This window comes from Brachyistius frenatus, unplaced genomic scaffold (assembly GCF_029030835.1).
Source record: "Brachyistius frenatus isolate BFR_SWC_R1_liver_20210118 unplaced genomic scaffold, ASM2903083v1 Contig_44, whole genome shotgun sequence".
Classification (NCBI taxonomy): domain Eukaryota; kingdom Metazoa; phylum Chordata; class Actinopteri; family Embiotocidae; genus Brachyistius; species Brachyistius frenatus.
This window is the reverse complement of record NW_027210643.1, coordinates 1311304-1383392: the sequence shown is the minus strand read 5'-3', so window position 1 is coordinate 1383392 and position 72089 is coordinate 1311304. Positions and strand designations below refer to the sequence as shown.

The 72089-nt window shown below is 41.5% G+C and overlaps 3 protein-coding genes across 4 annotated transcripts in view; 2 read left to right on the top strand and 1 right to left on the bottom strand.

Annotated features, from left to right (window-relative positions):
- Positions 1 to 15198: 15198 nt before the first annotated feature.
- On the top strand, positions 15199 to 49983 carry fam49a (family with sequence similarity 49 member A). Of its 2 annotated transcripts, none has more exons than XM_069703150.1 (12): positions 15199 to 15328; positions 34902 to 34957; positions 40702 to 40781; positions 42565 to 42686; positions 43397 to 43502; positions 43777 to 43913; positions 44357 to 44434; positions 44650 to 44766; positions 45763 to 45842; positions 46347 to 46473; positions 46650 to 46720; positions 47293 to 49983. In XM_069703150.1, the coding sequence occupies exons 3-12, from the start codon at positions 40709 to 40711 to the stop codon at positions 47354 to 47356; spliced, it is 975 nt and encodes a 324-aa protein (XP_069559251.1). In that variant the 5' UTR covers positions 15199 to 15328; positions 34902 to 34957; positions 40702 to 40708; the 3' UTR covers positions 47357 to 49983. The 2 variants fall into 2 exon arrangements, with proteins under 2 accessions (XP_069559251.1, XP_069559252.1); XM_069703151.1 differs by lacking the exon at positions 40702 to 40781 and adding an exon at positions 40308 to 40387.
- A 19-nt stretch (positions 49984 to 50002) lies between these two features.
- On the bottom strand, positions 50003 to 57636 carry fbxo16 (F-box protein 16). The gene is made up of 9 exons (XM_069703142.1): positions 57583 to 57636; positions 57017 to 57112; positions 56166 to 56201; positions 54967 to 55173; positions 54690 to 54854; positions 54270 to 54529; positions 53399 to 53510; positions 52688 to 52958; positions 50003 to 50910 (listed from the first exon to the last, which is right to left on the bottom strand). Exons 1-9 carry the CDS (start codon positions 57583 to 57585, stop codon positions 50846 to 50848), a joined length of 1215 nt encoding a protein of 404 aa, XP_069559243.1. The 5' UTR covers positions 57586 to 57636; the 3' UTR covers positions 50003 to 50845.
- Positions 57637 to 61159: 3523 nt separating this feature from the next.
- The window catches only part of fzd3a (frizzled class receptor 3a), a 21766-nt gene continuing 10836 nt past the window's right edge, over positions 61160 to 72089 (top strand). Inside the window, exon 1 of the mRNA XM_069703132.1 lies at positions 61160 to 61772. Within this exon, the coding sequence (XP_069559233.1) occupies positions 61572 to 61772 (201 nt within the window). The 5' untranslated portion in view covers positions 61160 to 61571. The remainder of the gene's footprint in view (positions 61773 to 72089) is intronic.

Genomic DNA, 72089 nt, shown 5'->3' with positions numbered 1-72089 from the left:
TGTAGTTTTAAGACATATCTAAGGTTTGGTAATGTTAGCTAAAATTAGCCACCACAAAGTGCTCGTCACATCAGACCAAGTAAATAACCCGAAAACAAATGGCAGATCAACATCAGCGCCTGAGTAATTCATCAGCAGAGAGCACACGTCAATTTTTTTTTTGTTAAACTCAGGAAATTGGCAATGAAGGTTGTTCAAATGTTTCAGAAAGCCTGCAGCAATGACCGCCGAAAATGTGCGGCCGAAATGACACCTTGTACCGACAGTGATGAAGTTTTGGAACTTGCAGGAGGCAACAGTGAACATAAACTTCTTTTAAAGCTGCATTTTCATTGCATTGAGGGACTAAATGCATCTGACATTAAACTATAGTGAACCTGCTCATAAATGTCAGGGCTGATTGGTCGCTTGTGTTTTTCCATTAAATATTCCTGAAGCCAGTGGGATTTATTGCAAGCAAAAACAACACCTGGGAGGTTAAAAGCCTCAGTCGTCGACTCCTAACATATCGATTGCACTGCACACCTGCTGCTTACCAGGACCGTCGCTCTGTACTAATGAATGTAAACATGATGGCACATAGACGTAGATTAAGTTACCGATACAACTGCAGTGCTGTCAATCACCATCACTCTCTTTGACAAAGCAAAGAATGTAAAAAGTTACTGTAGGAAAATATAAAGTACAACACACCCTGATCACAAACATCCAGTGTTGCAGAGCTGATATGAAATCTGACTCTCAACTAGGAAGAACAAATTTAAAACTATGTTAGGTATGTACCCGCCAACTATAAATCCTGCTTAAACCAGAAAATGTTTGCTAAATCATTAGTCACATTTACTATAATGAATGTGAGTGTGGTGAAAGAAGAACTGATGCTAGTTTAAACACAAAATAATGACCTTTTCCAGACTAAGCTGTGTTATCGCATAACCCTGAGATATTTCAGCCTTAGCCTGAGAACTTGTGGTCATTTCACAAAATGTTATTTTAGATAACATTTTTAAGTGTTACATTTCAGTACCGCTGTTGGAGAGAAGTCGAAAGAGCTAAGCTTTCAAGGTTTTTCTTCTTTTGTACATTTTGAGCCTCTCAGCAGCTTCTCTCCATCCCCCTCCATCTGCCTCCCTGTTTCAGTTTCTGCCTTCATTTTCCTAAATTTGTCTCTTTCTTTCCCTTCCGGTCGCTCCTCTCTCTTCTTCCTCTCATCTGTCTGTCTCTTCATCCTCCTCTATACTGTCAAAGCACACATAGGAGGCTATATATAGATCCACTGCATCATTACCAGTATCTGTGGCTGGTAAATCGAGCAACTGCTGCAGCGCTGAGATGATAAAACGGGAGGAGAGGAGGGACGTACAGCAGCACACTGTGGAGCTGATGGCTGGCATGGCTGTTAGTCTTTATATGGAAACTGTGTGTCAGCCATGATAGTTTGGATCTGCAGCATTGAAAAAGAGCATCTGTGACTGCTGATAAAGTCATGAAAACCACCCTGAATAACCAAACTAAGGTCAAGTCCTATAATGTAAATATTTGTTCAAATGTGCTCTATATCCTCTTTACAGGTGTTTTATTTTTTGAAGGTTAGTCATTTGTAAGGCCGGCTAAAATTAGCATTAAACTCCCATCAGTATGAAAGAGGCTTCTATAATCTGACAGTTTCATTGTAATCCTCAGGTGGGGGCAGCAATCGAGGCCAAGTAAGGAGGCTGCCATGGTTCAGTATCCAGTGACGACGGAGAGCCTCGAGGCAGGGCGCCAAATTCATTATTAATGACACATATAAAGGCCTGACTGGATATTTTATTGGACTGATGAATCTTTTTTGAACCACTCACGTCGCCCGAGGGAAAGAACAAGCGCTGGCTTTGTGGTGATCGTTCACCGCTGGCTTCACTAACGTTCAATACTGAGGTTCCTGAAGGTGGCAAAACTAAACTGGAAAAACAGTTTCTGAATCAAATCTGTATGTGTTTGCTGCTGAAAGTTTTGAAATATGGGAAGACGTTGAAGGGAAACTACTGAAAGAAGTAAAATGGCACTTAAAATAAAAGTGCTAAGAGAAGTTTAATTTAAAGTCCTTCTCCAATTTACATCTTCATTTATTCTGGATTTTTTTTTTTTTTTTTGATAGGGGAGTCCTAATGTCACTTTAAAATTTCCAACCAGGTAGACACAAGTGGAATCACTGAATGTCTTTATGTCACTTTAAGTGTAAGTGCTGAGTAAAGAAATGTCAGTTTGTATATGTGATGAATTGAGCCCTGAGTGAAACTAATGCCAGTTCAAGAGTCTAGACTGAAGGACGATGTCAGCTGAAGCATGAGCACACAAAGATGTTGTGGGAGTCAGATCTTTATTCTTTTCAAAAGTAAAGACTTGTGACATAAAAGAGTTTAAAGTGTCAGTTGCAGTGTGATTACTGAAATGAATTGAGGTTACAGTTGTGTCGTTGAGAAAGCAATGGAAGTTTTAGTTGAATTAACACTAGAAGCATTCAAACTGTCACTAGAAGAATTAAACATGTTAGAAGATAAGAACGAGGTTTGCATGTAAGGTGAAGAATATGAGATGAAAACAAGTAAAGTTCAAAAAAGAGATACGTTGGTGTTGCATTATGGGAAACCAACCCACTCCCCTCCCAGAGTGTCACATACTGCCTTTTTGACAAAGTCTGCTGGCGTCTCAGAGATACTCACAAGGTACCTTCAGTTAAAGTACATGAAAACCATGTGGTCACATTAGGTTTAGGAAAACATCTGGGTTTGGGTTAAATATAACACGGTCGCAATTTGATAAGGTTTAGGCACCAAAACTACTTGGTCAAGGTTATGAAAAGGTCATGGTTTGGGTTCAAATAAGCAATTTTAGTAAAAGTAACATTACATACTGTATGTTATGTAAGTGGTTTTACGTACATCACATAAATTGAATACATTATTTAAAAAAAAAAAAAAAACGTTGACTCTGACAATCTCAAATACCGGTCTCCTCGGTCAAAACACTGTGTTTGTTTCATCCATCCACACCAACCGGGACGTCACCCATCAGTTTGTAAACGGCTGTTATGAAGCCTCGAGTTTGGATTTTGGCCGTCGCCATCTTGCTAGTTTGGAGCCAGAAGTGACCACATTTGGACGAGAGCTGGTGGGAGCAAGCAGGGGATCTGACTTGATCTGATTGGAAACCTGACAATTCTACGTCCCGCCCACCGAAAGCCGTAACCTGACTGCACTACAGGCCTGTCAATCAAACAGACATGCCCCCAAAAACGCAGCTTTTTCAAGGAGCAACTTTAGCCAACAACACCGAGATAACTCGTAGATAAATTTTATTGACTTAGAATTTTATGAGACTAGTTGAATGGGAGTCTGCGGAGCCGGAGGCTTTTTGGAGCCAACCTCTAGTGGCAGTCGGTGGTATTGCAGTTTAAGGCACTTCCGCATCTGCCTCAATTTTCAGACCCAGAAGCTACGTCCACTTTTATATACAGTCTATGGTTCCATCCAAGCGACACCCGGCCGTGACGTCACCCATCAGTTTGTGAACGGCCGTTTAGAAGCCTTGAGTTCAGCATTTCGGCCGTTGCCATCTTCTTCTTATAGAGTCTGAAGTGACCATATTAGGGCAAGCTTAACAACTTAATAACTGTGTCATTTGGAATGAACCAATGTTATTCAGTTCATACTGTTCATGCTTTAATCTGAGGAGACACACCAGAAGCTGATGTTGCTTTCAGCTTCAAATCTCTGTATCAAACAGGCAGCGACTGCAGGACTTTTAATAGTGCTAATTGGCAGAACCAATTCACTAAGGGGACACATGATAGTAGCAGTGGGAGCATTTTGTGCATGCAGAATCAGAACCCGAGGACTGGAAAAGTGAAGATGTCATGTAATTTGAGAGTCCACGTGCTAGAGATCTGTCTATTATTGTAACTACAGTTTCTTCCTGCCCTCTCATTTTTAACTTGAGGCCATCTTGGCAAGTGGATAAAACAGATTCAGACAGGCATCTGTAATTTCTTGGGATCAATCAAAAGAACAAAGAAAGTACAAAATGAGAGCCGCAACGCTTTAATGACATTTCACTTCGAGCAGAGACCAAAAAAATGACTTGAATGTTTTGTTTGTTGCCTGTCAACAGAGATTGTGGGTCTATTGTACCATATGTGTGGTAAGAAGACAAATTCCCCATTCAGACAGTTGAGGGCCTGGGATTTCACCAACATTACAGCCTTTTAATTAAGACGTAAATCAAAATGTTGGACAGAGAAAGACAGATGGAGGCAGGGGTGAGTGCTGCAGTGTGCTCGTCCTCACTCTCTGAGACGCTCTGAGACTCTCTGGTCCCGCCAGACTTCTGCACTTATCTGAAGAGACAGCAGCATCTCTCTTCGAGTCTGTCCTTCTCACCCTCTTTTCAAACCGCAATTATAATACATATTGGAGGGGGGGGGGTGTTATGCAACAACAGGCAGATATCTACGCACTGCTAGCCAAAATAATAAATGGCAAATGTAACAACAATCATAACAAAACTTAACCTTTAAAAAAAACTATTATTGCTACCAGTACAGTGTCCTGCACATATACATGTGGTTCGTCCGAGTGGTGTTGCTGTAACCCAGCAGAAGCCATTTCTTGAAGCTGTGAGTCGATACAAACAATGTATAACACTTCACTGTCTATTTCATTACTTTCAATTGTATTAACAAGTAGAAAACTAAAACATAATATAAATGTTAAGCAGGCTGGAATTGCTATTATTATAATAGTTTTAGTAGTCTCATAATAATGAATATTTTATGACGAGTTATGGTATCGCAATATTATGCTAAATTCCTGTCAGATCATTAGCTTAGCCTAACGTTCCTTCATTTTGCACTATGACTGTAATTATGGAAATTGAAAAAAAAAATGATGGGTGGAATATAGGACCAGAGGAGAAAATCTTCATACAGCAATGCATAGATATCCGTTTATATAATGATGGTTACTTTATTAATCCCCAAATTCTGACAGAGCAATATGATACAATACACTATTAGACATTATTGTAAAACATAAATAAGATAATGCCATGTTTTATTGAATTTTTAATTACTTTTTTGAACGACATGAAATGAGTTTTTAAATGAAGTATCTTTTTCCAGAGAGGGACCCTCCAGATGCCACGTCAGGCTTGGTCCCCGATGTTGATGGATACAGCCTCTTTTCATTCAATCCATCTGTTTCTGATGTCCTGTTTCCAAATATTTTCTTTGATTCTTACGTGTTATCTCTTTCTCAGCTCCTCTCTCCTTCACTTCCGTATCACTCCTTCCCAGCCTCTCCTCTAACATGACAGGTGTCTCTCTGAGTTGTTTACAATATCCCTCCCTAAACCGTATCTCTCTCCCCCCTTCTCCACCCTCCACACCCCCCTCCTCCCACCACCACCACCACCACCATATAGGCAGCGCTCAGTCGGTTGCTCTTGCTGGTGCCTAGTAGTCCCTCACGCCTCCTTGATAGTTGCGCTCTGCTGCCTCGGCTGATTGCATAAGAACATGGTGTCACACGGCCGCTCAGTTAGCGCCAGCAGAGAGTTGCAGGGAAACACTGACACCACTGCTCACAACAGAACCCGGATTCTGGTTTGATGCACTGAAAATTTTCATTGTGGAAAACAGTACATTACTTTCTGATTATTTTACATGTAAACATAATATAAGATAACATCTCTAATTTCATTGTTAATCCAATATTTTGAAAGCTGCAATTTTACTTAATTTTCTAGTTCATTATATATTATTTATTTATAAATTGGCCACCAGCAACTATAGCTACAACATAGTGGAGCCTTTAGCAGCTAAGGAGACAGACGGTGGAGACCAAAAGAAGAAGGAGCTTTGAACTCCAGGTGGATGACAGGACTAAACATGAATGATTATAGTGTTGTGTGTCTGCTGGATGTGTAAATAAGCCACAAGTTTATCAGTTATTCATATCAACTTAAAGGTGACCATATGTCGGCATTGTGTCTCTCGCTTCTGCTTGCGTCAACTGGCAATACAAATCTGTTATTATAGGTTTATATATGTTCAAAATCTAAAAAACTGAAAAACATAAGTTCATACTGTTCGTGCTTTAACACAAATTTATTCAGTAACAGCTGCATAATGAACGAGCTTAAGCTCCACGTAGAGGAATTTGGAAACACAATAAGTCTCCGAATCATGAGTGAGATTTGAAAAACTTCAGCAAAAAATGAACTTTTTTACTTCCTCCTAATCAAAACTGTTAATTAAAGTCAATACTGTTCCGGCCTGATAACAGTGAGTGATGGTATTGAACCTACTTTAAAATATCTCAATGGCAACATTGCCAAATCTGATGAGAGAAAGGACACATAACAAATGCAGGATCTACTTCAGTCACGGTAGGACTTGACAGCCTCTTCATTAAAAGGCAACCTCAGAAAAATGATGGCAGATGCATTTTTATCACAGATACTGCCTGGTCTCGAAACCTCGAGGGTTGAAGACGTTAACGTGTGTGTACTGTACTTTGTTAGCATTTTAGTCACTAAAAGTAGTGATGAAAAAACTCTTTGATGTTGAGATCAGGGCTCCATCAGAGACACACCATCTACTGCAGGACTCCCTGTTCTTCTGAAGCTTGTTCTTTATGACTGCCTGTATGTTTCCACTCGTTGTCATATCGACAATAAATTTGGGACCATTCAGATTCCTACTGATGATGATAGATCATAATTTAAATATCTAAAGTAACTAAAACTTTTGCACTGTACTGTGCTGATATGTGTACAAGAGTGTAAGCTTGTACATGTCTGAGCTGTTATTTGTGTTTTCTCTACTATTTGTTAGTATATTTTTCCAAAGTGCACTAATGCTGACTTGATGCACCCACTCCAATGAGAGAAATGGAAAGTGATGGTAAAGAAAAAAAAACAGCCAGACTGCGCCTCTAGTAAAAACAAACCATCAGCATTTTAGAATTTGCGTTTCTACCCCAGCCTGGTGAGATCTGACCATCCTGCAGGATTCAGTTAGACTCCAGCTGATTGATTGTTGTAACTTAAGATCGAAACCATGATGAAGTGTATTATTTTTTAAAAAAAATAGTTTAAATGTTTGAATCAGAACTAATGCTGAGCTTCAATGCAGGTACTCAGTCAAAGAGAACAAACTCAGGCAAGACTTGAATGTTCAAGTGGTGAACACACTCGTTTTCAATTTCAAACACAAACACTTGTCTACCTACACGGCCTGAGTCCTCACTGCCCACTTTAATGTCTGACACTAATCTGATGACAGAGTGCCCACTAGCTTGATAATTCTGTGAGTTTATGTGTTTACTCGGCCGTTCTACTGTTAATGATTCTTTAATTATTTTTTCTCTCTCATCAATGCACCCACACTATTATCAGTGTAAACACTGAAGGCTGCTGCTATTCTGTTTTCTGACATTTGTCTGTGCGCCATTAATTCTTCCGTGGACCACCGGTCATCAATCGGAGCACAAAGGGACACATTGCTGACATCGATTACAAAGGAATCTTTTTCAAAGAGCTGCCCAGTTCTATTTACAGGCCTCTTCTTTGGCAGATTAAAGGTGGGGAAGAGAGGAAAGAAAAGATGCAAATAAACCGTTAATATTAAGCACAAGTGCAACGAAGCGCAGGTAAGCAGCAGCTTTGATGATGATTCAGTGAGATGCAAAGAAAAAGTGGCAGAAAGAAGGAGACAGAGTCAGAGAAGAGTGGAGGGGGAGTTATGACCAAGTTAATTAGATCAAAATACCCAGAAAGATCCAACAAGTGCTCCGAAGTCTGAAGAGCCTGGCAGATCTGAAAAAGGCTGTTTACTGTTTACTGTCAGGCTGTGTGTGTGTGTGTGTGTGTGTGTGTGTGTGTGTGTGTGTGTGTGTGTGTGTGTGTGTGTGTGTGTGTGTGTGTGTGTGTGTGTGTGTGTGTGTGTGTGTGTGTGTGTGTGTGTGTGTGTTCGCGTTCGCGTGTGTGTGTGTGTGTGTGTGTGACAGCTACAGCACACTCAGGGAACAGAAGCCAATTAGCGTGACAACCCTGTGAGGCTCCGAACAGCGGAGCACTTAAGATACTACCTGCTTTCAGGACAGGTGGGATTCAAACAGCATTTCATTTCTAATAGCTGGTGAAACCTTGGTGTGGTGTTTTTCCCAAACATTGAAGCCAGGCAGCCTGCAGACGAGGTCAGACTGTACGAAGCAAACATTCCTCCAGGACTAAGCAGGGCCAGGAGCTTCCCCAGGGCTGCAGGTCAGTGATGTGTCACCTGTTGTTTAAGGTGATGCTTCCCTTTTTTCTTTTTACAAGGAGGACAGACTTAATTCACTTTGTCTCCTGTGCTCAACTTGCAGCCCACTACGCAGACTCTGCCGTTTCCACAAGTGGGGCAAATGGAGGGCTGACATTTGGACGCTCTGCAGTGCGGCGAGGTTGTGAGGAAGTAGCAGTGACACTTCAATGCACCTGGTCCACAGGGCAACGAAAAGCCTTTTCGTCAAACAGCACCGCTGACATTTCAAATCCATGCATATACTGTACCTACTTCCCATCTGTTCTGGAGCATTTTCATTCTGACCCACAAAAATGGAAACGTTGACATATCACTTAACATTTTGCAAATTTCTGTTTTAACCCAAAGCTTTTAAAAGGATCAGAAAAAACAGGCCAAAAAAAAGGGGGGAGATGACTGGGAACCAAACCAATTAACCGGGCTGAGAATATGGAAAATGTTAGCACACCAAATACATTTTCATGTCCTCTTTATATAATTAGTGTTATTAGGTTAGGTTAGGTTAGGTTAGGTTAGGTTAGGTTAGGTTAGGTAGTTACTTTATTAATCCCCGAGGGGACATTTTTTTCGCTACAGCAGCATACAGAAGCAATAATAATAATAGAACAATAGAAAAGCAATAAAATAGCAGTAAAATAGCAGTAAAAATATAAAATATAAATATAAAATATAAAATGCACAGTATATACAGTGTATACAGTACAGTATATATCTATATATATTATATACAAACAACCAAGAAACACAGTCAGCAGTCTTATTTTGCCAGAGGTGAGTTATTGTACAATTGTATTGTTACATAGCCGGAAATAATCCAAACAAGTCCATGCAGCCGTTAGCAACAGTGCCCCAGTATGGACACGGGGAGATGAAAGAGGGTTGTTCTGCCCTGCGAATTGCTCGCAGGCTGAAACAGAGAGGGGAACTCTAATAAAGCATTTGTTTTTGTATTTGTTTCCACCTCCAGGGTCTGAATGTTAATATTAGTGTGTGGGTTGTTTTAACGCTCTCAATAAGTCACCTCTTGGAAACAATGTATTATGTCACCGTATGAAGCTCATTTTCAAATCCCCGTCCTGGGAAGTAGATTAGTGCAGACAACAAACGAGGTTTGGGTGTCCTTGCTCAGGGCCGCCGCTGCCGGCTCCAACTTCTGACTCTCTCTCTCATCTACCAACCAATATGCTGTTCATTTAGAATTCATCATGTCTCAAACAACACAAAAAACATCTGTGTAACCCACATTAGTGGTAGCCATAACACTTTAATATCGCTGATATTATGATTTGAGCATGATGTCAGGGCGATATCATGCACAGCATCGTTCTCAGAGGATTATGGGATTGCAAGTCATTCTTGGTTTTGCCACCATTAAAAACAGGTCATGAAGTACTGCAAAACACTTACCATACATTTGCAGCATTAGACTTGAGTGGGGTTAAGGATCATTCACTCTTTTTACAGAAAGATTTGGACTTTTATACTGTATGAACCTACAGCTGATCTAACAGGCATAAAGCACTTGCAGACTGCAAGCAAACTAACTCCGCCCACAGTTGCTGCTCTCTGTTCATACATCATCAAGTGTCATTTTAGTGCAGGTTGGTGCTTTCAAGTGATGCCCCTCAGAATATTTAGAGGTAAAAATACCATTGAAAGATCAGGAATGCAATAGATTAATTAGTTCCCATACACCATCAACAAACCTAAAGATTGTCAACATTATATTCAGCTCAGATGGGAAACAGTACAGATCTAGCAGGATCAAACTGAGCAGTGTAGTGAGCTACTGCCACCAAGAGGTGAAGCTCTTTCCTCATATTGATTGAGCAGTAATGTTTCCTGAGTTAAAATTTTGAAGCCAACGTCATCACTGCAACATTTGTGTTTATATTTGACCTCAAACTTGATTTTGTTTTGTGCTTTTGTCACTTAGTGAAGAAAAGTAACAGACTGGTTTCGGGCCCCACAATCTTAGACTGACATACTTTACTCAGTGAAGCACAGATTGGAGAAAACGGACTCTGATTGTATTCTATGTGATGTTGCCGAATGCTTTACCCAACTGAATTTCATGTAGAAAATGATGATAAAAAGCAGATTTTAACCATTTTAGTTTCATTTTCTTACTTCTCTACAATTTACTCCACAACTCTTGTAGCCAAATTTTATCTTTGTATAAGCAACAAAAAGTGAGCAATGATTTAATGGTGAGTTGTGGAGTCACGGGCAACGCACACTAGAAAAACAAAATGCATTTTATTTAGAAATGTTCATCTTTTCCAAGTGACCGAATTTAATCTAAATGGTGACATAAAACTGTGTTTAAGACGATTATGTTTTCATTGTGTTGTATAAGTGTTCTGTCAGATTCCAATCTTACCTTTTTTGCTTTGAATGTGAATCATGTAAATACAGCGAGGATAATTTGTTGTTGTGTTGTGTTGTGTTGTATTTGATCTGATATTCCTCAGTGTAAACTGGATTTCCTCTTAATTTAGCCACAGGGACATTTCAGCTCAGCTGTTTTCATAATATTTTATAAATCCTGTAGAGCAAAAGGCCCATTGAGTGCAGTCTTTGTGCAGACTGTGACTTTCAAACTGTGGCAGTGATCTGCTCTCATTGCTGCAACAGTAATAACTGCATTACAAGCAATCACCACCAGGTGTCACTTTTGGACATCTTTACACAATTGAACAATCTGGATGGCTATAAATACATATTATTAGACAAAATAATTGTACCACAGGAAGGTCAGGTGTCGGCCAGTCAGCAGCAAGGTATTAAATGTGTTGCTCAAAGACACTTCAGCTTGTATGTGGCTTTTATTCAAATCTGCTTCTGCAGCCTCTGATTTCCAAAGCAATGACAGTGTCAAATATTATAATGGCTGGGCTAAACTAGCATGTTAAGTTAAGGACAGACATTAAGGCTTCTTATGAGTTTAAGCCTTAAATTTAAGCTAGTTGATTTGCTCAATAGACAGTGAGCATGTGTGTGGAATCATGTAAGCTCCTATTATTGAACTTTTTAGTCACAGCAAAGATTCAATTCAATTCAATTAAACTTGATTTATATAGTGCCAAATCACAACATAGGTTATTTCATGGCACTTAACACATTAAAGTCCTTACAGCAAGACTTTACAATTTGGACATCCTAACAACAAGGAATTACAATAATCTAGCCTAGAAGTAACAAATGCATGAATGAGATTTTCTGCATCACGCTGAGGAAGGATTTTCCTGATTGTATTAATATTACGTAGATGAAAGAAAGCAGTTCTGGAGATTTGCTTTATATGGTGGCTAAAGGACAAATCCTCATCAAAGATGACTCCAAGGTTCCTCGCAGTTTTGCTGGAGGCCAAGACAACGTCATCTAGAGTAACTAAGTGATTAGAGAAAGAGTTTCTGAGGTGTTTAGGACCAAGTACAATAACTTCCGTTTTGTCTGAATTTAGAAGCAGGAAGGTTTTTGGTCATCCAGGCCTTTATGTCTTTTAGACAGGCTTCAAGTTTTACTAACTGATTAGTTTCATCTGGTTGTATAGAAAGATGTAGCTGAGTGTCATTTGCATAACAATGGAAGTTTATGCAATGCTTCCTGATGGCATCTCCTAATGGAAGCATGTACAAAGTAAAACGTATTGGGCCTAACACTGAGCCTTGTGGAACTCCATAACTAACTCTTGTTTGTCTGGAAGACTCATTGTTGACATGGACAAACTTGTATCTATCTGATAAGTAGGATTTGAACCAGTCTAATGCAGTTCCTTTAATCCTCATAACATCTTCTAATCTCTGTAATAAGATTGTATGATCAATCGTATCAAAAGCAGCGCTGAGGTCCAGAAGAACAAGTACAGAGATGAGTCCATTATCTGAGGCTAATAAAAGGTCGTTAGTAACTTTCACCAGAGCTGTTTCTGTGCTATGATGAACTCTAAAGCCTGACTGAAAATCTTCAAACAGATCATTCCTTTGTAAATGATCAAAAAGTTGATTTGCAACAACTTTTTCAAGGATTTTAGAAATAAACGTCAGGTTGGAAATTGGTCTGTAGTTTCCTAAAACAGCTGGATCAAGAGTCGGCTTTTTCAGTAAAGGTTTAATTACAGCCACTTTAAAAGCCTGCGGTACATAGCCGGTTACAATAGATAGGTTGATCTGATCTAATATGGAAGTATTAATTAAAGGGAAGACTTCCTTAAAAAGTTTAGTTGGGATGGGATCTAACAGACAGCTAGTGGATCCAGATGAAGAAATAATTCTAGTTAACTCAGAGAGCTCAACAGGAGAGAAATGTTCCAAGTATACATCTGGTCCTACAGTTGCTTCCAGGGCTGCTGTGCTTAACATCACATCAGTGACGGTGGCAGGAAGGGTCTGCCCGATTCTCTCCCTAATAGTAAGAATTTTATTAGTAAAGAAGTTAATGAAGTCATTACTGCTGAGAGCTGAAGGAATAGAGGGCTCAACAGAGCTGTGACTCTTTGTCAGCCTGCTACAGTGCTGAAAAGAAACCTGGGGTTGTTTTTGTTGTCCTCTATTAATGATGAATAATATAAAGTCCTGGCCTTACGAAGAGCTTTCTTACATAATATTAGCCTATCCTTCCAGGCAGGTGAAATTCTTTTAAATTAGTGGAACTCCATTTCCTTTCCAGCTTTCTAGTCCCCTGCCTAGCAGAGCGTAGTTCTGAGTTGTACCACGGAGACAACTTCCTCTGGTTCATGACTCTCTTCTTCAGAGGGGCGACATCATCTAGAGTTGTAGCAGAGATACTGCAGTGTTTTCTACCAGATGATCCACTTGTGTGGAAGATTAACGTAGATGCCTTCCACTGCTTTAACACACGGCATCGAAGAGGATAGCATGTAACTACTTCCTTAAATTTGGCCACGGCATTATCTGTCAGACATCTACTGTAGTGGGATTTATTCCCACATGCTGTGTAGTCCATTATTGTAACTTCAAATGTTAATAAGAAGTGGTCCGACAAAACAGGGTTTTGAGGAAATACAATTACATTTTCAGTTTCCATGCCATACGACAGAACCAGATCAAAGAGGTTTCCTTTCATGTGAACTTCAGGTAGTAAACTGTTAGTTTCAGTTTTCACTTTCACTCATGTTCCAGCACCGTCTCGTGTCTCATAATTGCACAACTCACGATATAATTCATCAGTAGCTATAGTCAGAGGTAGACAGAATAACAATGCTGACTGTCTCTTGATTTGTGTTACTCTAAAGGACATGTAACTCCATGACAACAGGCAGCTGTGGTGGAGGAGGACGTGGGTGTATTCTGACCCCTCCTTTATCAAACCTAACTGTCCCTGTTAGGCCTGTGGAGGTTTACCCTGCACATACCTTCAACCACAGTGCTGACAACAATGAGCTTTCTCAAGACTCAAAGCTCTAGTGTGCGTCGTGGCAACCTGGTAGCAACACACACAAGAAGAGCATCAGTGAGCCCTGCACCGAAAAGACTGTTTTCATTGTAGAGGCTTGACGTTTTTAAAGGCTCTGTGTGTGTGTCAGGGGCGAGTATGGAAGCCCCTATTCTAAAAACCCACCAATGTTCAAACATGCCTTTGACTTCATCCATTAATCTTAATGCAGGCTAAGACTAGCCGCTACACGCAGCTAGTTTACTATAATTGGAGCTCCAATTTGCTAACAGAATCTGGCACGTGGTTGGATTACATTAACAGTAGAGCCTGAGATACCTGAGTTTTGGTACCAATGCTTTTGATAATAGGGAGTACAAAAATTACAATAATGAAATCTATCCCTGATATGTAGTTATCAAACACTTTGTGACAAAGATATACAATGGCGGCAGGATAGTTTACAGTTAATTATTCACAATGAAATCAGTGCTCTGAAACGGTGAAGTTCACTGAGAATGCATTCATTACAAATAATGATTATAGAAAAAAACTGATAGAACGTTTTCTAATCCCCCCCAAGCATCTTTTTCTGCATTATGTCCTGTAAAAAAAGTTTTCATATTGGCACATATCAGACAAATCATACGCCGATATATATCTGTTATTGGCCAATAGCATCGTCTTGCAGATATATAATCAGGCCCTAATTAACAACTCAAGAGAACAAGTGATGAAAGGTCCTGCAAATTCAAAATGGCTCAGACATCTCTGATTTAGAGAACTGATGATTCATTTCATTGTCTGTTTCAGTGTGCTGTTTTTTGTCCGATAACTGATGAATGAGTTTTCTGTCTAATTTACCATATAGCTTACATGACAAAAACAGTAATTAATCAATTATTAAAATACCTGATTAATAATCTGTTGATCCACAATGGTAGAGACTTATTTCCACTCTACACCAGTTCTCTAGATTTAAATGAAGTTGTGCTTTAAAAATTAGATACCTACTAGGGAAAGATGAAGGTCATATGGGGATGTAACTACTCAGAATTTAATTAGGTAAATACATTTTCATATCCTGATTAGCACGAAAATGTTGTCCAAATATAGTTATTATATTGCCCTGTGGCGTGTTTTACTCTGTAGAGAGAAAAAATAACCTCTCACATTAAAACACTGTAATGATACAACAGATAAAGCTGCGTTTACTTTTTAAATTCTCTTCATAAACTTAATTTTCAGTTTAATCTGAGACAGAAAAACTTTGCCAGGCGCTGCGGAGAAGAAATAATTTGCCGCGTTGCTATTGGACGAAGAGGAAGAAAGCGCGATTTTAATTGGCTCATTTCCCATGGTCCCTGATATCGACCAATTAAAATACAGGTAGGCGGGATTAGAGACTTGGGTTGTTTTTTTTTCCACGGGTTTTCTAGTGGTGGAGAGGGACGGGTACGCGCTCACTGTTGTTGTCTGTTGCTGCCGGGGACAGACGGAGCTGCCAAGGTCGGTGAAAGTACTGCTCGGACCAAGACGTCGGTGCTCACCACCCACAAAATACTACACCGAGAGACATACCGGGTGAGTTTCCGGGCTTGACCAACTTTTCTTCGCGTTTCGTGGGCTTTACGTTGCGTTATCGTCACCTGGTTGTCGACCCGCATATCGTGAATCTCCGTCAGATCGGTGACTGTCAAAACGGGTTCACATGGACCGAGGTGCCGGGGAGGAAGCGCTAACTCTCCGGCTAACATTAGCTGCGTTTGAGTGCCGAAATGAGTTACGTGGTATTGTTGTGTTGTTGTGAAAGTTTGGTGGGACTTTTATTCATCACCGCTCGTGCTGTATTTAGCTTCCCAGACTCTTCTTGACCTTTCCTGGTGTTTGTTCAGCAGCGTTGCGGTCTGGCTAACTTAGCTTGTGACTAGTAGCCAAATCCAGCCACCAGTTCACGTCGGTTTTCTCGCTGTCAGCTCACCGAGCAACGTCGTCATTGCTTTATTTTTTTTTTTGGTTGACTGAATGAGTGAAGCGTTGCAGAAAGTTGGAACAAATCTTTACATCCGCAATCACTGCGTTTTCACAAACCGCTCGTTCAGTCCACAGACAGTCAACAACTCACGGTTCACTCTTCGGCAGGTGGTTGGAGTAAAATATCTCCTTTCTCGTGCTGTAATTTGTGAATTTCTCAGCCCCGTTGCCGGTAGAAAAGCCCTGTGATCATAGTCAAATGTTCCTCAGACTGTAAGTGCCAGATAACAGCAGCTGTTCCTCTCTCCTCCCTCCTCATGAGCTGCCAATGAGTAGCTCTGTTTTGGCCTATGTGATGTTAATGAAGCGTGCTCTTTATTACTACATCCAACACCAGCAGCGGATCATAGCTCCTGACTCATTTACTTCAATACTTTGAGTCACAGCCGTGTTCAGATGTTGGTAGTAGTACTTCATTTTGCTTTGTGCTTTTTTTTTTTTTTCTTTCTTTTTTTTTTTTAATCAACCAATCAGGACTACAGATTGTAAAAGAACTGGGAACAACTTGGTTTGCAGTCTGAAACACAGCAACACTGAGCTGGGCAGCACACCAGACAGTGTGAAAGCTCTGTAAAATAAAGTGTCAGGACTCAAAGTTACTTATGTATTTGTTGCTGTCTTCAAATTTGAAACCAGCATGGGATGCCAACTCTTGCAGGTTGTAAGAGGAACATGCTATTTCAGGGGCCTCAATGCACTGAAATGGCGCTCTTTTGTTTGAGAGGACATACAGCAACAGCTGCGCTTCCCTGTGTGTGTGTGTGTGTGTGTGTGTGTGTGTGTGTGTGTGTGTGTGTGTGTGTGTGTGTGTGTGTGTGTGTGTGTGTGTGTGTCCCCGTCCCCTGCCTCAGTCAGTATGCCAGGCAGTAACTGCAGCATTTGTGGAATGCCGGTTGAATTCCTGAACATGCTGCACAATGGCTGTTGTGAATCAACCTGATCTCCTCTCAGAGGAAATTGAAACGCTTTCCACGTTCTTTGCTCGAGCTCTTCCAGCCGTGTGCCTCAGTGTTCACTTTTAAAGGTGGGGACGAGTTATGACATGCAGGGCTTTGTGTAGCCCCAAAAGGAAGCTGGCAGGTCATTGCAACAAGCAGCAGTGGAAAAATGATAACGGGTGTTGCATTTGGTTTGTTGTGTTTGCCTTTATAAAGGCATCTTGACTTTAGTCTGACGAGGATGAAATGCACTGAACTGTTTGCAAAGTTGTAGTAGAAAGACTGTTGTTTTGCTGAAACATCCCTGAGTATTTATATTAAGCTTTGTAGCGTCCCAGTGACGGACCCTGCTGTATGTCCTTGCAGACTGGGCTTGACAACCGTGACAAAATCCACCTCTTAGAATTCGTTTCAAGTGTGCGGCTAATGTAAACTGATGAATCGGTCTGTATTGGATTTTTTTTTGTGGCTCTTGTGAAGCATGTAAGTGGTTCAGATGTTGTGCTTGTGTTGCTGCTGATGGGACAACACTAAAAAGAGCAAACAACATGTCACACTTTACAAATGTGACTTGGCAGAATCTCTCTGTGTGTGTGTGTGTGTGTGTGTGTGTGTGTGTGTGTGTGTGTGTGTGTGTGTGTGTGTGTGTGTGTGTGTGTGTGTGTGTGTGTGTGTGTGTGTGTGTGTGTGTGTGTGTGTGTGTGTGTGTGTCTCGCTGAACTGACAAGAAGCGAGTGTTGGAGAGCCGTTTTAAAGTTTCTGTAGTTTTGTTTTCTCACCGCTCAAGGTTTTTGTCTGTAACAGAAAAACAGGATATGGTATCTCACACCCTGTTGCACACTGGCACGTTTTCTCATTGTGGTTTTTAACCTGCTGTTGTGTTACAGGTTGCCCGAGGCAAGCACGCGGGAAAGCCTTTGTGTTGCTCTGTGGTGTTTCTTTTGGACTTCTTTAGTGCTGCTCGGGTCCTACAACAAGGTGTAAAGTTTTATCTTTGCAACCTCGTAAATAATTAAAACGGGACAAAGTCTGTATCCTTGTTCAACCACAGTTACTTGACTACTTGAGTCATACGTCATCTTTAGCTCTTCTTGATGCTACCTTCCCACGTGGGAAATCTGGTGACTACAGCCGTTGCAGTCATATTACAACGAGGCTCCAGCTACTGAAATGTGCTGCTTTAAACTGTCACCGTTAAACTGTTGAAGTTAAGGTGATATTTGCAGTTGAGCTTTTCTCAAACTGCTTGCAGCAGCAGGTTTTGCCTGCTTGAGTCCAGCGATGAATCACAAGTAGCTTTGTGACCGTACACAAGGAATCCCAAAGGATTTCCTTCTAGATCTGCACGGGTGCCAAGTCTGATATCTTCAGGTTTAAGCTGAACCAGCACTACAACGCTTCCTCGTATCGTTACTCCACGGCTGATGCCAACTGAGGTTAGCCTGCAGCGGTGTACGACCGTCTTCAGCACATTGGATGACATGTTTGCTTATGCATGTCAAATTTTGGCCTAAATTGTAGTTCCTCTGCCTGTGTACATTCAGCGGTGTGGAGGTGATTAGATTAGATAAGCACTAATTGTTTGTCATAGCAGCACACAAGATCTCCATACACACACACACACACACAATATATATATTCACACTGAACACATTGAAATAATATGATTCGATTTTGTATATTTGTTAGTTCATTGCAGTTACAAATATTTTACTCGTGTGCATCCTGTCAAGGGAAGCAGAGGACTCTTAGAGTGGCTGTTGAAGTCCTGACTTTCCTCAGACAGGACAAACGTGCTAGAAGTACATCTCCTGGCCCCTCCATGTTATCAGCAACTTATTCAACCAGTTTACTGTGGACCATCAGACATTGCTGACTCAGCCAATGCGGCCATCTGGGCTGGAACAGAAAACACAGCAGACTTCTCACTGGCTCCAGAGCATCAGATGCTCAGCTAACAGATTTTGTGTGTGTGTGTGTGTGTGTGTGTGTGTGTGTGTGTGTGTGTGTGTGTGTGTGTGTGTGTGTGTGTGTGTGTGTGTGTGTGTGTGTGAGAGAGAGAGAGAGAGAGAGAGAGAGAGAGAGAGAGAGAGAGAGACCTTATGTCACCATCAATATCTAGCATTTTTTATGGAAGTCAGTTTTTCATTTCAAAAAGGAAAAGCACTAAATTCAGGGTCTCTGTCACACCGTCATGACTTGTGGGACACTTAAATTGAACAGAACTATCCTCAATGTTTTTCATAACAACGATGCTTTCCCTGCAATGTCGAGTCTGCTGTGAGAAAGGCCGATAATTCAAAGTTGTCATTTTAGCTGCGCCCACTGATACGAGGAGCCTTTTCACTTTCATAGTTCTGCAAAGCAGGATTAATAAACCTCAGCTGTTAGAACAGCTTATTCTCTTAAAAGCTTACAGTGTTAAGCCATCAGTGTTCAACATTCACCGGGAATCATGTTTCCGGCCTCTTGTTTTTTTTTTATTTTAATTTTTTTTATTACTTTACGAAATTCAGTTATTTGAGTCGCAGAAGCACACCAGCTCCAAGTTCCTGTTTTACCCCAAACTGCCCGTCTGCCTGTGTCTTTATGCGTCTGTCTGGCAGAATATGCGTGTGCACAACCGTGTTGCCTCATGACCCTGCACACTTCCCACTCACGTTTCACTTTTTAAGCTCACATCCTGTCAGCGGGACAGCGGCTCTGTGTCAATACACTCTCACTGGCCGTTATTGTGTCGAGGCCGAGCTCGTCATGGTCCGTGTTGCGATGTTCGTTGCCTCTCGGCCGCTGCTATATTACTTTTACTGTGTTTTCTTTGGTTTGTTTATCTTGTTGTATACTTGGGGAAACTGACTTTTGGTGAGCTAAGTGGTTTCAAATGCTCCAACTTTTCAGACCACAAGGTTCACATCTCCTAACGCGCGGCAATGTTAAAAAAAAAAAAAAAAAAATTCAGGATTTATTTACTTATTTTGACAGTTTTGAGGTGTTTGGCTCCCTGCTGTTTTATTAAACCTTTATTTTGACCTCATTTAACCTTGTACGGTCCGCTTCATGCTGCATCATGTTAGATAAGTAACCTGTTGTCTCTGAAACCTGAGTCGTGGTATGAGGGGTCATTTAAAATGCCCACCATATGTCCTATCAATTTTGTTCAAACTATGTTCAACAATGAGCTTCTTTGCTTTGGCAGTTTATTTATGCACAAATGCCCAAAGCATCATACTTTCTGGGCCACTGGAAAATTGGAAAGCCTTGGAAAATGTGTTACAGTAGAAAGCTGGGTTGAAAGTTATAAAACTAAAAGATAAAAAAAACAGTCAGACTGGATTATCTTCATCTTTTTTCTGCCCTATTTTTGTCAGGCCACAGATTTATTTTGCACTAGAGGCTGTGATCATGTCTTTCTGTTCAGCTTCACGGAAGTGATTGCCATTTAACAAACAGCAATACTGTCTCACTTCCCCTATGAACACTGGTTTATGTTGTGAAATTACCTGAAACAACATGTCTGCGTGATACAGGCAGATCTGTGAGGTTGAAATCTTGTACATGCTAAAAAAAAAAAAAAAATTTAAAAGCAAGCAAGATTTATGGTGCAACTATGCAACATGGAGACGAATGTATAAAACAAACATTATGATATCTAACTTTGACAGAGATGATTTTTGCCACCCAGCGTGTTTTAGTTTTCCTGCTTTTCCACAGCTGTCAGAAAGATCCTGGCTGCTGCCTGACTGGTGTTTTTCAGTCCAGCAGCGCTGTCACTGATCTCAGCAGGTGCAGGAATCCAGAGAAATACAGTTGTTTATTGTTAATGACAAGCAAACAGTCGGTGAGAGCAGAACTATTAAGAGGCTGAAGAGGACAACCGTCACGCTTTAGAGAGAATGGTATTGTTTCAAAACAACAGCAGTCTAGGGAGGGCAAGGCAGTGTGTGTGTGTGTGTGTGTGTGTGTGTGTGTGTGCGTGTGTGCACGTGCTACAGAGTAATGGCTTAACGTCTGATCCTTATTACTGCATGGGGTATTTGGGACAATTCATGCTGCTTATTAGTCTTAATAATTTGGTTATATAATTAATTGGAGGTTCAAAGGGTGTTGCAAGAAAAAACCTGGCCAGCTATGGGACCAACATTTAGCTCCAATGAAAGCTCTATTTGTTGAAATGGAGTGATTTTTAATGTGACTGGGCTGAGCGCTCCAAGTGCAGCTTCTGTAGCGGAAACGGTGTGACTCTCTGAAGCTGATGAGATTTACTCCTGCCTCAACGCAGGGGGAAAAAAAACACGTATGCGTTTTAAAACAAAAAGGTGTTTGTGTGGATGTGGACTAGAAATCTGAATTTGGCACCGAATGACGAGACAAATTCTGCCGGTACCATTTAAAAATTCAAAGTTCAGTACCGTGCTCTAACCTTCACGACTACAATGTATACAATGTACAGGTATTCATGGTTAATTCAGTCTATAGTGAAATTAATTTCACAGAGAGTGTAAGAGTGTAAATGGTGAGCAGTTCCTGAAACCTTGGCAAACCCGGACATGCTACAAAGCAGCGTTATCACTCGCAGTAGTCACAGTTCCTTTCCTCGGACACCCTGTTCTGCCGTCACCTTCTGCAAGCTCAGCTGTTTGTAACCGAGTGTTTGTAACTTGACGGGTCGGGATACAAGATTTACAGCATTCATACGCAGAGCACAAGTGATGGAGGGAAACTTAGTGTGAGGAGGAAGAAAGGAAAAACAAACCAGCAGCCAATCTGATGGTGAAGAGCTGAAAGTCTCATGTGTAGAGATCAGGTATCATCTCCCAACGTGACATGATGACTCTGATCCTTCGCAGCGGAGCCGGTGTTTATGGAAAGCCAGAAATAGGTTTGTTTTCATGAGGAACACCCCTGTGCCGCACAATCTGTTTTTGTAGAAATTGCTCAGAGGGCATTTTTCTAAGCTGTGAACAATAATGTCAACACTTTGTATCCTGTACAGATAACATGAGCACAGTCTGATAGCACAGTATTTGTAGAAGATTTTGGAGGAACTATAAAATACCTAAGAGTGTGAATGCAGATACCGACTTACAAGTTGAAAAATATCTGATAATGTATATTGATCAGTATCAGTTTTTCAGCATATTTTGATATTTTTAATAATACCCCCTCCCCCCCAGGTTGTACCGGTGGTATTGTTCGGGATCATTTCTAGATCTGGCACAGTAACGTTTTAGTAGTCCAGCTGTCAAACATCTTTTTGTTTTACACTTTTGATGAAACGAACAAGATATCATGTGTTAATCAAAGAGCTTTACAGGCGCTTGTTCAGTGGATTTTGCCTTCATGTGAAGCCAAACTAATTGGACGAATTCTTGATTTTTATCTTTTATCTTTCACTCGACAACTTCTTTTTATTTTACTCTTTATTTTCTTCTAGAAATAAATCCACCTAAAGTGTTTAAAAAAAAAAAAAAAAAAGTTTTGGGTGAATCCATTCATCACAGGAGTCTTCAACCTTTTTTCCTCAGAGCTTCCAGGTGATCTGCTGCTTGGAGACTTCTAAATTTATCATTACATATCATTTGGATAATCTTGCAGGTTCCCGCTGCTTCACTTTGCACAAATTTGGCTGCTCATACCTCCCAGAGGAAGATGTCTTGATGCGTTCACATACACTTTTGCTAACACTGGTTTCACACAAGAGTCGAGTCACACACACAGACATGGTTCCCTTTGTATCTGCGTTGCTGTTGACATGCACGGCAGAACAGAAGTGGCATTGAGCGGAGACTTAGGAGGAATTTCTACGCCTGGAGTCCCACTCTGCTCAGCCAGAGCTGGTAGTAGCCAGACAGCCACTCTGCCTCCTCCTCCTCCTCCTCTCCAAATACCAAGCGCCCTCCTCTACTTTCCTACTCTTCCTCCCTCTATTGTTCTCTTCATGCACTCTTGCATGCCTTGGCAGTCTCTCTCTCTCTCTCTCTCTCTCTCTCTCTCGTTATCACACTTTCCCCTTCTCAGCATTTGACAGAAGCTTCTCTGAGTTGTTTACTATGTCCACAGACACCCCCCCCCCTCTCCTCTGCTCTCCAAACAGAAAAAAATGGCCAATGTGAGTTGCCATTATCAGTGTCCCTCTCTCTCTCTCTGCACCAGAGGCCAGATGTGGAGGAGGGATAGTGGTGAGTTTGTACTGAAGCAAGTGTAAAATTAGGCAGTGGGCCCAGCAGGCCGAACCAGAGGCCAAGCAGAGCCAGCAGCTGGACGGAGCTGAGTGCTGCCGCGCTGAGGAGACTCAGCTCTGTGCTGCTGTGTCACAGACTCCAGTGAGTGAGAGTGGATTTACGGTTTCTGAGCCTTTCAGAGAGCAACACCAGCAATTCTAAATGAACTGCGCTTGCTGCAGGACTCCTGACTGCTGAAACTCCAGAGTTCTCCAGAGCGTTCAGACCAGAGGTATGTGAAGCTGAGTGGAAGAGGGAAGATAAAGAGCTTGGATGATACCGGGAAAGGCTGCCATTGTGGTGGCGCTGGGCAGGTTTCCCCTTCTCCACCCAGCCCACCCTCTCCCCTGCCTTCCAGCAGCAACCCCCCCACCCCCCAGCCTGTGTCCATATTAGGGCAAAACTCAGCCAACCTCCCCTGGAGCTGAGCTCAACCCCCCAACACGCCCTGCTGTCACATTTGCTCCAGCAAAGGCAGCCTGAGGGAGACGCGACTCCACTAACCTAATTTGAAGGCCTGTTTTCCCAGCCAGTCAAAACAGTAGAGGGATTTTAAAAATGGATGCAGAAAGCCAAGGCCAGCGTGTTTTTTTTAAATTTTTTTTTGAAGGAGCAGGCTGGTGTGTTTAAATGTTTTTTTAAGTATTTGGAGGGTTTACAGTCAATGGGCTTAACTTCAGCCGAGCTTGACCATATGCCACATGGTGACCACTTTTGACCAAAGTGCCTGTAGTCTTGTGTGTGCATACGATACAGCCTCGGTTTTAGTGGTTATCAAGACAATGGCTGTGCCTCTAATTATTCTGCTATTATTAGTATTTCACATGTTTATGACAATCAGGACCAACTGATGTAGTTAGTACTTCATAGTTTACAGTACTTTCTGAAGCAGAAGAGTTCTACTACTGTTGCAGTGTGACGGCCCAGATTATGTTCCTTCTCTAGTTGTCAGCACTTACATCAAGTCCAGGAACATGTTTGCAGACATTGAGTACAGACTTTATTATAGGATTTATTTTTATTTTTATTTTTTTTTGGGTGTGAATGCTCCCCATAAAACAAAGGAAAAACAGAAGCAGCCCAGACAGAAAGTATGCTGTTTCTGCACTGTAAGCCACTTTGGATAACACAGGTAGTGAGACACTAGTTAAACAATTGGTTTGTGCTTGCCAGTCGTTTTCCTAGAGATTCCCAAACAGAAGTTATTTTTGGGTCATTGGTGTTGATTTTGGTTTCCTTTGGTTTATACAAAGTCCCTTTTGAGAGGAAGTGGTTTGGCTTAACAAACATAAGAACCACTGGGTGAGCACACAGGTGTTCTCAACATGGACTAGTTTGACTTATTTCATGTGCTCATCACACATGAACACACACAAAGACATATTGGCGTATCAAAACTGTACAATTTCTCTCCATTTACTAAAAACAACAAGTTCAGGAGACATTATTCTTCATGCAAACGTTGCAAAAGTCTGCTATCAGTACATCAGTGGACCACAGTGAATTAAACACTTGTGAGACGGTTCATTGTTGCACTTGAATGTGGCGCAGCACTGGGACGTGCAGTTATTAGTTGGTTATTAGTATTTAAGTTATGTCACTTTATCAAAAGCAGCGCTTGATTTATGCACCTTTTTGTGATCACTGGTCGAGATGTCTGTGATTTCACCATGGACATAAGAACTGAGTGCCTGTCAAATTTGGGAAATTGGCAACGGAGACCCTTGAAATCCTTCAGAAAACTACGGCAATGAAGCGAGAGACTTTAAGTGGCGTTTGTATTTCAAGAGGTTCAGAGCGTCACTGTCCAGCACCGAAGAAGGCGTGTCGGGGACGGAGACAAACCTGGTGGGTTTCTACGACATTTGTGGAGTTGTGCACCGTGAATTCGTCCCACAGGGTCAGACGGTCAACATCCAGTTCTACTGTGACGTTCTGAGTCATCTGACAGATGATTGCTGCTTTTGATAAAGCGATATGACTTGGAATACTTTATCGGCTTTGCTTCCCCCGCTTCACTGCATTACTCTGCTGCACTTCATTCGTTCACAACAGGAACTGTCTCTGAATTTTTTGATCCACCCTCATAAGCACATTGTGCTCTTTAATTAGATTCTGTAAGACTATTAATCTGTAATCCTTTGCATACCAGTATACAAACCAGTATGAATGCAGAGAGCTTTTTTCATTTTTATCTGTAGCTCCTCTTTGGCAGAAGTTTCCCAAAACTTTGATTATGTTGCTCCAAGTGGCCTCATACAGTCCACTCAAATGAAGGCTTCGATGTCATCTTTAAAAGTAGCTTTTATTTGTGCACTGGGCTCCATATCTGCCTCATTCTATAATTACTGTAATGTTTCACCATAAACTGAGCATTGTCATGGCAAGATCTCCGTATCTGATAACTTGCCAAAGTGGCTGTTGGATAAACTCTCAAATGTATCCAAAATGTGCAAACATCTGGCTGCCGGTCATTTTTTTCTTCCTCTTGGATTTACTGTGTTTGAACACCACCACCACCAGCTTTTTAAAAAAAATAGTTTTTTTTATTGACCGTTTCTTGTTCCTCAATGTGAAGAACACAGCCGGCTTTGACCCAGTCTTGAAATATGCTCCAGGTCAGAGCTCTTTCTGTTTCATCATGTTCCAGGTTCAATATTTTATCAGCTTGACTGTTTGAAAAGTGTACAGCAAGACACAGAAGGGGAAATTGTTTTTCCGTGTTATAAATTACAGTTTTGTAGAGAGAGTTTTTCTAAAATAATCAGCCGATTTGTGAAAAAGCAAACGGGAACCATATTCCACAAACGGCCCGTCAGGTTCAGCCGATTTTCAGTTTCCTGTGTTGCTCCGAAACGTGATGGCATTCCCCATCGCACCTAAACTTATTATTTTTTTTCTTTCAATATCAAAACTATATAACAACAGTTATATGTTTCTTACCTAATGATACGGTTGCATTGTACCTCAATATTGGTGATTATGCTATTTGACATTGTGGCTGAAATTTTTAAGTAATATTTAAATTGACAAACTATTTTAACTTTTACTCCTTGACTGTCTTGACTACAGAAGCCAGAAACAGTTATTTTTATATATATATATATATATATATATATATATATATATATACACATAATATACACAATGTGTTGTTATGAGCATCAGTGTTAGAGCAGTTAAAGGCTACAGAGAGCTGTGATTTCTACGACAACAGAAGATTGTTATAAAGTGACTGTAGGTTGTTGCTATCTGTTGTCACATGAATAATAGTTAGCGATGTCCCCGTTTCCCCTTCATATCACTTAAAAATCCACAAAGATCACTGGTGTGTTATTAATCCATCGTCCCTTCATCAGCTGTTACCATGCAGAGAGGAAGAAAGATGCTCCAGACAAACCCACATAGTCATTGACTCGTGGGAGGGGTGCAGTCTTCCAGCCCGTTGAACCTCCATGTGGGGTTAACCCTGCCGGCAGAAGGCAGATCTTCCTCAGCCAGATGTGTCTCTGCTCTCGCAACTCGCTCTTCCAATCAAAGATACTCTTATTCACATACAACGCGTGTGATTTATCTCCTAGCTGGAAAATGTGAGCCAGAGATGGCCTCACCTGGGACTTGCGCTTACGCTTTACTCGCTCGCAAATTTGCACAACTCTTGTTGCGTGACTTGGCGCCATGTTGGAAATATGCATTTTCCAGCGGTGGACATGATGCTCATCCATGTAAATAATTGATTTACAGGTTCAATCTTGTGAACATCAACAGCTGTCACGCTATCCGAGGCTTGTGCCGCAGCTGCCTGTTGCCAGTTTTGTGGAGCAGCAACCGCTGACTGGACTTTGAACGGTTGTAAATTTTGGTTATTTTAAAGCTGATTTAGTTCTCTGGACTAAGTGTTGGGCTGGGAGCCCAAGTTTGATACCTTTTTATGGCACTAACCAAATTGCTCCAATAGAATCAAGTATCTAAGAATGCCTTTTCATTGAATAGCAAAGTTTGATACCTTGTTGATAACGGCATGCTAATACGTTTTCATTTTAAAAGACATAACTTTTGCTGTATTTAGGCACAAATAAACCTAATTTAGCATCAGTGAACAACAGCATTTATCGTACATTAGCTCCTCGTGGTTGGCTTATATGGATAAAGTCGCCGAGTCGTAACTTGTACTAAAACTTACATTAGAGCACCTTATTTCACTCTTTTCAAACTGATGTTTGGCCACATTTCTGTCTGACTGATGTCTGTCTCTGCGCGCAGCTAGCTAGCTAGCATCTACCGATAGCTGGTGAGGCGTTTGGGGAACATGAACATGAATTTTCTTTTTCTTAAAGTGGATTTTATAATATTAGTATTGAATGTTTTTGAGCAAAATGGCCACCTCTAAGTATTTAATTAGCTCACTGTGGTTTCTCCTGCAGCACCTCCACCCGATCCAGTATGTGATGTTACCTCATTGGTGGGTGGCAATAAAAAGTGTTTGGAAAGGAGGAAAAATGTTGTGATGTTGACCTCTTAAAGTTAGCCCTTTCTAAATTAAGTAATATTACACGAGAGGGTGTAAACGCGCCTCCGTCCTGACCGCATCAATAATCACGTTAAAGCACCCTCAAGTGTAATATTACGATTATACAAGTTACAATGGAAATAAATAATACAATCAAAATGGATTCATATTGTGGGCCAATTCGCTTTTAAATTATAAAACTTTTTATTAGCGTGATTTCCGTTTCCATGGCAACACGTGAGGTGTGACTAACAACTGGAAAAACAATCAGTCGTGTCAGTAGAAGCGAATGTAATGTGCGCAGTGTTTACTCCTCCAGGAAGTAGTCCGGCCCTTAGCAACCACGTAGCAACAGACGATTTCTAGTCTGTTTTATTGCTTTCAAGAGATCGTTTCTCAAGCTGAATAAATACAGCACTTAGAAACACTGAACTGCTCAGCTCGCTCAATCTTGTTGTAACTAAGATATCCGCTGAAAAAAAAATATCAATGTAGTCACACATTTTTAAGATTTTATCACCGTGTCATGTGTAGGATTTTATCTTTGGTGTTACGGTACGGCTGCTCGGGGCGACAAATAAAGACCAAAAGGGACCCGATTTCACCAAATGGGTCATTTAATAGACCTATAACAATTAAAAACATTATGTTGCATCTCGCATGAAATTCAATTCTAATTAAATATTCCTATTGAGGAGGCGGGCGGTATTTTCTAGTGATGAGCAGCGTGTGATGTCATGATGATTTGAGCACGTTCCAAACGTTCTGTTGACCAATCAGATTGCTCGGTCGGAACCACCTGTCGTATGATCTGAATTAAGGCAAGTTGTACGTGTAGCATTAAGAAAGGAATAGATTGAAAGTGGGTCGTGGTCTGTTCCTCTCTCAGGACCGGGAAATGATTCGCGTGCAGAGGAGCGACTTCGGTTCAGGCATCTCCACTGGCCTTCTCTTCACTGTCAAAGTCAAGAAGCATTGTTTGGTGTGCTCGCCTTTCCAAGGAAGTGTTGTACTTCCAGGACGTTGCACGTCCTTTTGGAGCCAGTTTTCTGAGCAGAAACACTTCTGCTGTTGGCCTTGACGAACGCTGTCTGTCTGACTGTCCGTTTGTCTGAAATGAAAACACGCAGGATGTTACTTTTTCCTTTTTCACTGACGATCATGGAAATATGTGGAGTTCACGGTTACCAGCAGCTCTGCAGTGAGATCACACTGATTGTTTTTGTCCTTGTCAGAGGTGCTGGTCATTTTTATAAGGCCAGCTTGTAGTTTCGTTAAATAAATATCCTGTTAGGGTTTTCACTCACTTGCAATTTTTTTTTTCACCCCCCCGGTGCAATTTCCTGTTGCTGTTGCACATCGTCATGATTTTTACGTTTTTTGTTTTTTTTTCCAGTTTTGACATGGCATTATATTTATGACTCATTCAGCAGCAACGCTGGTGGGCAACGTCAATCACGGAAAGCCGAACAGGTAATCTGTGTCACGTCGACAGGCGGTTAACATGAAACGTCTTTCACGGACGGCAGCGAAATGTCCACGTACATTTCTCCTAAAAGTCACACTTCAAACTGTCGGGGGGACAAAAGCGCTGGAGATTGAACGCGTTTCCTGCCGAGTGCTCGGCGGCTTGAGGCTAACGTTGAGCACGCTATGAAAACGTGGCTGATGCGAGAGCGAGATAAGAGGGACTCGTGAATGTTCAGCGTTACGGTCCATTTAACTCGGTGAACTGCAGGTTGTGGAGTCTTTTGTTTCTTTGTGTAAACTTTGGTTGCAGACCTTTGGAGTGGGACATTCGCTGCTTTCTGTCTCTCCACGTCACACATTAATTGAACACTTTCATACCTTTCTGATTGTCATTGATAATTACCTGTTTCGTGTTGACATAATCAGATTATGAAAACATTCCTTGTGCTGCATAAAGTGGAAAGTCTTTCTCTGCGCTGCTCAGTTTTGCTCCACTTTCTTTAGTTTGTTCCCTTCAGCAACATGAAGACACCGGCACAATAACCATGCTTTATTTATTCAGGTTTTCAGATTCTGTTTGGATGCACAACCCCTTTACTCATGGACATTATTTTTTCCGGCGATGCCTCGCAGGCTCTGTATCCGTCGCTTTCTTATCATCTTCATCACTCTTGCCTGCAGCCTGCCACTCTCCCTCCAGCCTCCTCGCCAGGCGCTCAACCAGAAGTGACAGCAGCTTTTATCACACACCTTCCCTTTTTCTGAACAGTAAACCGTTGCAGAACAAAGTGTGTGTGTGTGTGTGTGTGTGTGTGTGTGTGTGTGTGTGTGTGTGTGTGTGTGTGTGTGTGTGTGTGTGTGTGTGTTTCCCCTGCAGCGTTCCACTCTTTCATATTTGCGTGCTTCCCTGTTTTAACGGACGTCCCTGCTGTTACCATGGAAACGGATAGTTTTTCGACGAGGCCTCGCAGGCAAAAATGTAGTTGTCCACACAACGAGACATTTAATGTATCACACGAGTGTTTTCTGTCGTTGCAGGTGAAGGTGTCATCACTTGTGTTTGCGTGGAGCTCCTCGTAGAGTCGAAGGATCTGACAGGATGGTGATTTTGTTCTTTCCTCTTTTTTTTTCCTCCACTGCCTCTCCAGACCGGTAGAACTCACGTTCTTCATCACACTCTTCATCAGAAACGGCCGTCATGGTCGCTTATCAGTAAAGACTCTTGAGTCACTAGAAGACTATTTGCTGCAGTTGGAGATTAAGTCAGATTAAATTGCAGCATCACATTGAGAATATAAGATAGTTTGACAGAATGACTGAAGCAGAACTAACGTGTTTCAGTGACGTTACATTTTACCAGTCTGAGGTTTTCTGCAGCCTCTCCTGGATTTCAGAGTTTTTTTTGTGATAATTTGATCAAAATTGCTTTTTTTGCAGCAAAGTTTCTAAAGAAATCGTGATGTAATTTTCAGTTTGAAGTGTGTTTTTGCGGTAAAATCCGAGAGAATAGAAAAGTCTAGAAAAAAAGATTTATTTTTAAGCACTAACTGATAAAGAAATAAATATGTAATCACTTCCTTTGATAGAAATCCTGCTGCAGATCACAGACATTTTTTAGTTCTAATCTACTTTTATTTATTAAATAATTATATTTATTTAAAAGAATAATAGCAAACATTTAAAATGAAACCTTTGCACACATTCATCAAAGGGACAATGAACCAACACCTTTTCCCTCACTGACAGTCATCTGCAGAACCGGTCTGTATACAATGAAAACACTGATGCTTTTTGACATTCCTATATTCCTTGAGGACAAAGAGCAGTTCAGGGACACTCGGTGAGAACAAGCTTGATCTACAAGGTGAAGGAAGTTTTCCCCGTTTGTCTGAACAAATGAAGAATTTGATTCCAACATGGTATCATCCACAGACTGACAAGTGACACGACTGTTTAATAAATTATTCTTTTTTTTTAAATGTTTTGACAAAGATAATTAATTTGACAAATCTCAATGACAAATTAACTTAAATCTCAATGCTCAGATGCTTCGGTTGCTTAACAGTACATGTTTAGTGTTAAATCAACATGACTTTTGTCATTGTTTTTATTTTATTTTTTTATTAACTTGCTTATTGGACATAATGGTCCTGTATTATTATTTTTTGGCATGATATTCCTCTGAGGTCACTGGAAAATTCCATTCTAGCTCTCGATTGATGTTTCCTGAAAAACACGTTTGTTTTTTGGAAGTGTGCACGTATCCTCGCCGGCACTGTCTGGCTCCACCACCTGCAGGGATGATTGACAGATTTACAGACTACTAAACTGACTGACTCATCTGCTGACTGCCTGGATAAATGTGTGGTTGGTTTATTGAGCGGCTGGCCTGCTGGGATAACCAACTGGCTGAAGAGGAGGGCAGGATGGATGACCGACTGTTTGGCTCGCTGGTCGGCCATTGGTTGGGGATTTTTTTTTATTATTATTATTATTTTAATCTGGACTGATTTGACCTTTTTGTAAATGGACTTCCTGGTTAATTGAAGTCATGATATTTGGTTTCATTGCGTAGATGAGTTGGCTGCCTGGTGATATCTGTCAGTCTGTCTCTACTCGACTGAGACGAGGGAAAAGGAAAAGAAGCGAGAAGGAAAGGAGAGAAAGAGGATGAGCACTGAGAAGTTGGAGTGAAGAGAAAGAGAGCGGTTGGACGTGTAATGAGTGAAGTGGGTGTGATGGTGAAGTGTCGACTCTCATCAGCGCTCAGTCTGTGCTGTCCACATGGTGTTTTGGCAAGTGTGAGTCTTAGAGGTGTGTGTGTGTGTGTGTGTGTGTGTGTGTGTGTGTGTGTGTGTGTGTGTGTGTGTGTGTGTGTGTGTGTGTGTGTGTGTGTGTGTGTACGTACACACCGAGGGGAACATTGTGAAGTCCACTCATGTGTCAGACCGCAGCGAGCCGCCACACAGCTTGGCCTTTTAAGGAGAGTGTCTAGTGTCTCTGTGGGGCGTCCGTCCATCCGTCCACAGCATCCCGCTTCTCCTCCTCTCACTCTGTTGCCGTGGAGAATCCACAGAGGACGGATGAGGGTCAACACAGATGCATGTGGACAGTTTTCTGTGACAGATGGGAGTGAAGATACACTAAATGTGTCTCCGTTATAGAACTGAGCATTGGTAGTTGATAGAGAAACCAAAATCTGTTTCTAGTTTATGTCAATTTAAGTAAAACTTTTGTGGCTGCAGCCTCAAATAAGATCTAATGGTAAATGGTCTGTACTTGTATAGCACTTTATCACCTTTCGGTCTCAAAGCGCTTTAACAGTTTTCCCATTCACCCCTTCACCCACTAATGAGACAGATCACCATGCAAGGTGCTGCCATCAGGAGCACATTCACACACCGATGGTACAACATCGGGAGCAACTTAGGGTTCAGTGTCTTGCTCAAGGACACTTAGGTAAGAGGAGCTGGGGATTGAAACAACAACCTTCCGGTTAGTGTGCAGCCCACTCTACCGTCTGAGCCACAGCCTCCCAGTGTTTGTAACATAGCACAGTAATACTTGTGGGTTTTAACTGCTGACCTGAAACAGATCATTTTAAAGATGTCCTGACACTTAATAACAACAATCAGAAAAAATAATGGAGAGTTGCAGCCTTAGTGTTTTAATCTTCAATTTAAGGATAGTTTATAACACAATATATAAAAATACTCATCTTTTATTCAGTTCCAACTGTTGTATCTGAAATATGCAATTACAGAAATATGAGAGTGTGTACATTGAACACAACATTTTCTAGCGTGTGGGGCGATTTTGCACAGTGTGTGTGTGTGTGTGTGTGTGTGTGTGTGTGTGTGTGTGTGTGTGTGTGTGTGTGTGTGTCAGGGCTGTCACTTGTTCAAATAAATTCAAACTGACATCATTTGTCATCTGCGTTGTAGAAACAGTTGAACACGCTGCAGAGTTGTGATCGTCCAATCAGACGCTGGTCAATGAGGCGTCCAGCAGGTCGGGCTGTTAATGAACGAGTCGTGTGAACAACAAACCACTGCAGCGCTCCGCTGACTGGCTGCAAGCCTTCAACTCAAACAAAGCGATACGCTGACACCAGCATGCTACTAATATATTTCTTCTTTTAAGCCGTTTTAAATGAGTAAATTATTGATCTCTACACACAAATACAGTCGTACTGGTGGAGGGGTATTTACTCCGGCCTTCAGTGTTCGGAGATTTCCCACCACTCGGTAACGGGTCAGACCGAAGTGAGCCGCAGCTCGTGAGGCCGCAGAAAGACGCGACACGATGTCGTAACCGTCCACGACAACAGGACACAAACTGGACTTTTATTTCTTTCCAGTCGGACCGCTCCATAATTTTAGACAACTTTTGTTGGCCGGTGTGTCGCTACGCACTGCAGCGAAGGAAATGTATGTCTAGATTGCAGCACCAGGCAATAGTACCTAATGATGGTCTGCAATGCTAATGATGTCCTCTCTTGTTCGGGGGGACAGTGCATCTCTGTTCTCTACGTGGTCGTATTACATCCAGTTTCCTTGCGTCTGGATGAGCAGGTTTTGTGGGCCTACACGAATCGATATTTCACAGCTGAAAGCCAATACGTGTTCGACATTGTCCAAAAGTAGGTCCAGAAACTTTGGTCCAGCAGCGGCGACATCACTTCCCTGCAGGAAGTTCAAGGTTCAAGGTTGATTGTTCGCAGTTAAGTTTCAAATTTACAAAGCAACTATTACAAAATGACAAAATCAAAACAAACTAGTTAAGATTTTTCAAATGTTACTTTTTTGATAGAATCAAATATTTTCTCACTTCAATAGATGAAAAGTATGAATGATGAGTTTAGGATCGTCCTGTTAGTTTTTATGCTGCCGTCCGTCCGCTGCTTGTCAGCACAATAATCTCAGGAAATGTCTTCAATTGTAACACAAATGTTCACTCGGACTCAGTGATGCACAAAACTCATCCGTGTTCATAAATTAAGAATTTATATGCGAAATATGAAAAGATTTCACGCAAATTTCTTGACAGGATAAAATGATTGTATCCAAAAGGTCGAAGGTCACTGTGACTTCAAAATGTTTTCTTCAGAAACACTTTTCCAGTCATTATTCAACAGCATAACTGATGAGAAATGAGATTGTGATCATATTTCACATTCGGTCGGATACTGAATTGCTGACACTAATCTCGGGTGAAACCTTGTCGATCAACTTTATTGAGCGCGTGAACACAAACAAGGAACTTGCTCTGTTCTGGACATTTTTGGAAATTATTAACTGGAATCATACATGTCTATATAGTGACGGCATCCATTTTACCAAAAAGAAATACCTCTTATTAAATTGCTTTAAAGTCGTGACAGACGTGGACGTAAACTGCAGCTCGACTGGTTGGCGGAGTCCTCCAACCGAGAGACTCGACTTCTAGTTTCCTCTCCCACGGGACAGGAAATGTCACATTGGATGTGCACCACCCCAAATTTTGACAGAATATGACAGTGCCATGTATTTATTTATTTTCTGTTCTCACCCTGCAGCGAGTTACAGTGCAGCACAATGACCATTAGCAGCCGCAGCTTGTCACAGGATATTTAATACTCCAGTAAACATGCAGCAGACAGAGGCTTAATCAGCTTCTTTCTTTTGGACACGACGGTGAGGCGAGGGTTTAGATTCCACCGCTGAATAATTCAGTGGTGTGTTTTGTGACGAGGAGGATTGTATTTGTTTGCTCAAGGCTCGAATATGTCAGCAGAAAAAGGGGAAGTTGGTGAATGTGGAAAGTTGATACTCCACCTGTCGGCTTGCAGAAGTGCAAAATGCTTGTGGGGGCAGACACACACTCGCGCACACATTTTAACAACATCTTGTGTGATTTGTTTTTTTTGTTTTTTTCCAGTTTCATATATTTCCACTAAGTGATACTTGATTTTAACACAAATTCCTTCTTTCCTGCTGTTTCAGAGACAAAGAGAAAGCGGATGATATAGACGGCAACCTGAGATCCTCCACCCGAGAAGGTACATCACAAAACACACACACACACACACACACACACACACACACACACACACACACTAGAAGAAAGTTTGTCAGGCAAGTACAGTCAAGTTGTTGCAGGATCGGACTCTAAGCTGCCGCTGAGACCCAGCAGCACGACAACAATGTTGTGCTTTAGATGATTACAGCCGGGATTAGTGTGCACTTGTTCTGTTAAGCCCAAAACTTTCTCCCTCGATAGCTGGTGAAGTTTGCTCTCTCGGCCCGTAAAAGGAAATATTGTGCAGTTATTCAGTATTTCTGGGATCTGGATGGGAGAAGAGGCGTCCCAAAAGAAATCCACATCACACTGTTGAAGTTGAACGAACAAATACTATCTGAAAAGACTGTTCTCTATATTATACGTGGAAAGAGCCAATATCAGAATAGTACCTGCATTTTTAAATGTCTCCATGTTAAAGGATATAATGGCAGTGTTAAGCTATTTCAATTATCAGTGTTAAAATCGACTAATGATGCATAAAGGCATCTGCTACATTCACATTAATAACATATCCTCAGACAGATTAAACACTGAGTTTTCTTCAGGTCATGAATTTGACTGTGGGGCTTAAAGCATTTTTTGTATAATTAGAAAAGACATAAATGAGCTTATGTCTGGAGTTCCCATTCTGCAAAGTAGAAAGGAGAACAAGATGAAAACTGAATTTAATAGAATTAAAATGTGCTTTAGCAAATTTGAGAGGCTGTAAAAGAACAGCTGCAGGCTGAGGATAAGATGGGTTTGGCTCTGGTTTGTCTTTTAAAAAAAAAAAAAATTAAACATGTTGTCAGAGGTGCTCCATGCAGTTTTGTTGAACAAAAGTTGTCTCAACAAAATACATTATTTGTGTCCTTGAAGTCCAACAAATTAAACATTTGCAAAGGTCATTTATAATTTGAATATATTTCCATCCATGTTTGCTCATGTCTCGTCGTCTTCTTTACTGCTCGGACACTTTCTTACTTGACACATATCAGGATATTAATGGTGTCGCTGACCTTTGTTTTATTATTAAAGGAGTTCCATTCATGAAAAACACAGATCCACATCATGTTAACAGCACAAACACTCTGATGTTAGATGTGAAAGTACCGTTGACATCTGATGATTACACTTCTTTAAGATTTGTTAGAGCGTTGTCCATATTACAGGTAAATATTATCCACTGTAGAAATACAGTTATATCCACCAGCCTGTAACTCATCTGGTTTGTCTGTTTGCTGAAAGCTTGATTTCTCTCTGAGCAGAAGTTGATTGAGACTCTCAGACAGAAGAGGAGGAAGTTTAAACAGGAGCTCATTTCGCTGCTTTAAGTGCATAGAATTTGCTTTAATTATAAAGAGACAGCAGCACGGACTGCAGCAGGAACGTCTAAAATGAGGTTCGAAGGAGGACAAGTGGGCTGTGTGGGGAGTTTCTGTCAATTTCTGCCACTTACAATAACCTGTGGCACCACAGATGTGTATTGTGAAGGTAGATTTACTGCTCAGGAAATACAAGTTGATTAACAGCATGGAAAGAATAACAGGGAAATACAAAGAGAAAATACCTGTTGTCTCACACATACTGTATACTTCTTGGTTTGTTGTACCACCGTCAGCACATACTTCATTGAAATATCCCTTTATAACACATATGTGGAGTTTCCCTTTTTAATGTCACCAGTGTCTGCTGATGGTAAATACTCTGGGAAAGAGAAAAGTCAAAGTTTCCACACTTTCAGTCCAGGCCATGTAGATAAGTGGTTGTGAAAGAGGAACCGAGGAGACAAGAAAATTCCCAGGCTACTTTTTCCTTCCCCATCTGGTAGTAAGACTGAAGAGTGATAACAGGAAAAGTCACAGACAGCTGAGTAGATACTGTATGAACATGCCTTTGTCTTTGTCCCAGGTTAGTTCTTTATACCGCAGACATCATTCAAACACACGAGTCTGCATCTGTAGTTCAACTCACTCCACAGCTGATCCGTTGAATTACACATGATTGCATTACGTAAGTGCCAAACTAAGTTAAGTCTGCGGCCTCAGCAGCTCTCATGCTCACTCCCTGCTGCACTCTCCGGTTGCTCCATCAACCTCTCTCTCTCATCAGTGGTAGAAAGTGCTAATAGCATTACATTAGATTCCCATTCTATCTCAGAGCTCAGTGACTTCAGTTGAGACATGCAAGTAGACCATTAATATTGTTTTTATACCACATATTACTAACAAGTTTGTAAATGGGATCAGAGGTGAACCAAATTTGACATGTAACACCGGACGGGTTGGTAATAGTTAGGTGTACCTAATAAACTGACCACTGAGCTTAAGCTCCACCACGACATCAACTTTGCATACTCGCGTTGTGACGCGTTACTGCATGAAAAGCACAGGTGTAATAAATACCATTACTAGTTTTTATTATTAATGGTAATTATGTATATCTAATGTCAGGTTCCAGGTGATGTGAGAGAGGCCTTTGTTCATTATTTTACATTATATAATGTGATTTTCCTCCCAAGATGAGTAACAATGTTTCATCACGTGTAAAGTCATTGCAATCAAAATCAATAAACAGCAGAGGATGAGGAGGACTAAATGTGGATCTTTTTATATATATATATATAGTTTTAATGTGTTTTTCGCTTGCTACACATGTTTAACATTATTTGCATGAAGAGGCGGTTGTGTTCACCAAGACATAAATAATTCTCCTGATGTTGTTTTTCCTCTCTTACTGTAGGCCTTGTTTCATTTCCTCCTTTGGTGCTTAAGAGACAAGAAATAGAGGAGAAAGCCGTCAGAGCTCTTTTGTTTACGTCAGAGTTAAACTTGATATCGTTGGAGACGTGAATATGCACACACACACTGGCATGTTTAACTCTCTTAGGATTTTGCTCAGATTATTTCTAGATCAGGTTTCTGCGCTGTTAAATTCTGGGAACGATGATATTCATATTTGTTGTGAGCAGCTGCTGTGTGGCAGGTTGCCTGTCAGACAGGATTCTGGGACGCAGCGTGCACAGATGCAGCGGTCAGCAGTAATTCAAAGGAATGATTAAAAGGGGAAATGCATCTCCTCCTCCTTCTGCTGCCTGTCGTCAATCAGGGATTTATTGCATCTTATATGTTGTCAACTTTCCTTTATGGATTGCGTCTACTCAGACTTGGAGACAGATGTGACAGATGTTTTGGTTTGCGCTGAATTGAAAATGCCTTGAATTAAAGGGCACATCAAACCAACATTGCTTCTAGCTTCACTGGACTGTTATTGCCACATGGTCGGAGGGACTCGCCAAGAAAAACATTCCCTTTGCTCAGAGGTGGCTGCCGTGTTGGTCATTCAGCCGTGCTGGTTCCCGGGTACCGGCGGGCAGGATGACCCGAGTCTGGCTGAGGCTGTTGCAGAACTTATAGCCGTAGGTTACGCTTCGCCTGGAAAAAAAAAAATTAAAAAAATAAGGCTGCCACAGCACATGTAGCAACATGCCACTGATGGTACAACTTTAATCCCTCAAGAGATGTACAAGTGAGTCAACACTGCCCCCTACTGGTACAACCGTGTACTTAACCCAAACAGTATCGTAGCTGCGTGAAATTGATAATCAGACACATTTTAGGGTATATCATTTCCCCTGCATCTACGCCGCCGGTGTAGGACACTATATGAGTGTCGTTATCCAGGAGGGTGTGTATGAATTTCTGATGAGTCCAAGATGAGGAATGAATACCGTGATTGAAAAATAGTCGTCAGCTTGCTGCAGGCGGTGCAGAGAAATGCAGTGTGATTATCATGTGCACGCTGCAGCACAGTGTCTCTTTTGTTGTCACTTCACTCTGTGACTTAAGTCGAGGGAAGCTGCATCTCTGTGTGGGAGAAGAAAAGACTCTGTGCCCCTTTCAGTTTCTTCTTAGTGTCAATCTGCAACAGACGTAAAAAACGATTTTAAAAATAAATGATTTTACAGACTTTAGAAATCATCTTTATTTTATTTTATTAAAGCTTTTATTAGACATCACATCTTCCTTTCCACCTAACATGAATGCAACATCTGCTTAAGTCTTTTGAATCCAGGTTATTCTCTTCCCATCTGCCTCCTATGAAGTATTGTGACATTCTCCCTTTTACTGTACTCATGGCCTCATATTATGCTACTGTAAGTTTAAGACCTGCTGTGATTACAGAGTGTGTGACCACCCTCCATGGCTGGGGAGCAAGACTTTTCCCTGGAAATTGCTACCTACCTTCTGCCTTTTGCCTCCAATAAACGCTTTATGGAGTGTAGCTGTAATTTAGGACTGCATGCCTGCGTTTAGAAAAGCCTCGGTCCAAAGGAGCAGAAAAACTGGTTCTCGGGTTTTGTTCTGCAGCGGTGGAAGGAAACTTTAATGACCAGGAAACACTCACAGCTCCACAATGTAAAGTCACAAATTCCACTTGTGTAATGTTTGTGGATTTTAAATGAGTTGGACAGTTAGAATGCTTCATATCCACTTCAGTTTTATGTCTGTACTTTTAAAGATGATGAAAATGATCAAGCAATTAGTTGCATTAAGAGTTCATTTAAAAATAATCAGCAGAAATTAAATGATCAGGATTTTTTTTTTTTTTTCAAACAAAATGACCTTAAAATCTTTGTTTTAGTTTCTTAGTTGAGGATATTTGCTGCTTTTTTGGTCTCCTGTGACTGTAAACTGAATATCATTGGTTTTTTTTGGGTTTTTTAACAAAACATGTCAACTTGTGATGAACAGTCTTCACTATTTCTGTCCATTCGTAGTTCAAATAATTGAGAAAATCAACAGTAGATTAATTGATGATTATTAGTTCTAGCTCAACTTTTTTTTCTTTTTGCAAGATGTTGGAAACTGAAATATCCAACTTTCAGCACTACTTTATAAATGAGTCCTCTTAACTACGCTCCTGTGTGTAGTTGTCATCGCACATACAGAAGTTTGAATCGAAGCAAAAAGTGAAAGTGAAAATATCGACTTTTATAAAAAAGAATTCCCCCCCGAAACAGAAGTTGTGCCTGAAAATGGAAGCCCGTTCTATTTTTCTTCCTCTATTATTGATATGTTGATAGATGCCGGCAGCCAGAATAGCTTCATGAAACTGGTGTGAAATGAATATGAATGAATATGAGAAAACATCAATCATAACAAATAGAAACAGCGTCCGTGGGTTTGAGTCACACTCGAGTAAAGTTCATATTTTCATCTTGCAAGTTGTCATGATTGTCTTTCATAAGTCAGCCACACAGTTAAATATACCATGAATGTGTTTAGTCTGAAAATGTCTTGTATATATTTTTGTGTTTTTTTTAAAAACTGTATTTTGACCATCAGGTTTGCTGGAATGGGTAACCTGCTAAAAGTCCTAACAAGGGAAATAGAGAACTATCCACACTTTTTCCTGGACTTTGAAAGTAAGTCTGGCCGAGGAGCGGAACAAAAGAAGGATGGAGAGAGAGGTGTGGGGGAGGGTAGACGGTGTAACACCTGCTCGGCTCTTTCCTTTCCGTCAGCTCTCGGCGACGAAGCCTCGAAGGAGTCAGCCTATGCTCCTCTGTTTTTCCTCCTTCGCTTTGTTTTTCCTGTTTCTTCCGCTCGGTCACGACCTCCTGCTCTATCAGCTCTGACCTCCCATCTCTGTCTGAATAACTTTTTCTTTTCTTTTTTTGGATGACTTTTTAACATCACACCTGCTTTCCCTTCCTGTGTTTCTCTCTCTCTCTTGCAGAAACCAAATGGGGAATCTGTTAAACGTGCTCACTTGCACAGAGCTTGAACAGGGGCCAAACTTTTTCCTTGACTTTGAAAGTGAGCTTCTGCCTGTCCTTCTGCTTGACATGAGTCTGACCCTCGACCTTTGCTGTCTGCATGCCCCTGTTTGTGCAATTATGAACCATTTGATGCACGCACACACGCGCACACACACACACACACACACACACACACACACACACACACACACACACACACACACACACACACACACACACACACACACACGCGGCATGTTCACTACCACTTTATTGATCGGGTCCCCATATGCAGTGTGTTACATCATGGTGCGTCTGCCTCATTTGTTCTGTAGCTGTCATTATATAATCAGTATCAGTTCAATATATTAGTGTGAAGATATCAAACATTCCCACATTTGGACACTGCAGCAACAGCATTAATATATAATACAGACAAATGAGATCATTTTTTTCTCACAAAGCAAATAAATCTGCTTTGGCCTTTTTGTTTAAACCTCCTGCAGAAAGAGAGAGGGAAAAAAAAAAGAAAAAGAACAATACGCCTCCACAGTGGCATTTCAGCTGCGCTCACAATGTAACCAACCTCAGGCTTTGTTTATCCAGCAGAGAGGAAATGATAGGAGTGCAAGGTTTTTCAAATGCAAAACAGACCCCAGACAGAGTTTTAATGTCAGTGATGCTCTATATTTAGCGCTGCTGCAGCAGAAAGTGAGTCTCTGTGGTCGTGATAGACGAAGCTCGTACTCCCGAGTTTCTAACACACACCTTGTAGTTATGTGTCGTATTAAAGAGCTCACATCGGCTCACATGTCATTAGTGTTTTCTAACAACTGCAGAGAACACAGAAGTCTGCACTGGTGTTTTTAGATTATTTAAAGATGCAGAACATTGAAAATGATTAAAGCACATGTCAAAGCATACTCTGCATTCATGCTGAAAAACATGCAGGAAACATAAAGTTGCTGAACCTGTGGGTTGGTGGCGGCAACAGACATTTTATTTCAATTACCAACTATTGATTACACTACAGGTTCTACTTGTGATCTGTCCAAGAGCTGCCACACATCTTTCACAGTCAAATATGAAAACATTGCTGCCTTAGTGCATCCAGAAATCAAATATGTTGACGATATCAAGAGAAAACAGGGTTTGTTTTGAAGCATAAGGCAAAATGCAGTAAATGCATCTACCTCCATTGTGTTCAGTTACAAAGGTATTAAAACTTACTGATTACTTAATATGCTTAAACAGACATTGTGTTGGATTTGAATTTCAAATTAAAAGCATCTCAGTGGACGTCCAAGGCAGTAAATGTTGGTGGTTGACTGTAAAAGGACTGAAAGTGATGCTTTTAGCTTTGACCCACACAGATCATGATGCTGAATGTTTTTGTTCTTATTCTCCTTTTTTTTTTTTTTTTTTTTTTAAATCATCATTTAAACATTGGATTTTCAAAATAAAACAAAGCAAACATTGATGAGTTTCTTTTAAGCAGCAAAAACATTCAGCACACTTCCCCGTGTTTCCCCCAGTCGTGATGAGTAAAACTGCTCTCATCATCGTTTCTTTCATGGAAGCCATTTCACATCAATATGAATATAATGTGAAGCTCTCCAGTGTAAAAGACGACGGCAGAGTTAAATCTGCTGCATTGAAGTCTTTATTTACAAGTTACAAATCACTCGAGGATTCTTGATGTGAAAAAGCGAGAATTAATGTGTGTGTTTTTACGGTGGCTTCGGTAGCTAACTATCATCCTGATGTGTGTGTTTTTATCTGGATGCGTGTGCATTAACATTTGTGCGTGGGCTCGCCTTTGTTCGCACTCGTGTGTCAAGATGCACAGGCGACAGAAGGAGAGCGGGAGGTGTGGAACCAGGTGAACTCGGTCCTCCAGGACTCTGAGAGCATCCTGACGGGCCTGCAGGCGTACAAAGGAGCCGGCCAGGAGATCCGAGATGTAAGGAAACACACACACACACACACACACACACACACACACACACACACACACACACACACACACACACACACACACACACACACACACACACACACACACACAGACTCACTGATGCTATTAATTTGAGGTCAACAAATACCCTCAAACTTTAAAAACCCTCTCCCCAACAAAGCAGATGAGAAGCGTGTCCCTGGCGTCCGTCTCTTGAGACCAGCGCACATCAAACTGACTTTGTCCGGTGACAAAGATATTCATTGATTATTGATCTGTTGATGGACTGTGAGATCTTTGCACAGCTGTGGTAAATGTGTCTTAATGGGTGAAAGCAAACAGCTTTTGGGTGCATTGCCGCCACCTTCTGGCAGTAGTAATGCATTACTACCAGGTATAAACAGTGGTGAATATACTTCAGAAGATAGACACATAAACTTTTTATTTTTTTTTTTTTTTTTTATGACTATTCCAAAATCCCGACCCATCGGTAACACAAACCCTTCACACGTCTTGTTCCTGCATGCGAGTCGAATCGTAGATCTGTTTACAAACCTGGTTTCTGCCGTTACCCTTCAACATCTGCATTCAACTGCACAGTCACAGAACAAGCCGCCAATCAAATCCGGTATGCAGCGTGTACCGACTGTGATGTACTTGCTGGTTCATGATCCTTTCTGAAATATTCTGCTGCTTCCTTGTTGTTGTTCTTCCAGGCGATCCAGAACCCCAACGACCTCCGGCTGCAGGAGCGAGCGTGGAACTCGGTCTGCCCGCTCGTCATCAGACTGAAGAAGTTCTACAGCTTCTCTCTCAGACTAGGTACGATCACACTGCTGAGCTGAACCTTACTCAACTGAACAGGTTATAAGACAATAGATGTGTTGCTCGTCTGTGGTAAGGAACCGAGGGAAATGTCATACAACAAAATGAGTTGATTAACTGTTTGCTTCTGCTTCATATGCACGACCACTTGAATTGTAAGTGGTGAATATCATATGAGTTTTCTGGTGTGTGTGTGTGTGTGTGTGTGCGTGTGCGTGTGCGTGTGTGTGTGTGTGCGTGCGCGTGCGTGTGTGTGCGTGCGTGCGTGCAGAGAAGGCATTGCAGAGTTTGTTGGAGTCCCTGACATGTCCGCCCCTCACGCCGACTCAGCACCTGGAGAGGGAGCAGGCGCTGGCCAAACAGTTCGCGGAGATCCTCCACTTCACTCTGCGCTTCGATGAGCTCAAGGTCAGCCGGAAACTCTCCGGTTAAACTCAGAGGGGCCGACGTCAATGCTGTCGTGGCACCGAGCCAATTCCTCCGTTTAGTTTTAAAGCACACAGCGTTTACTACATTACAGCAGGAATGAATCTCGGCAGCGTCTGTGATACCGTGTTTACCACACATGGATTTTTAAACTTCAATACATTTTTAATAAAAAAAAAATTAAAAAAACTTTTTTTCATTCTTTTCAAACTAGCTTTTGGCCACATATCTCTGAGTTTTGTGCGTCTCAGTGAAAGGAGACTGCAGCTAACTGGTGGTTTTTAATAGCATATGAAGCGTTTAGGGAACATCAGTGAATTGTAGCGTCTAGCAAACATCTGCAAGTGAACCCCACTTCTATGAAATTATATGATCTTTTCTGAGCATAAAGTGCTAGATATGAACGTTTCCTTGTTTTCCTTCAGATGAGAATTCCTGCCATCCAGAACGACTTCAGCTACTACAGACGGACCATCAGCCGAAACCGGATAAACAACATGAACGTGAGTCGTCCTAATTTTAAATTCTATTTGTATCTTACAATAATGTTTCATAAATATTTAGTATCTGCCGTGTACTCTCAGTAAAAGAGGAAGCAATATTAGAGTGACCGACGAAAGCAATGTGGTCACTGTGTTTTGATCTTTTTCTTTTTAAGTCGCAGATACATGACATCCGATAACTGAACCGTTTATCTGTGGTCTTTCTGCATCCTCAGCTGGACATCGAGAGCGAAGTCAACAATGAGATGGCCAACAGGATGTCTCTGTTCTACGCTGAGGCCACGCCCATGCTGAAAACACTCAGCAACGCAACCACAAACTTTGTGACGGAGGTGAGAGGACTGATGTTACATAACTGAATCTGACCGAGCTGACGCACAGACGTGTCAGAAAATAAGGAACAGCTTGTTCTTCGGTTCCAGCTTGACTCTGAAATTCTCTGTCATACTTAGAGATATCAGTTTTCATAACACGGTGGCTCTCAAAACTGTACAGGATCTGCATTTACACAAATATTCCACCCAGAAGGAGTGTCAAACATCTCATCTTAACTTGTAATCATGTTTTTCACATTATTTTGTTGTGTTTAAAGCAGCTATAAGTATAATTTTTTCAACAATGGATCAAATGACTGCATGTAAATGAAAGGTTTCACTTCAAGTGATGAGTTTACACAATACTATTTCTCACCTCTGCAGTTCTCCAGGCCGTGTATTAATATTGTATCGTTATTGTAATATAATATCGCCTTAGATTTTGGATATTATAATAACAATATTCACATTAAGGTGTTTCGTTAAAAATATGAGGATATGTTCTTATGACCTAACCCCTTTCCTCTAAGGAGCTTTTTAACATCTTTCAGCTCATTGTTTTGTATTTACAACCTTGAACTCTACAGTTTTTAATTCATGATCACTGCTCTCATCAGTTGATTCCAGAGACAAAGCTCTGGTACATCCACACTACGTTCTCAGCACTAAATGGCAGACAGACAGACAAAGTGACCAGCTGGTCAAAATTTAGCATCTATAGAGCTGGATATTTATATTTATAATATTTATTGGATATAAAATGGAGCCCAAAAAAAAAGCTAGCTTAGAACTCAAATCAACAGCGGGACACAAACATGACTGTGTGAATAAGTAACTGTTTGATAACAGGGTCATCGTATCACCGCGATAATATGAGTGTCCCCGTCGTCTTTTTTCACTGCCTCCATGTGTCCATTAATATATTTACTTTAGGTTTGAGGTTTTTTGTTTGTTTGTTTTGTTTTGTTTTTTACATAATACAAATGTTTATAATCATTGTTTGTACCAACGTAGAACAAGACTCTTCCACTGGAGAACACGACAGACTGTCTCAGCACCATGGCCAGTGTCTGTAAGGTCATGCTAGAGACACCGTGAGTTAAGATGTTTTTACACACACACACACACACACACACACACACACACACACACACGCACACGCACACGAACACACACACACAGAAAAAAAGGGTTCTCACGAGCCTTACAAGTCCATGAAGGTCGTCTTTCGGACAGAAACAACTCAGAATAAGACTCAAATCTCTCTGTTACCATAGCAACACTTCATGTCCTGTGATTTGAGATTTGTCTTCCCGCAGTTTGAAAATTATTTCATCCTTTTTTGGCCTCCTCGAATTTAAAAGAAGAAGCCTTGAAAGTCTGTAAAATGTTTTTCATGTGGGAAACCTGACAGATGTGTAGAAAGAGCGTGAATCATTCACAACACTTTCTATACACACGGAAGCGCTAGTTTTGATTTTCAAGACGGGGAAACGGTCACTGACGGCTCGGGCACTCTTCTTCAGCGTCGACCCAAATCTTTCTTGTTGCATCATTCTTATCTGATCTAATCATTTCTCTCCTCTCTCTGTATTCAGGGAATATTCAAGTCGTTTCAGCAGTGAGGACACACTCCTGTTCTGCATGAGGGTCATGGTCGGGGTCATCATTCTTTATGACCACGTCCATCCCAACGGCGCCTTCAACAAGTCCTCCAAGATAGACGTAAGAGACACACACACACACACACACACACACACACACACACACACACACACACACACACACACACACACACACACACACACACACAGTCTTATAAGCTGCAGAAAAGATGTGTTTAGTGATGCAGCCTTTGGTTTTTCTACACACTCCGTCTGACCCTGTTCATTTGTCCTCAGATGAAAGGCTGCATAAAAGTCCTGAAGGACCAGCCGGCAGACAACGTCGAAGGTCTCCTGAATGCACTCAAGTAGGTTATTTCACACAACTTTGGATCCGTAGGCAGCGTTTGTTTGTGTTAGTTCGTAGTCCGCAAATCTCCACTCGGCTCAAAAAAAGCTCTAAGAAGTTCCATGTTCAAGTGAATGTTCTGCTTTGTCATGTATTTCAATTGAAATCTCTCTTGTTGGTTTTTCACGAAGATCATTCTGAAGAAATACAATCGATACACGTTATTATTATTATTATTATTAGAATTATAATGATTTTTTTTGGATGTTTCTTGAAGTGTCACAAAGTAAACTCAGCATTTGGCCACATTAGTTAATGCTGTTAATGTCAGTGCAGACAATAAACTCTAAATTATCCAGCCTCCGTTATATATCTTTGTCATGAGTTTCAAAAGTGTTTGATAACTATGTTTAAATGATTATTTATATCTACCTAATATCAAAGTCCAATATCAGTCGGACTCTCCCACAAACCCGTTAAACGTCAGACCTGCTAATCAGAAAATTCCAAGCTCAAAGGATGTAAAGTGGTTTAATTTACTGTAAAATGAGGTTTCCCTGAATGAACTCTGTGATGTTTGATTCTCCTCAGATTCACCACAAAACACCTGAATGACGAGTCCACTCCGAAGAACATCCGGACGATGCTCCAGTAATATTTGTTCTTTTTTTATATATATAAATAGATATGAAGAGGATCATTGCTCTGACCTCAAATAAGATGTATATGTTTACATTATTTAAAAAGACTCGATGTTAATACTTGTGTGTATTTGCATAGTCATTCCCTCCAGAAATCCTTCTTTCTACTTGGCAAAAAAACACGAAAGCATCACATGAACTGCCTCCGCTGTTAACAGCTGTCCAAGCACAAATGATGGAAACCTATCAGCCTTATAGAGAACTGAGCTTTGCAAGCAGCACTTGGAAATAAATGAACAAGGCAGCGTGAAAATGTCCTTTAATGAATCTTTGCAATCTTTTATTTGACAATGGAATTTAGTTGTGTTTGACTTTTAATGAAATTCTCATCAGTTGTTTTAGGTGCAACATAAATCTGCGTTTTGGACATTTTATATTCTGACATCATTTATATCACAATCGTGTGTTTTCACTTCGTCTAAAAATAATCTGATTCAATGGCAGAATCTAGAATCAGTTGATGTTAAGATGAACATTTGTGCTGCAGTGAAGGTCTAAATATTGAAAGCTGATAAGGGATTGGTTGGTGTCAGGGTTTGCTGAGAGCGTTTGGATGTTTTTTTATTCTTGTAATTCTCTCTTCTTTTTTTTTTTTAAACTCCAGCCGTGTGCACCTGTTGAAATAAATCCACTGTGAACATAAACACTTACTTTGCACGTCTAGTAAGATCCAGTATGTCAGAGTTTGCTGTGCCGCAGAGGTAGACATGACTGAAAAGGCTTCGATAATGAATCCCATCAATCGACCCACCAAATGTCTTTATTCAATTGTTTTTGAGTTTTGAGTGAGAATAATTGTGTTTTTTAAATCTGAGTGACTTGTTTGTTTTTTAAAGAAAGGCCAAAAATATCTTCTGAATCTGAATAAATAATGTTTCTCTTAGCAGAACAAGATTTGTAGAAAAAAAATAAATCGTTTTTTCTTAGTTCTTAAAAAAGAATTAAAAAACAAATCCGGTTTTAAAGGTATTTGGATGTTTTTCCAGAATGAAAGGAATAGTTCACTTCGTCTCCACTGGAGGGAAAATGTGACAATTTTTTTTATACGACTTTTGATATTGTTTGACATGCTTGAATTCATCACAGCCCCTGTAAACTCTCTTTTTGTGTCCTTTAAACATGGAAAAAGAATCCTGAAAAAACTCGATGAGCACTTCAAAATTTGCCTTAAATCAAACTGTTGAAGTTGGATGAAAGATCGAGCGTGCAAACACTGTGTGGTCGTTGCGGTTGATGAGAGCCTCAAGCAGCATCATTATGTTGTGTATTACTAACAGTCCAGATCATCCTACCAACAGAAGTCTGTAATACATCCAGTCCACTCGAGGATAACGTGTCACAGTTGGCCTGAAAAGTAGACTCTCGTCCGACAACGTGATGAACGTCATGTGACATACAAATTTTAAACAAACAGGGAGGCGGGTTGGATGGATTTGGAGTCCTCGGGAACGCGGTGTCGATTTCTATAAAGAAATGTTTTCCGAATCCTGACCAGGTAGTTTTTGTGCCTTACCCGAACCACGTGTTGTATTTCCTCCTAAACTCAACCATGTGGTTTTTCACGCCTGGATGAGATCAAACCGTGACGCTGACCTCTGGTGGACTGGAGGGTGTGTTACACACTTTGCCGTGATACCGGGTTAATTACGACTCCATGGACGTCCCTGATCGTCCTTCAGTTCTTCCACATGCAGCAGCTCTGGCTCGGTTGGACAATCTGTGACTGTTGTTCATTTTTACTGTAATCTCTTTCCACCAGTGGATAAACACAGCGTGTGTATTAAAGATCTACATATAGAGCGGTGAAGACATTTTATTTTGGTAAAACTGTTGTAAAAACCTTTTTTCAGACCATTTTTACCATCTAACATATTACAATAATAACTATATCACACCATCATCCACCTGACTAAACACTGACTTCACTCCTGTGGTTTAAGATGTGGAACTAAAGCACAACTTTGCCTTAAAGACATACATAAGCTGATAAATATTAGGACTCAACCTGTGAAACACTTTTTTTTTTATGCACAACACAATTTCTTTTCATTTTATTTCATCCACAAGCCATAAACATAAACGATCCGTGCCCGCTCATGTCCTCCAATTAACACGTCCACCTTCAGTTAACATTAAATTAACGCGTCATCGGTTTATTTTTCATTCTCCGGTATTTAGTAATATATACGTACATGTGTGTGAGCCATGCTTTGGATGCAATGTTTTATATGCAACGAGGGTAAAGTGAACATGAGACTTGAAGCGCGGTGTACGTATGATAGTGATGTTTCATATCGGACTGAAAGTGGTTATTAAAAATCACATCGTCCGTCACGACTGATGTACTCGAAGCTCCTCTCTGCCCAGGATATGCTACTGTGTGCCGAATGCAAGATGTCGTTTTGAACACTGAGACAGAATCTTTTTTTTTTTTTTTTTTTTTTTGTCTTAAACTGACACGTATTGTTTAATATTTTTGGAGTTGAGACTCACTGTTGATATGAATTGCTTTGGCTTTGTTGTTGCATCGTGAATGGGATGTGTGGATCGGACAATAAAGGTGGTACATTTCTTACACGGACTGTGTTTCCTTTGGCTTCGTTATTTACAGGTGACACACAGCTGAAGCACCGCTGGGTATGAAATGACTCGTCTCATCCCGTACTAATAAAACAATGAAATACAGCTGTTAGAGTTATTAAAAAGAAGCACCATTATTCTTCAAAGAATAATAAAAACATATTTCTATGATATCAACAAGGCAGAAAACACTGTAGCTCATGCAGAATACACATTTCTTCTTCATGAGTTATTTTCTCTTTACAATTACTTTTTGCTCCAAGTATAAAGTATAAATTCTTTAAGGACAGAAATTATTGAGACTTTTGTTGGGCCGGAGGGATTCTGGATTTTGGGGTCGATGTTAAAATCAGTCGCTATTTTTCATATCTATATTTACTGTATATATAAATGCAGTTTTTTGGGGAGTTTTTTTTTTTTTTGTAATCTCTTAATTTTGGTTATCAAACACTTGACACTTGGGGCAAAGATAAGTAATGAAAGCAGGATATTTTACCGTTTTTTTGTCCACACTGGAATATAATTTAGATTAGAACCATTTCCAATTTACCCCAAACATACATTTTTCTGTATTATGGTCTGTAACAAAAAGTTTTTATAGCACATACTGGACAACATTATTGCCGATATCAATATATTTCTGATTGGCCAATATCGATAGTCCAGTAAAGTTTGGCGGCTGATGTCTTGGTCAGGCTCTACTTTAAGAAATTTCTCCTAAATAATTATGTAAAATAATAATGAAACGCTAATATATTTGTATATCTTGCGATGTTTACACGTTGCATGTCTTCTGATAGTAAGTGAAGCTCTGGATCTTGCGCGCTGTAGTTCTGCTGTCCTCCTCATGGGGGCGATATATTTCACCTCCTCTCATGTGTGCGTGATGCAGGCGCAGTCCAGCGCTGAACATCAAACAGGGGTGTACCTGCAATCAAAATGAATACTTCATGAATGGCATTTTCACTTAAAGTTGAATTTGAAAAACAAAGTCATCATGTGAAAGAAGATTTTCAGTGATATTACTGCTGTAGTTACCCGCGTATTGTCTCTCATCTAACAATACACAGTTGTTTAGACAGAATAATGTACACGGTGCATGAAAATAATTAACCGTAAAATATCTCAATCACCTTTATAAACAGACAAACACACATGTGGTCATATCAGGCTTCCTGCCTGTTTGCAGCATTCATCATGCTGACATGGCTTTATGAGACAGCACAGCTTTTTCCTGCTGCACTAATTAAGGAAAAGTCAGTGAAGTCAAATAATGAATTGAGGTTCTCTTATAAATCAATTCCGGGAAATAATGCTTAAAGCAGGAAACGTGTGTCCTGCCATAGGATGCGGTTGGTTTTCATGTTTTCATCAAAGCTTTTCACAGCAAACACTTGTCATAGTCGGAAAAACACAGATGTCACCAATAACACAAAGGTTCTGTTCCATTGAAGTGGTTACGAGTTTTTTTTAATCTTATTATTATTACATAACACATAACGGTGTCATTCAGGTACACCTCTTATTGATTAAAGTTCAAATATCTATCTGATGGGTTTTATTGTGTTTTTATTGAATATTAAATTCTAAGAACATTTCTGTGTCTTTCTATCTCATATCTCCTCAACTGCAGTATACCCAGCTGTCTCACAGCAGGGGGCCCTCGTTACACCATCTCCTCCCGATTGCCTTTTCGGTCATGGATAAGACCTTCAGCAAAGTATCAGTCCTCGTGATTTACATATTCTTACATTAGATTACCCAAATACACATCTGGGGTAATCGATATATGTTTATTGTCAGCTCCGCCTACACATTATTCCAGTATCTTGAATAAGAAGTTTTAGTCTGAGGAGTCATTAAAAATCAGACGATATTTGTGCAACCAAATTCATTAAACAGCCTGCAGCTGCTGGATTCTTCTACCTTCTTTTGCCTGTCATCTTTATGTTTGTATTTTCAGTTCTGTTACCTTTTAATCTTTAGTTTTAGTAGCTCCGCTCAAACCAAACTTTTCCACCAGTCCAACAGTGTTCTTGTATTTGTAGCACAGTTTAGTTCTTAAGGTAAATCTGGTTCTCCTCCACAAAATAATCTCTGACTTTCAAAAACCTAAAAAAAAGTCTTTATTCTCCAGATTACATTTGAGATCATGGTGGTGGCACAAACATGGTAGTTCATCCTGATGAATATATATTTCAACAAATTAAATCAAGAGTACATACAAATTTTACTATTATTATTTCTTACTGCTGACACCAGCAGTGGCACCAACTCAACCAAATAATTTTTGTTTTTGTTTTTATATATTATTAAACGGATGTTCTATTAATTAGATGCAGATTGCAATATCTTCTAATGCTTTCCTGTTCACAGTAAATAATTCATGTCCACTCAGCACTCAGTAACAAGACCTACAATATTTCTGATATTTCTAACAGGGTCACAAACTGCACAAAGTCACTTTCTTGCAGAATCAGTCATTTTGAACCCATAAATTTGCCCTGAATGTGTTTCTTGCTGTGTGGTTACATCAGATTCAGCCCAGAGGAACTCTGTGTGTGTGTGTGTGTGTGTGTGTGTGTGTGTGTGTGTGTGTGTGTGTGTGTGTGTGTGTGTGTGTGTGTGTGTGTGTGTGTGTGTGTGCGTGTGTGTGCGTGTGTGTGCGCGCGCGCGCGCGCGCGTGTGTGTGTGTGACTACTTACTGGGAGCGCTCCTGTGTGAGCGCTGGGACGCCCTGAGCGCCTCCACGCTCAGCCGGGGCACCGGCGTCCTCACCGGCCGCGGGCGGATGCCGGCGTTCCAGCGGGCCAAGCAGAGCAGGCTCTTGGCGGTCTCCTTGGTGACGGGGTGGTCCTGGGTGTGAGATGCCCATGGGGGGCGAGTTTGATGGTGAAGAGGGTGGGGAGGAAGAGGAGGAGGAGGAAGAAGAGGAGGAGGAGAATGGTTGGGTCTGCAGTTGGAGCTGAGGAACATCTGAAAAAAAAAAGAGACAAGATTTCTCTTAATAAACCAAAACTCAAAAAAAGTTATGAAGTTATATTTCACAGTAATTCCTGGAGGCCGTAAATAAATGATGATTTCACCAAACCCTGAAGATTAAACGCCCCGGTGTCCTCTACTTCACCCTCTCCTCCACCCTTCCCTCCAACCCCATCATCAGCATAATTTGGCTGCAACCCCTTCCCTCCCCTCCCATCCCATTCCCTGCCTTCCCCTCCCCTTCCCCTCTCTCTCTCTCATGTCATCATTAACATGCGTCCCTGTGTAAACGCCGCTCTATAATGAATCACGCTGCCCGCTGGTTGCACAGTCTCCAGAGAACGCTCTGCGATTATCATCTCTCTGAGATCCAGACCAGAAGGTCACAGTCCCAGCGGGGCGACGGCGGCGGTGATGAACGCAGCGCGGTTTACCAGCGATTTGGCTTTGCGTAGTTTGTAATCCGCCTCAGACACAGCTCTCCTCTTCCCGTCGTCTGGCTTCGACGCATCGCTGCTCCAGGTGGAGTTTCTGCTCCTCGTTTGCCTGGAAAGAGACGGCTGAGTCAGCGAGCAGGTGGAGGAGATGTGTTCTTGGCCAAGAAAGCTGATAGACAAGATTTTAAAATATGGATGTTGCTGTAAAAATAAATAAATTCAAAAATGTGGACGCTTCAAACACATCTTCAACCCACAGTCTCTTCCTGAGTTATGGTGTTGAATAATGACCAGAACCGTGTTTTAGCAGAACATGTTGATGTCACAGTGAAGCTGACCTTTGACCTTCGGCCTATAAAAATGTCATCACTTCAACATTTTATCCCGTTAGATATTTGTATGAAATTTTGACAAAAGTGAATGTATGAAAACAAGGAGTTATGGTCACAAATGTGTTTTGTGAGGTCACAGTGACCTTTGACCTTTGACATCTAATCAGTTCATCCTCTGAACCAAGTGAACGCTTGTGAGAAATTCCCTCAGGTTGTTTCCTGAGATGAAAGTGAGGACTCGGCGTTAGCTTTGAACGAGGACTGCGGGTTTTGCTTTCCATCTCACACGCTGGACTTTTTTCTGTCAACTCTTCTAATGTGGATTTGGAGATGTGACTGAAAACGTGAAAGACTTTTCCAGTTAACGCGTAAAGAGAAGTACGTGGACAACTTTAGTCATATACTGTGTTGGTTTCTAGACTGCAGGCTGAGCTTTGGATGCGGATGATGCTGCAGGTGAAGAACCAACGGTGTGCCGCAGTAACACGGTGCATCCAGTGGTCGGTGTGTTCAGCATGAATTATCGATCAACTCACGCTGTCTGCGCCTGTTCGACGGGGTCCATGTTGTCCAGGTAGTTGAAGCGCACCGTGTCTTTGGGACATCTGTCTGAGTCTCTCCACGGCGGCGGTGCAGCTGGCTGCTTCTCCTTCCTTGATCCCATCCCGGAGCTGCTTCCATGTCGCTGGGTTGTTGATGCTGGACGCTCCTCGCTGATGAAGGCCGGTTCTGGCTCTTGTCTACTGACTGCTGCAACATCTGGAACCACAAACTGCTGCTGCTGGGACGAGAAAGTCTGGAGACAGACAACAGAGTTTTATCGCTGGGATTTGAATATCCTCTAACTAAATTACATCCAGTTGTTCTGCATATTTCTGCCTCTGAGCCACAGTGTTGAGAAGGAACTCCCGAGAGGTGAAGAATGTTTGAGCTGACTCTGGATCTGATTTCCTGACCTGCAGCGGCCTGAGTCGCAGCTCCTGGACGGTCTGGATGTAGTGTCTCTTCCAGACGCCCTGCTCGAAGGGAGTCTGGGAGAAGTTGATGCACCAGCCGAGCCTCACACACTTGGGCATCCAGAGCTGGTCCAGCTCCACGATGCTCCTCCAGTGCCAGCTCACCTGCACACCGAGGATGAAGTCATTCGTTTTCTCCAAACAGATAAAGTCCAGAAGGTGGTTTATGAAAGACAGCCCCATATTAGTAACCCCATGACAGAGTCAGAGTGGGCACCTGGGCGCATCGACAGAGGCTCCGTGGGTCCAGGAAGGAGAACAGGTAGAGGCAGAGGGCTCTGGGCAGCAGGCAGGTGAAGTCCGCGGCCTGCAGGGGGAGCTGTCGGCTCACACTGAGGCTCAGGAACCTGAGCTGCTCCACCGAACCGCTCAGCACCAAGTCCTGCAGCACCGCCTTCCTCTGACCGTCAGACCACCTGTCAAACTGATGAACACATGACAGCTCACACTGTTCTCACTAACCAGCAGTGCAATAATGTCCCTCATCATCAGCTTACACTTACTTACTCACTTACTTTACTTAAGTAAAAGTATTAATACCAAACTGTAAAAATACTCAACTATAGTAAAAGTCCCGCATTCAAAACCTTACCGAAGTAAAAGTATGTAATTACTATCAGCAAAATGTATTACAAATATCAAAAGTAAAAGGACTCATTGTGCAGTAAGATACTCCCGTTATATATGATGTTTTTTGGATTAATATCACTGCTGCATTAGTGTGTATTTTACAGCTGTAGGTCATTTTAAAGCTTTATAAACTGTTGATTAGTTTAATACATCATATTATATCAGAGCGTCATATCTTAGGTTGTGTTGCTGTCCTCCAACAACCATGTATCTCTAAAAAGTCAACTTTTCAGCTCAGAAAAACAGTTCTGTTTTTACATTTTCTAGTGAATTCAAGAGTTTATTTTATATGAATTCATATATGAATATTCAATTCTTCAATTTATCAGAAACACACAATTTCAAAGTCACAAAATATGGAGATAATTGAATTTCACTGAACAGAAAGGGAAGTAAACATAGTTTTGTTTTATATGATACAGATGTGAGTAGTGTGAGAAATGCATACAGAATAAAAAAATATGCACCTGTTGAATTTAAGCTGTTGTGATACAAAATGTGTGTGTTTGTTATTGTTCACATAAATAAACTTTCATTTAGTCAAAATAGCTTTCAGAGGAAAAACAGGTTGAGGACCTCTGGAATAAAGAAATTACATTTTAAAAGCAACCAAAGCTGTCAGACAAATGCAGTGAAGTAGAAAGTACAATATTTGCCTCTTCTCTGACATGTTTGGAGAAGAAATGTAAAGTTACATTAAACTGATGCACTCAAGTGAAGTACAAGTACCTGGAATTTATACTTAAGTAAAAATATAAATAGTTAAATTCCACCACTGAAACTCACCCACTTTGCCAGAAGCCTGCGTCTCTCTTCAAACACCTGGAAAACAAAGGAAATAGTAAAGAAAAAAAAAAAAGGTAATACACAAAATGACTAAAAAACATCTGCGTCGTCTAAGTGTGATTTCTTTACAGAACATTTCAGAACATTGTGAATCCTGTTCAGGATTTACAGATGTTTAAAACCAAAATAAGACTCAGTGTTTCTGGTTGTACTTACTAGAACCTACTTTGCAGGCTGAATGGGTTTTTTTGCTTCAAGGGTGCAGAAGGTTTAATGTTGGTCTTGCTCACACGAGCAGGAGCTTTAAACACGAATCTATACCTCATCACGACTATGTGAACATTTTGTAACACCTGGAGGAGCTCAGACCTGAATTGACTCCAGTCTGTGAGTACGTTTCTTTACCTGAGAAAATACTTACTTAATGTATAGATACAGTTTTGACACATTAGTCCCCCCGCCCCCTTTTCTATTCCCATTATCGTCTGCTTCATATCACATTTCAGTGATAAATTGTAGCCTTTAACTATGACTGTGATACATTTATCAGCAGCTGTTGCTAAAAATTAAGGTCGTGGATTAAAATCATATCGCGTTTAATCTGTTTATATAACTCTTAAAAACATGAAATTAAAACATTTACTTTGTAACATTTTCAGCTTGTGAGGCGCTCCTTAAAAAAAGAAATTCCCCCTTTAAAGATGGTTATAATTATAACATCTTGAGGCCCAAAGGGCTGAAATGATGCTCACTAAATCGGAGGCAAATATATTCCACCACTACATCCCAAAAGAAAACTGTATTAACTAGCTTTCGGTTGATAGTTCTGGTTCCCAATGAGCCGGTCTGACCTTGCTGTTGGCCAGCGGGTGGTTCAGAGGAGTCCAGGCGCTCAGTGTGGTCCGCGTCTTGGTACAGCTCACGGAAGACCTCGGAGCAAGTGGCATCTTGGAGGAAATGGGAAGGAAAGATGCAGTAAAATATACCAAATTAACCATCATTCATATGAAACAATGCTGCTTTGTTTTGTCTTTTAAGGTGTGAAGCATATAATTCTTTTTCCAGGACTGTTTACATCACAGCGAAACCCCTTCACATCACCTTGTTTATGTTTAGCCTCCAAAATTATTACAATATATTACATTTAAGCTTTCATTTTGAAATGAATAATGTAATGTAAAAATGTTCCCATATTATAATCTGGACACTTTGTCAGATGTTATTTTCTGAATTTTACGGCTGTCTTTGTTATTATATCGCTTTTCAGTGTTAAAAACATCTCCAGCTTTAATTCTGCATTTTATAGAATAGTGAGTTGGGAAAGGAAAAGAAACATTTGTCCAAACTCCAGCCTGACACCACCGTAAACACTGTGAGCAGGACAGTCCTGCACAAACTCCTCTGGTATGTAACTCACCATTAACTCTCCTCAGCAGGAAGGGGAAAAAAACAAAACAAATCCAACTTCTAAACACTCTTTCTCTCTGTTTGTGTCCGTGCACCCAACCCCTCTTCTTTTCTTCTTCCCCCTTCCCTGTGCACAGTTTACTCGTTTCCATAGTAACAGTGAGTGAACTCTCCTTACATGGACTGGCTGTCACAGCCTGTCAGGCACAGGAGGGGTGCTGCTGCTGCTGCTGCTGCAAAGCAGAGGAGTTTGTTGAGTGTGCAGGCAGCACTGGCTCTCTAATCATGACAAATGTAGTGCAGAAGTCCTGACACTGCAATTACTGCAGACACCATCTGCTCTGACACACTGATACGGCAAAAAATATGTTCACAGTGTGCGTACTTCCATGTAGGAAACACTTGGAATATATTTTGGATATTGTAAATGTATAATTTTCCAAATAAGCCAATCATGTGACTCAGAAGTCATCCTACATTTACAGGCTACTTGAAATGAATGTTAAATACATGCAAATATACAGTAAGTCAGCCTTGTAAAAGTTTTGAAATGTTGTATATTAAAGCATATTAGTTTTTATTTTGATCATTATTATTTACTATAGTAGTAGTAGGAGGAGAAGTAGCAAAGGCATTTGTAGGTCGAATACAAATGAACCTGTTAATGATGTAATAATTGTTTTTATTATTCCATGCAGTCGTGTCTGTGAACCGACTGGTCAAGTATTCTGGTGTTTCTTGGAGCTGAAACTCTCCACAGTCCCACCAGTCACAGAAGTTTCTCATTCAAAAGCAGAAAGCCTGCTCGTCCTCGGATGGGCGGTCGCGCACAACGAAGACAGAAAACCTGCTGTGAAGAAAGAGGGACAAGTGTGTCACGTTACACACTCACAGACAGAGCAGAACCGGAAATAAGACCACCGTGCCTTCAGAGTAATAGTAGAAAATCTGCCATGCCAGGCAGTGCATGGCATTCGTAACGTTGTGAAAATCGTTGTCAGTTTGGCAAAAGTACAACTATTGTATCCTAATTATAGCATCAAAGTAATGCAGAAGCATGTCAGCTGTGAGTGCTATGTATTGGACACTTATTATTGGATATGAATACTCAAGCACAGCAACATTTTAATTCACTTTTGAACCAGTCTGCACTGTGTGGCCTATAAAACAATCTGTAAAACATAACTATGGGCTAACTGTATAATATATTATATTTTCATATGTATTCATAATATATTTATATATTATAATAACTGTAGGGGTGTGGAAAATGCAATATTTCTAGTGGGGTGGGGTAAATTGGTAAATGAGCGCAAATGGAAATATTCCAGCAGAATTAGCAGAACTCAAAACAATACTTAATACAGAACTAAATTATTTCACAGTGCTGCTTGTAAATTATTTCTATTTGTTAAGATTTTGAAATAATAAAATGTAAGCATAACATTCAAATTGTTGGTTGATATGTCTAAATAAACCCTCTCACCACCTTAATCTTTTTTTTTAGTTGACAATATCATACAAATAAATATGCATTCCCACATCTATCCATGTTCAAAGTTAGACCACTGATGAAGACAATGATTCATATATTTGATCCCACTTACAATAACAATTAAAACAAGATTTATTGAATGCGACCTTATGATTCAACCGCAGACTGAGCTGCCTCTTGTCATGTTGGAGTGGATGTGAACCAGACAGTCATTAGCAGGAGACGATCTCAACCATTAAATGTAAAAGTCAACTCGTGTTAACTACAAATCAATTGCAATGAAATTACACATAAAAAGGGTAACAATTCAAAAGCCTTCGCATCTACTCATGTGGTTTAGTAATCGAGTCAGCTGTGCAAGACCACCGGGTGTGACTGCATATGTTACGCACAAAAGGTTAAAGCGATTTACGCACGGCTGCTTAGAGCTTTTAATCAATTATTGCAAAAATAAATTAGGCACAGAGTTTATTTAGTGACATCACAACATCAGTGACGTTTGGAGCACATTGCTCTTTATCAGTGCTGTTTATAAATTAGAAGTCATTTACTTCTGCTCGCTCTGAATTGCTACCGCTTTATGTGTAATTTAATTGCAATTCATTTGTAGTTAACTGGAGAGTCTTTTATATTTGATGGCAAAGATTGCCGACCGCGTTGATAAAGAACACCTGAATCGGAAAGTGGCATTCAGAAGAAGAAAAAAAAAAGACTTTCAGTGCGTTTGTCGACCGGGCTTTTAGTTTGACAGTTTGGACCGGAAGCCACGTTCGACATCTCGCTGTCTTGACGCTCGCGTAGGGAGGAGGGCGCGAGGGGGAGGAGGACAGGAGGAAGAGGACAGGAGGAGAGGAGAAGGAGGAGGAGGAGAGGAGGAGGAGAAGGAGGGTGCCGCTGGAGGGACATTCACTCATTGTTACCAACTCGAGGAGCGGCGAAGGCGCCGTCGCTACACGTGAATTTTCGGCACAACATTCAGGTAAAAGTTGCCTTTTTAATTCCTCCGCTTTGGTTCACGTTTATCAGCGGAGCGCGTTTTCTCGCGAGCGACCACCTCCGTTGCCGCCCCGGCTCGGCTCGGATCGGCGCGGCGCGGCGCGGCGAAACGTACACCGGCACGGACGGGCTGCATATGCTCCGGTTATTAACAGTCCGGGGGAACTAACCGTCCTCTTTTGTCTGCGCTGCGTTGCCTGACATTTCTATCCGTGGAGGGGTCATTTTCTGAGGTGAGTCAGCCGCAGGAGGGGGAGACGCGGACGGAGCAACCGCGACGAGCCTCCCGGTAACGTTACTTGAGCCTCGCTCACGTTTACGAGCAGCAATTAATATATGAATTGGCAGCGAGGAGCTAAAGGAGGAGCCCGTTAACACCGACGCACAGGTAGGCTAAAGGACGCACGTATGTCGCATTTAAGAAGAAACAAACTTTAAATGCAGCTGCGCGTTTTTGACGTTTGTCTTAAGAAGGCGCAGATGTACAATTTTTTTTTTTTTTTAAAGTCTTATTTCTGTGTAACGTGATAGTGAACAGAAAGGTGCTGCGCTGGTTTGGGTGTGTACTGTCATGTAAATGTAGCAGAAAAAAATGGCGAAATTTAAAAAAAAAAAAAAAAAGAAAAAAGGGGCCAAAATAATTAGCTACATTATATTATTTTATGTATTTACATCGCAGTTCCTCTGAAAAAAAAATGGACACAACAATAACTGAAATTATGGCCAGTCACATTTCAAAACTGCTGTAATAATGATTTGTAATATTTGGATATTTTCCCTATACATTTTTTTTTTTTACCTATATTTTGTATGATAAATGACTTTTAATTAATACTGGTAATGTTATCATTCATCTACACAACCCAGCAACGTAGTTAGTGACCTGAAAAGCAATTACCAAGCCTTCTGAAATGCTTTTTGTAGTTGTTCCACAGTAATACGGCTAATTTTCAGTAAAAATGTCAGCTCTGGGTTGTTGTTGTTTTTTATTCTTCAAAATATACGCTAAATGTTGAGTAATCTATTAACATTGAGCAGGTGCTCTTGGATTTTATTTAATTTGGATTGTTTGTGCATTTATTTTCCAGACTGGATCATTTCCATCAGTGGCTATCGCTGATATTTTCTACGAAGCATCATCCTCGCTGCTCGTGGAGGCTTGGACAGGGAAGGAGTGTCACAGCGCAGCATCTTAAAGGGCCCCAGCGTCTCTCGGGTGATGGAGGTCTTGTGACACGGCGTGGACGCTGACTGGAATCTCCACGGTGATATGGACGCAGCCCAGCTTCGACCATGGCCGTGTTGGATTTTGCTGCCCAACCCAGACGGTTTCTCTGTGATCTGAAGCGGAGGAAGAGACGAGCAGCCGGTCCACAAGCCTCGTGATTTCCCTTTTCCCGGTGAATGAGCCGGACGCTAACGGAGCTCAACTCGTCCTCGACCATCCGTCCGTCCCCCGTCCCCCGTCCCCCACACGACTTCTTTCGTTTCTCCTGCACGGACCAGTCATGAATCTCCTGTGGGTGCTTTCTGTGTCCATGCTGACGGCGTGCGTTGCCATCCCCATGGACGCGGCGGCGGGGAGCCACAGTCTGTTCACCTGCGAGCCCATCACCCTGCGCATGTGTCAGGGGCTGCCCTACAACGCCACCTTCATGCCCAACGTGCTGAACCACTACGACCAGCAGACCGCCGCGCTCGCCATGGAGGTACGGTACACCGCTCACCTTGTTTTTGTTCTGATAATCAAGAGTGTATTTGTGGCTTTTTTACGAGACAAAAAACAAAGTCCCTCTGTTCCTCCTGTTGTCACGGTGGGAGAACCCTGATAGAAGTACAATTTAGATCACAATGGGATTTAAAGAACAACGGTACTTGAATTATAGGTGAAATTTAGGCTTATGACATTGTTGGTGGTGCGTTAGCAGCTTTGTGATATCCTTTCAGCAGATATATTCAATTTGCTAATGTGGAAAAAAAAGGCAAAAAAACCTAAAAGCTGATACATTTAAAAAAAATTGACAAATAGAATAGAATTAGGTTTTTTTTTTGCTCTGGTGTTTTTTTTATTCAGACTTTGCAGTGTAGACAAACAGGAAATGTGAGGAATCAGAGCAGTGGGATGACGTGCGGTGAAGACCCGACCGGCCGGAATCAAACCGGACACTTCCTGATGACGGCATTATGCTCATGTGGTTTTGTCCCGCATTGGCTACCAGGCAGTCTCCTAATTATACTGTTATTGATCTAGTTGTGTCCAGAGATAAATCTCATATCAGATAGCAGAAAACACAAATCCTATCTCAGTAAAGATATCTTAATAATACTGTCAACGCATGGAGGCTAATGTCAATATTTTTTTAGTACATTAATTAGGCTTCTTCCTATCAAAAGTATTTTTTTTTTCAAATTAGTCACATTTTTGTCAGCAGAATTTGTAATCTCTCTAAAGGCTGAATTTCACACTAAATCATTGGAGAAATCTTTATTCGCACTTTATTCAGTTGTTCTGATTCCCCTCCAAAACAAATCTGGGTTTATATGTGAAATAATATATAATGTGTTATTTTTCCCTGCTGGGACCTTTTCTCATGTATTTGTTCTTGTGTGCTTTCTTCTTATTAATGAACATTTCTCAGCATTTTCCTCTTTCTTTCCGTTGTAGAGTTTAAATGATCAGTCACTCAGTCGACAGATAGAAAATTAATTGGCAATGATTTTTAATTATTAATTCATGCTTTCAGTCATTATTCAAATAGAAATAACAAATAAAGAACCTTGAATTGAGCACGACTAACCGATATCTTATATCGATGAAACTGTGTTGATTGGAAATACAAAATGGTAATAAATGACCTTTAATATCGACTTGGATCTGAACAATATGATATTTTTGAAACACAATAACTCAGATACATTTTCATATCACCACGAACTTAGCGAGGTCTTCATGATCTGTTGGGTTTGAGTGTCAGTCAGTCGTCAAGATTTGTAGGTTCCTTTAACGTGGTATTTATTTTGAAGCAATGTGACCTTGTTTCCTGTTTTCTCTCTTTGGGACCTTTTCTGAGCATTTTCTCTCGTCTCGCTATTCTTTCCATCGTTGTTGTGCAGAAATAAACTTGACACCTCTGCAGACAATAACAGGCAGCACTTCTGTTTACATACCGTATATGTTACACAGGTCAGGACAGGAGTTTGTCTCCCTCACATGTTGAATAAGTGGTTGAGAGTCTGCTGCACCGCCTGCCTCTTGGACTTCAGTAGCCTCGTTGGTTATCCCCACGACCGACTGGGTGTGCGCTGACAGTTGTAATATCTACGAGCTAGCCTACTTAAACTGGGCTCCTTTAGCTCCAGGGACTGAGACTGTATTACCAAAACATTAAGCTGAAAATTAAGTTTTAATATTTGTCCCCGGGGGCCGTGAGAACAGAGCATTTTTAAGCACCACTGATTAAACGGGGCATGTTGTCCTGAGATGGTTTCTGGCTGCACATCTGGCATGTTGACAGACAGAAGAACTTACCGCAACATGTTGGGACTTTTCACATCAGTTGTTGTGCACCACGGCTATTTTACATAACAGGCTTTTGTGCAGTTGGTCAACCAAACACGATTATAATATACAGTGACTTTTTTGTTTGTTCCAGTTGGATTCAGATGATGAATTAGACGTCAGGTTTCAGTGTTTAACCCGTGTTTTATTGTTTCAACCTCTTGAGATAATCTATAGATTTACCGGCCGCAGCATCCGACTGTTGTCATCCTCTTTGAAACGTCCAGTTGGACATTTAACCGCCATCACGGAGCAGACGCATCGCCTCGTCACGTTAACCCCATCCTTTGTGTAGGCTGATCCCTCGTGCAGCTCGATCTATCGAGCAATTACTGGTCCAACTGCACCAAAACACGAGACTGGAGCTCCGCTGGCTGAACCGTCTGCCGAGCTGCCCGTGTGCGTTTATCTGAGTCGATCCATCACCGGCGTCACGCGCCCCTTTGCTCCTGCTTCGTCTATCACTTTTACCCTTCAACCCCACCCGCCCCGCCCCGCCATCATGCCGATGTGCGGCACCCTGCCGACCATCTGTGCCTGCTCCACTTCGCTGTACTCAGCACAGACACACGGAGCGAGGGAGGGAGGGAGGGAGGGAGAGAGAGAGATGGAGGGCAGGAGGAGCAGCGTGCCGCGAAAAACCCGGGTTATGTAACCTGTGAACGTGGCCAGCTCAGCTGTGGGAGCTCGCAGCATCACAACACATCGCAGCTGCACTCACATTCAGCCCCGTGTTCGGAGAAGATGCAGACAATCCCGTTTCCCTTGTCTGCTCCTACCAACACCGTTTCCTTTCTCTGAAATATTCGCTCTCATCTTCTGGATTTAGTCACTTTGCCACGTTGTTTTCGAAAATCTTCAGAGGGTGATTTTTAGGTATTGTTGTCTTTTTTTAAGACGGATGTGTGCAGTTGGTTAAATCACTTCTCTTATTGCAGAAATATTGCTCACCCAGTGCCGTGTTGTTTGAGGCCAGGTTAGCTTTTTACGCCTGATCACAGTTTGTGTGTTGCAGTGAACAGAGAGGCACTTCTGCTTTAGACGGTGTTCAGTTTGATTGGTCATGGATTCACAATTAAGTCTCTTTTAGAGCTTCAGAAATGCTTGTTGGAGTTTGGAGAGCACATGGAAACCCGCTAGGTTCCAAATCATGGAGACTGCTCCTCTGTTTGGCTCTTGTTTTCCAGATAACTCGCCCTAGATCCAGCTCATGGGAGAATTCAAAGCCTATAAGACGTCGAGGGCAGCCAAATGAGAATTGACAGATGATTTTAAAGGGAATTTGGTCTGCTGAATAGCCCTGATAATGATGATGAATGCCTCGCACCGTGGAGAAAGTGGGAGTTGGACGAGAACCAACGCCTGCCAGTTTTCCAGTTTTTGTCTGAACCCCCTGAAGTGGTGTCTTTCTGCAATCCTTTTTTTCTGGTCTTGCCTTTCAAGGCTTTTTCAAGGTTTTTGTGTTTTGGGGAAAAGTGGGGCCATTTGTCATAATATCTTTAATTAGAAGCCTATAAAAATGTGTAAAACTACAGTCTAATGGCGTTTTTATTAGTCTTGTTGTGTCAGAACTGTTCTTCAAACCACAATGGTAGATTAGATTTACACAGGCGTAAAAATAACAACTTTAAAAGACAGTTTTTTTGTTTTGTTTTCTACTTTAATGCACAAATGGAATTTTCCAGCTGTCTGAATGGGATAAAAATAATTTACATTTGGGTGTTTATCACCACCCAGGCAGTCATCAGTGACCGCGGAATGACCTCGCAGCTGAATTGGGGCAGCGGCTTCGGGGCTTGGGAATCTGCTATTTCTGTGCCACAATGATAGTGTGCCACACTCACATCAGATAAGTGAGAGCGTGGCAGATTTGAGTGGCATTACAATAAGGAAAAAAGAAATGGGCTAAAATCCCCTTACAGATAGATATGCACACTGTAGCTACCGGATGAATGTAAAGCGAGGATCCGTCGCAAGAAATCAATTAGGCTGCTATGAAGTGTCTTTGGCATCCGAAGCAGACGGGATGAGGTTCACAACTCAGTGATGATGTACAGTACGATATAAAGACTGCTTTTTTTATTATTATTATTATTATTGGAGGGAGTTAATAAATCCCTCACTTCTGGATGTACGTTTTCCTCCATTGTTTGTCTTTTTTTTTTTTTTTTTTTTGAAAAGTGGTGACGATCTTTTAAGATATTGTTAAAAACTTTTCTTTTCTTTTTTTTTTTTTTTGCTAAGTAATATTTCTTTTAAATACAAACTAGACCTACAGTTTAATATAGGTATGAGAAACGGGCTGCAGGCCACCCAACCACACTGTCAGTCTGGATTTACTGGATTTACATATTTTACCTGCTCCAGAGAACTCAGTGAAATACTAAATGTGTGAATGAACTATCGCACCGTGCAACGCTGCGTTTTTGAATTAGATGAACATCTCGTTGTTGGCGCCGCTTTGTGCTTTTTTTTGTAATTGGGAGTCGAAGACGTCTAACAAATGTTTCCTTGACCAAATTATACCTTTGAAGACGTTTCAATCGACACATATGTTGTGAATATATTTGGCTCCATTTTCTGAGCTATTTAGCAGGAAGTCTGATTTGAGGAGAGAAGATGGGGTGATGGAGGGTCATGTGACCGTCATTGTAAAAGTAATGACAACTGGGATGGCTTGAATGTTTCTTGAAGGCCAGATGGGCCGAGCCGGGGTCAGGGCCAACCCAAGATGGTAATTACATTAGATTGATAAGTGGGTTTGTTTACGTGAAGCCAAGCCAGCAAATCCTTTTTAACGGTAGCTCGATAATAGAAATATTTGTTGTTTTTTTTGCTTCGTGAAGGGTGTGTAGCGACACAAAGACTAATCAATGGCCTGTTTTTAATCTGCTCAGTCCCACTTCCACTCATTTCCTCCTGCTTTCAGCTCGTTAAATCGGCCTCTTGTCTCAAGTCTACAGCACATCCAGATAAACTGTGTCATGTTACAGCTGCTGGGGAGACTAACCCAGATACTCCACCTACTCTGTGTGAATGGATTTGTGAAGGAGTGTAAGGTGTGTGTGTGTGTGTGTGTGTGTGTGTGTGTGTGTGTGTGTGTGTGTGTGTGTGTGTGTGTGTGTGTGTGTGTGTGTGTGTGTGTGTGTGTGTGTGTGTGTGTGTGTGCTGACACAGCTCTCTGATGGCTGCAGGTCTGTGAACTAAAAAGTACACCGTTGAACATGCTCGTTGTGTCAGCTAGTAGAGATGTAGCCCGGCTAAGCACTCATACACTCACACAGACACAACATGGTCTGATAAACTCTACCCAGCGTGACCTGCGCTATAAAAGAGCCTGTTGTTTTATTTAATGTCCAACACCATGTTTATTGGCTATGGAGTGAATAAGGAGGACATCCAGAGAGGGAGTCGCTGGTCCACAACAACCTCACTGTGTGTGTGTGTGTGTGTGTGTGTGTGTGTGTGTGTGTGTGTGTGTGTGTGTGTGTGTGTGTGTGTGTGTGTGTGTGTGTATACAACACTGTCAAAGCACAAGGTTTTTCAAACACTTTCATAGTGTTGAATGACTCGGTCGACCCATCCCTCCCTCTCTCTCTCTCTCTCTCTCTCTCTCTCTCTCTCTCTCTCTTTCTCTTTCTCTCCCCTCCCTCCCCCCTCTCTTTTGTCAACCCCCTCCCCCTAAGCAGGGCTCACCCGTTGCCCAGGAAACAGTCCCAATTGTGCTGTTAACAAAGGGAGCAGAGGCTTTCTTGCCTCCCGGGAGGTGGTCCCCTCCACCCTGCACCCTGACCTCCTCGAACCCTGCTCTCCTCCCTCTTCCTCCTCCTCCCCCTCCTCCTCCTCTTCCCTGGTGATGCATCACTCGTCGCCATGGTGCTGAGCTTGGAAATTTGGAGAACTGGAATGGCAGCAGAGGAGAAAGGGGGATAAAGAAGAGGGGGGGGAGAAAGTGTAGTAGGGAAAGGGTCTGAAAGAGGGGGCTGATGGGAAGAGAGGTGACTGAGGAGCAAATCAACACAGACCAGTTGGCCTCGGTGAGCTGCTTTGTCACCGATTCATCCGTCACAGCATCTCAGCAGCTGACTCACAGCCTTCATTAAAAACGTATCACTTTCACGCATTAGGAAGGTACATACAGCCACCCTTGGACGCACTTCATTGGACCAGGCTTGACGAGTATTAATAATTCTCTCTCTCTCTCTCTCTCTCTCTCTCTCTCTCTCTCTCTCTCTCTCTCTCTCTCTCTCTCTCTCTCTCTCTCTCTCTCTCTCTCTCTCTCTCTCTCTCTCTCTCTCTCTCTCTCTCTCTCTCTCTCTCTCTCTCTCTCTCTCTCTCTCTCTCTCTCTCTCTCTCTCTCTCTCTCTCTCTCTCTCTCTCTCTCTCTCTCTCTCTCTCTCTCTCTCTCTCTCTCTCTCTCTCTCTCTCTCTCTCTCTCTCTCTCTCTCTCTCTCTCTCTCTCTCTCTCTCTCTCTCTCTCTCTCTCTCTCTCTCTCTCTCTCTCTCTCTGAATATCATCACAATCTGACTCAAAACATGCTGGATAATTTAAAAACAGCATGGAGGTGAAACTCGGGTCAAGGCTGTGGTTCTTGTTGTTCAGGCTGAAATTTCAAGATTAGGATTTTACCAACAAAAATATGCAGCTCAAGTGTAAATGATACAGTGACTAATGGCTGAACTCCATTTAGCTGCTTCAGTTTCAGGCTCCTGGTTTGTGCTAACTGTCACACTGTCCTGGTTGTCTTGGATACCTGAATAGAGCAGATCGGTAGGATGTCTTTAAATCAGACCAAATTAAATTAAACTGACAACAACCAATGACATCCGACCAACCAGTTAGCCTGAAGTGCAGTCCAGATGTTGGTATTATGTAGCGATTATACCTAAATTAATCCAGTCAAACATAAAAAAAGAAATACATTTTCGGGCACTGCTTGTGTCTGCTTTATTCTCCACTGGGACGTCTCTGGCTGTCTTTTGGTTCAGGCACGTCTGACTTTGTCCTCGCTGTTGCTAGTTTTTGTCCTCCTCCTCTCTTGACTTTTGTGTCGTTACTTATTTGTCTCCGATGCCATATTTTGAGCTTGTCAGAGTGTTAGTTAGTCAGTCGGGAATTATTTGAAATATTCAGGCTGGGACAGTGCTGTAGCCCTGTTATGATATTAATTTAAAATCCATTTAAAATTAATATTTTCACAGTGAAAGATCTGTCCGTGACCTATTTTGAAGAAAATAGTTAAAAAACTGTGCAAAACAAACCATCATTTATCACTATAGTTAGGCCCCTCATTGGCTAGTTTGAGGTCCCAGAATGCACTGCTTCTCTGGGACTAGCTGACATGTCTGACTGTGGGTGAGCCGGCTATTTCCAGAGAGGCATATTATTCCACATTTTCGGAGATCAAAAATCCCCTCACAAACTGCCATGAATTCGTAATGGCTGCAGCAGTGGGATCGAAGCTGAAATGACATTAGCATACCCCCCCCCCCCACACACCCCCCTCCACACACACCACCACCACCCCGCCCCCACGGTGTATTACACGCCTCATTCTCCCTACACGGCCCGCTCTGGGGCGGAAAGCGCCGTGACAAACCCCTGGCTGCTCATCGGTCCAGTGGCTTCAGCAGCTGTTTCCAAGTGTGGCCGTGAACAGGGATCCCCACGGAGGGCTCACGGGGGCCTCGGGGGGCCTCGGCATGGTGGTGTTTGGAGTTGTTTAGGCTGCTGCTCACCATGACCTGCCATACGTCCCATCCACCAGCAGCTCGGTCCTCACCTCGCCGGCTCACACGATGGGTCGAGCTTCAGAAAATGGCTGAAGGGAGATGCTGAAGAGATGGAGGAGGGATAGAGGAGGAGAGCGACGGGATGATGGGGGAGTATAAAAATAGAAAAACAAAAAAGAGGAGCGTGATGAAAAGGAAGCGGGATGATCATCACTCGTCGTAGCCTATATATTTATTCAACCGTTTCATGGAGCATCGCACTTTGCAGCGCAGCACAGTGGAGGACATGGTGGCCTGCGGGAATCAAAACATCATCAGCGCGAGGATGCAGGCTCACTTTAGCTGCATTAGATCGCGTTTGAGTGGTTAACCTGCGCCGACGGGGCGTCACCGATGAAGTGATAGATGTCACAGCACTTTACACTGGCAGCAAAGCGCAAAGGCAGTCGGGCAATAATCAGTACAGCAGCAGCCATTTCCTCCAGTAGTAACATGGTGGGCTGAAATTCAGGATTTTCTGCTCTGCTGTTTTTTTTTTTTTCTCTCCAGAGAACAACATACTCCAGTTTCCTTTCTCTCCGTTTCTTTGGCCCTGTTTAGCCCGACGGGAGCTGTAATGTAATAGTCTGGAGGCATTTGATCAAAGAGCAGCTATTATTGTGAATTATGGTTTCCATCAAATTTGTAAAATTTTGTAAGGCTTTTATATCACAGGAATTCACAGGACCCGACGAACAACACATTTGTCAATGAGGGTGCCGTCGGTTTCTTTTATTGTAGGTCGGGTGAAAAATATCCGAGAGCTCCTCTTATCACATGGTCACTGTATCATTTATTCACCTAGCTGAGCTCCCCCAAACCAGCTGAATAAGTTTCTTTTATGTAAACGACTAATAAATTGATACTCAACACACGCATGTGCAACTCGAAGCTTGCGAGCTTCCTGTTGGTTTGAGCTACGAGTTGGAAACACACAGTGTAGGTGTTCTTTTAGATAAGTATTATAGTAAAGGACTGAAAGATTATTTTAAGATTGGGCAGACAAAACATTTAAATATGTCAATTTAGGCTTTGAACATTTTTATCCAAATTTTCAGACACTTTGTGGACCGTTAATCTAAATAATAATCAACATCAGAACTGATCACGAAAGTAATAGTTCTGGCATCCGTCGTAAGGCAATACAGCCAAATGGTCTCTACATATCATAAAGTTGTGTTTATGTTAATTGGTAATACAAAATTTTAAAAAAATAACAAGCTCTGTTTACTTTAACATTTGACTTCTGTGAGAAATCTGAGGATCATTAACGATCAAACATAATGTGAAGTCAGAGGTTAGATGGTGTTTTTCAGTGTGATTGTTGGTAATAGACCAGTTTTAAGGTCATCACCATCACAGCAGTTGTGATTATCCTTCGCAGATGACTCGACACAGACGACATGCTACGACAGCGGTGCTCAATGAAACACGACGACTCCATTTGTAGAGAAATTACACGATTGGACTGGTTGATTGATCTCGGTTCTGACAGGCGTGTAAGTCACCTAAATAAATGCTCTACCGAGCTCCAACTCACTCGGTTTCTACATGTGGACATACATCTTTGTCATCGTGCTTCCTTCCCTGATCCCTCGCAGTGGAAGTACAGCGATGCCAGAAACAGCCCATGTTTACATGAAGACATCACATGTGGGTGGACGTCAGACACGCTGTCAGGAGACGTGTTGTAGACACACGGTGACAACACGCGTGTTCAAATCTGATCACGGCGAAGGAGGAGATGAGAACAAAATCCTGCATCGCTGCTCTGAAATGATTTATTGGTACAGTTTGAGCTGGAAAATGATTCTCGGACAGCTGAAGACGCTTTTCATCATCCAGTCTGAGTAACTGTGAATTAAAGGAAGGATTTGAAGGGAATGAACTATGTTTCATAAGCAGATTCAAATTTTCTTTTCATTTTTCATTTTTAAAACAATCCGATCTTGAGATTTCTCATGTATGGGACTCAAATCTTGTTGTATTTTCTAATGCCTACATCTGGGTCAGAAAGAAAAAAGACTTTATTATATAACCTCCCAGTGCAGCTCACCTGCTTCTCCTATGACTCTTTGTCAGAGGTTTTGCATGTGACGGGATGGCCTCATTAGTTCAACAATATCTCCCTTAAAGTATCTATTTCAAACTGTTAAGACTAGATTTGGTCCTGTAATTCAAAGCTTTATGTCCCCGATTGTTCAGCAAACATTAGTTAAACAATGGATGTTGTGTTTACGGGTTTGTTTTTGTTTTTTCTAAAGAGCTGAATGTTGAACTTGCTTAAACCACTGTGACATCTGCTCCCTAATATCCACCCTCTAACAAACACACAGACAAATTACCCCCCTGATTGCCCCTCCCCCTCCCCCTCACTGTCCCTGTCTGTCATACACCACTCCAGTCTTTAAATTCTGGGGGAGGGCGTTCGCTGTGTGTCTGATTGACTCGGGTGTGGTTGGAGGTCTTTTTTCCCGTAACACACACAAATGCAGAAGTCGATGATGCAAATTCATGCGCACAACATGCGTCCCATGCACAGCTGGATGCATGGATTTGTATATATGCTTTCTCTCACACATGCACACACACACACACACCCACCCCAGTATTTGCATATTAACAACGCGGCCCACAGACGCTTCCTGCACTCACACTGCCTCTTGGCACAGTTTATATGTGTGAGGCCATTATT

Bases quoted from the DNA above. Each gene is read 5' to 3' on its own strand.
- fbxo16 (XM_069703142.1), bottom strand. The intron at 55,174-56,165 runs GTGAGTTTCAGT...TGTGTTCATCAG, and splicing joins GCAGGCTTCTGGCAAAGTGG to TTTGACAGGTGGTCTGACGG. The intron at 52,959-53,398 runs GTAAACCGCGCT...TTTTTTTTTCAG, and splicing joins TACGCAAAGCCAAATCGCTG to ATGTTCCTCAGCTCCAACTG.
- fam49a (XM_069703150.1), top strand. From the start codon at position 40,709: ATGGGGAATCTGTTAAACGTGCTCACTTGCACAGAGCTTGAACAGGGG. The intron at 43,503-43,776 runs GTACGATCACAC...GCGTGCGTGCAG, and splicing joins CAGCTTCTCTCTCAGACTAG to AGAAGGCATTGCAGAGTTTG. The intron at 46,721-47,292 runs GTAGGTTATTTC...GATTCTCCTCAG, and splicing joins GGTCTCCTGAATGCACTCAA to ATTCACCACAAAACACCTGA.